Source organism: Hippoglossus stenolepis, chromosome 14, assembly GCF_022539355.2.
Source record: "Hippoglossus stenolepis isolate QCI-W04-F060 chromosome 14, HSTE1.2, whole genome shotgun sequence".
Classification (NCBI taxonomy): domain Eukaryota; kingdom Metazoa; phylum Chordata; class Actinopteri; order Pleuronectiformes; family Pleuronectidae; genus Hippoglossus; species Hippoglossus stenolepis.
The window spans coordinates 1,841,033-1,909,835 of record NC_061496.1 but is presented as its reverse complement, the minus strand read 5'-3'; the positions used below and the strand labels follow the sequence as shown (position 1 = coordinate 1,909,835).

Genomic DNA, 68,803 nt, shown 5'->3' with positions numbered 1-68,803 from the left:
TTGGGGTAGTGGTGGTTGTTGTTGGGGTCGTGGTAGTTGTTGTTGGGGTAGTGGTTGTTGTAGTTAGAGGGGGTAGTGATGGTTATTTGTTGAGGTCATGGTGGTTGTAGATGGAGTAGTCTGTAGTTGCAGTTGGGGTAGTGGTAGTTGTGGATTGGGCTAGTGGTTGTTGTCGTTAGGTAGTGGTAGTTGTAGTTAGATAGTGGTAGTGGTGGTTGTTGTTGGGGTAAGTGGTGGTTGTTGGGGTCGTGAGCAGCTGTGGTTGGGGTAGTGGTTGTTGTAGTTGAGGTAGTTGTGAATTTGTAGTTGGGGTAGTTGTGGTTGTAGTTGGGGTAGTGGTGGTTGTTGTTGGGGTAGTGGTTGTTGTTGTTGGGGTCGTGGTAGTTGTAGGTAGGGTAGTGGTTGTTGTAGTTAGGGTAGTGGTTGTTGAGGTCATGGTAGTTGTAGTTGGGGTAGTGGTTGTTGTGGGTGGGGTAGTGGTTGTTGTAGTTGGGGTAGTGGTGGTTGTTGTTGGGGTAGTGGTGGTTGTTGTTGGGGTAGTGGTGGTTGTTGTTGGGGTAGTGGTTGTTGTAGTTGGGGTAGTGGTTGTTGTAGTTGGGGGTAGTGGTGGTTGTTGTTTTAGAACAGTGGTTATTTGTAGTTGGGGTAGTGGTTATTTGTAGTTGGGGTATTGGTTGTTGTAGTTGGGGTAGTGGTTGTTGTAGTTGGGGTAGTGGTTGTTGTAGTTAGGGTAGTGGTGGTTATTGTTGGTGTGGTTATTTGTGGTTAGGGTAGTGGTTATTGTAGTTGGGGTGGTAATTGGTTGTAGTTAGGGTAGTGGTTGTTGTAGTTAGAATTGTGGTTGTTGTAATTGGGTGATGGTGATTGTAGTTGAATGATGGTTGCATTTGTAGTTGGGGTAGTCGTTGTTGTAGTTGGGGGTAGTGGTGGTTGTTGTTGGGGTAGTGGTGGTTGTGTTAGAGGTAGTGGTTTGTTAACATTGGGTAGTGGTTTGTTGTAGTTAGAGGTAGTGATTTGTTGTAGTTAGAATTTGGTAGTAGTTGTAGTTGGGGTAGTGGTTGTTGTAGTTAGAGGTAGTGGTTGTTAGAGTCATGGTAGTTTGTAGTTAGGTGGTGGTTGTGTTTTAGTTGGGAGTAGCAGTGGTGATTTATTTGTTGGGAGGTAGTGGTTTATTGTAAGTTAGAGTATTGATCGGTTGTTGTTGAGGTAGTGGTTGTTGGAGTTGTGAAGTAGTTATGGGTGGGCGTGGTGGTTATTTGTTAGGTAGTGGTTGTTGTAGTTAGGGTAGTGGTTGTTGTAGTTGGGGTAGTGGTGGTTGTAGTTGGGGTGTGGTTGTTGTAGTTGGGGTAGTGGTTGTTGTAGTTGGGGTATTGGTTGTTGTAGTTGGGGTAGTGGTTGTTGTAGTTGGGGTAGTGGTTGTTGTAGTTGGGGTGAAGTGGTTGTTGTAGTTGGGGTAGTGGTTGGTATGATTGGGGTAGTGGTTGTTGTAGTTGGGGTAGTGGTTATTTGTAGTTGGGGTAGTGGTGGTTGTTGTTGGGAAATCAGTAATTGTGGTTGTTGTTGGGGTGTGGTTGTTGTAGTTAGGGTAGTGGTTATTTATGTAGTTGGAGTAGTGGTGGTTATAGTTAGGGTAGTGGTTATTTTGTAGTTGGGAGTGTAGTGGTTGTTGCCGTTGGGAGTGATGGTTGTTGTAGTTGGGGTAGTGGTTGTTGTAGTTGGGAGTAGTGGTGGTTGTTGTTTGGGGTAGTGGTTGTTGTAGTTGGGGTAGTAGTTTGTTGGCTGGGGTGAAAATTGGTTGTTGTAGTTGGGGTGGTGGTTGTTGTAGTTGGGGTAGTGGTTGTTGTGGTTGGGGTAGTAGTGGATTTGTTGTTGCAGGGTAGTGGTGGTTGTTGTTACAGGGAGTAGTGGTTGTTTATGGACCAGGTAGTGGTTGGTGTTGTTGGGGTAGTGGTGGTTGTAGTTGGGGGTAGTGGTTGTTGTAGTTGGGGTAGTGGTTGTTGTGAGTTGGGTAGTAATTGGTTGTAGTTGAAATTTGATGGTTGTTGTAGTTGGGTAGTGGTTGTTGTAGTTAGAGGGTGTAGTGGTGGGTTATAGTTGGGTGATGGTTTGTTGTAGTTGGGGTAGTGGTTGTTGTAGTTGGGGTGAAGTGGTTGTTGTCGTTGAGGCGTGGTAGTTGTAGTTGGAGGTAGTGGTAGTGGTGGTTGTTGTTGGGGGTAGTGGTGGTTGTTTGGGGTCAGTGGTGGCAGTAGTTGGGGTAGTGGTTATTTGTAGTTGGGGTAGTTGTGGTTGTAGTTGGGGTAGTGGTGGTTGTTGTTGGGGTAGTGGTTGTTGTAGTTAGGGTAGTGGTTGTTGTTGGGGTAGTGGTTGTTGTTGTTGGGGTAGTGGTTGTTTGTGGATTGGGGTAGTGGTTGTTGTAGTTGGGGTCAGTGGTGGTTGTTGTTGGGGTAGTGGTTGTTGTGGTTAAATTAGTGGTTGTTGTTGTTGGGGTAAGTGGTGGTTGTTGTTGGGGTGAGTGGTTGTTGTAGTTGGGGTAGTGGTTGTTGTTGTTAGGGTAGTGGTGGTTGTTGTTGGGAGTGATGGTTGTTGTAATTTGGGGTAGTGGATTTGTTGTAGTTGGGGGTAATTAGTTGTTGTAGTTAGAGGTAGTGGTTGTTGTAGTTAGGGTAGTGGTGGTTGTAGTTGGGGTAAAATGGTTATTTGTAGTTAGGGTGGCGGATGCTATTGTAGTTAGAGGTAATTAGTGGCTGTAGTTGGGGTAGTGGTTGTTGTAGTTAGGGTAGTGGTTGGTGTGATTAGTCAATAGTTGTTTGTAGTTGGGGTAGTAGGTGGTTGTTGTTGGGGTAGTGGGGGTTGTAGTTGGGGTAGTGATTGGTTGTGGTTAGGGTAGTCAGTTGTTTATGGATTGGGGTAGTGCTGGATTGTTGTTGGGGTGGTGGTTGTGTAGTTGAGGGTGTGGTGTTATTGTTAGGTAGTGGTGGTTGTAGTTAGGTGTAGTGGTTATTTGTGGTGGGGAGTAGTAGTTGTTGTGATTAAGTGTGTTGGTTGTGGTTTGAGTGCATTAGTTGGTATGGATTGGGGTAGTGAGTGGTTGTTATTGGTGGTGGTGGTTGTTCATTGGGGTAGTGGTTGTTGTAGTTGGGGTAGTGGTTGTTGTTGGGAGTAGGTAGTGGTTGTTGTTGGGGTAGTGGTTGTTGTAGTTTGGGTAATGGTTGTTGTAGTTGGGGTGAAGTGAAGTGGTTGTTGTTGGGGTAGTGGTTGTTGTAGTTGGGGTAGTGGTGGGTTGTTGTTGGGGTCGTATTAGTTGTAGTTAGAATAATGATTGTTGTAGTTAAGGGTAAAAGTGGTGGTTGTTGTTGGGGGTCGTGGTAGTTGTTGTTGGGGTAAAGTGGTTGTTGTAGTTGGGGTAGTGGTTGTTGTAGTTAAGTGGTGATGGTTGCTATTGGGGTCATGGTAGTTGTAGATGGAGTGATAAGTAGTTACAGTTAGGGTAGTGGTAGTTGTAGTTGGGCTGGTGGTTCAATATTCGTTGAGGTAGTGGTAGTTGTAGTTAATTAGTGGTAGTGGTGGTTTGTTGTTGGGGTAGTGGTGGTTGTTGTTGGGAATTAGTGTGCTCACTTAGTTTGGGGGTAGTGGTTGTTGTAGTTAGAGTAGTTGTAGTTGTAGTTGGGGTAGTTGTAGTTATAGTTAAGGTAGTGGTGGTTGTTGTTGGGGTAAGACAGTTGTTGTTGTTGGTCATTAGTAGTTACTTGGTAGAATTAGTGATTGTTATGGTTAAGTGCAGTGATGATTATTGAGTCATATTAGTTCTCATGGTTGAGGTAATGATTTGTTATGATTAGGTACATAGTTATTTGGTGTGAAGATAAGTGATGGGTTATTGTTAGAGGTATTAGTGGATGTTTATTGGGCAGTAGTGGTTGTTGTTGAATGCGTGGTTGTTGCTGGTGGGTGAAGTGGGTTGCTGTACAGTTGAGGTGATGAGTGGTTGTTGTTAGGTAGTGGTTATTTGTAGTTAGGGTAGTGGTTGTTGTAGTTGGGGTATTGGTTGTTGTAGTTAGGGTAGTGGTTGTTGTAGTTGGGGTAGTGGGTTGAGCTTGTGGTTGGGAGTAGTGGTGGTTGTTGTTGGGGTAGTGGGTTGTTGTAGTTGGGAGTAGTGGTTGTTGTTGGGGTAGTGGTGGTTGTTGTTGGGGTAGTGGTTGTTGTAGTTGGGGTAGTGGTTGTTGTAATTGATTAGTGGTGGTTGTTGTTAGGGTAGTAGTTGTTGTAGTTACAGAGGTGTAGTGGTTGTTGTAGTTGGGAGTAGTGGTTGTTGTAGTTGAGGTAGTGGTGGTTGTAGTTAGGGTAGTGGTTGTTGTAGTTAGGAGCAGCAGTGGATTGTTAGTTGGGGTAATTGGTTGTAGTTGGGCTGGTGGTTGTTGTAGTTGGGGTAGTCGTTGTTGTAGTTAGAGGTAGTGGTGGTTGTAGTTGGGGTAGTGGTTGTTGTAGTTGGGGTAGTGGTTGTTGTAGTTGGGGGTAGTGGTGGTTGTTGTTGGGTAGTGGTTGTTAGAGGTTATGGTAGTTGTAGTTGGGGTAGTGGTGGTTGTTGTTATTGGGAGGTAGTGGTTGTTGTAGTTGGGTATTGGTTGTTGTAGTTGGGGTGGTGGTGTTGCTAGATTGGGGTAGTGGTTGTTGTAGTTGGGAGTAGTAATTGGTTGTTGTTGGGGTAGTGGTTGGCTTTGTAGTTAGGAGTAGTGGTTGTTGTTGGGGTGATGGTTTGTGTAGTTGGGGTAGTAGTTGTTGTAGTTGGGGTAGTGGTTGTTGCAGTTGGGAGTAGTGGTGGTTGTTGGGGTAGTGGTGGTTGTTGTTGGGGGTAGTGGTTGTTGCCAGTTGGGGTAAGTGGTTGTTGTAGTTGGGGTAGTGGTGGATTGTAGTTGGGGGTAGTGGTTGTTATGGTTGGGGTAGTGGTTGTTGTAGTTGGGGTAGTGGTTGTTGTAGTTGGGAGTGATGGTTGTTGTAGTTGGGGTAGTGGTGGTTGTTGTTGGGGTAGTGGTTGTTGTTGGGGTAGTGGTTGTTGTAGTTGGGGTAGTGATTTGCATTTGTAGTTAGGGGGTAGTGGTTGTTGTAGTTGGGGTAAGTGGTGGTTGTTGTTGAGATGGTAATTGGTTGTTGTTGGAGTATGTGTAGTGGTTGTTGTAGTTAGGAGTAGTGGTTGTTGTTGGGGTAGTGGTGGTTGTTGTTAGGGTAGTGGTTGTTGTAGTTGGGGTAGTGGTTGTTGTAGTTAGGGTAGTGTTGGTTGTTGTTGGGAGTAAGTGGACTGTTTTAGTTGGGGGTAGTGGTTGTTTATGATTGAGATAGTGGTGGTTGTTGATGGGGTCATTGGTAGTTATAGTTGGGAATTAGTGGTTGTTGTTGTAGTTGGGGTAGTGGTTGTTGTAGTTAGAGGGTAAGTGGTGGTTATTTAGTGGGGTAGTGGTTGTTAGAGGGTTATAGTGATTTAACTAGTTAGGGTAGTGGTAGTTTGTTGTTGGGGTAGTGGTTGTTAGTTGGGGTAGTGGTTGTTGTAGTTGGGGTAGTGGTGGTTGTAGTTGGGGTAGTGGTTTATTTGTGAATTGGGGTAGTGGTTGTTGTAGTTGGGGTATTAGTTGTTGTAGTTGGGGTAGTGGTTGTTGTAGTTGGGGTAGTGGTTGGTAGTTGGGGTAGTGGTGGTTGTTGTTAGGTAAGTGGTTATTTATGTGTTGGGGTAGTGGTTGTTGTTGGGGTAGTGGTTGTTGTAGTTGGGGTGAGTGGTTATTTGTAGTTAGAGGTAGTGGTTGTTGTAGTTGGGGTAGTGAGTGGTTGTTGTTGGGGTAGTGGTGGTTGTTGTGGGGTAGTGGTTGTTGTAGTTGAGTAGTGGTTGTTGTAGTTGGGGTAGTGAGTGGTTTGTAGTTGGGGTAGTGGTTGTGTAGTTGGGGTATAATTGGTTGTTTGTAGTTAGGGTAATGATGGTTGTTGTAGTTGGGGTAGTGGTTGTTAGTTGGGGTAGTGGTGGTTGTTGTTAGGGTAGTGGTTATTGTAGTTGGGGTTAGTGGTTGTTGTTGGGGTAGTGGTTGTTTACTAGTTAGGTAGTGGTTGTTGTAGTTGGGTAGTGGTTATTTGTAGTTGGGGTAGTGGTGGTTGTTGTTGGGGGTAGTGGTGGTTGTTGTTGGGGTAGTGGTTGTTGTAGTTGGGGTAGTGGTTGTTGTTGGGGTAGTGGTGGTTGTTGTTGGGGTAGTGGTGGTTGTAGTTGGGCTAGTGGTTGTTGTAGTTAGGGTAGTCGTTATTGTAGTTAGGGTAGTGGTGGTTGTAGTTGGGGTGAGTGGTTGTTGTAGTTGGGGTAGTGGTGGTTGTTGTTGGGGTAGTGGTTGTTGTAGTTGGGTTGTTGTTGTTGGGGTAGTGGTTGTTGTACGTTGGGAGGTCGTGGTTGTTGTAGTTGAGGTTTTGGTTGTTGTAGTTGAAGTGTGGTGTTGTTGTTGGAGTAGTGGTTGTTGTAGTTAGAGTAGTGGTAGTTGTAGTTGAGGTAGTGATTGTTGGGGTAGTGGTTGTTGTAGTTGGGGTAGTGATTGTTGTCGTTGGAGTCGTGGTTTTTGTCGTTGGGGTTGTTGTTGTTGGGGTAGTGGTTGTAGTTGTTGGGGTGTGTGGTTGTTGTTGTTGGAGGTAGTGGTTGTTGTAGTTGGGGTAGTGTGTTAGTTGTAGTTGGGGTAGTGGTTGTTGTAGTTAGGTGTTATTGGTTGTTGTGGTTGAATTAAGTGGATGTTATTAATTGGGTAGTGGTTGGTTATTGTTGGGGTCGTGGTTGTTGTAGTTGGTGTAGTGGTTGTTGTTGTTGGGGTCGTGGTTGTTGTAGTTGGGGTAGTGGTTGTTGGGGTAGTGGTTATTTGTAGTTTGGGTAGTGGTTGTAGTTGTTGGGGTAGTGGTTGTTGTAGTTAGGGTCGTGGTTGTTGTAGTTGGGGGTAGTTGGAGTGTAGTTAAATTGTAGTGGTAGTTGTAGTTGGGGTAGTGGTAGTTGTAGTTGGGGTAGGGATTGTTGTTGTTGGGGTCGTGTGGTTGTTGCTGGTTAAGGGTAGTTGTTGGTGTAGTTGGGAGTAGTAGTTGGTGTAGTTGGGGTAAGTGGTTGTTGTAGTTGGGGTAGTGGTTGTTGGGGTAGTGGTTGTTGTAGTTGGGGTAGTGGTTGTAGTTGTTGGGAATTCGTGGTTATTTGTAGTTGGTGTAGTGACTGTTGTCGTTGGGTCATAGTTGTTGTTGTTGGAGTAGTGGTTGTTGTAGGTAGGGGTGTGTGGTGGTTGTTGTAGTTGGGGTAGTGGTAGTTGTGGTTGGGGGTATTGGTTGTTGTAGTTGGGGTATTGGTAGTTGTTAGGTGCAGTGGTTGTAGTTGTTGAGGTAGTGTTTGTTGTCGTTGGGGTTGTTGTTGTTGTTGTTGGGAGTAGTGGTTATTGTCGTTGAGACAGTGGTTGTTGTAGTTGGGGACGTGGTTGTTGGGGTCGTGGTTGTTGTAGTTGGGGTGGTGGTTGTAGTTTGGTGGGTAGTGGTTGTTGGGGTCGTGGTTGGTGTAGTTGGGGTAGTGGTTGTTGTAGTTGGGGTGGTGGTTATTGCAGGGTAGTGGTTGTTGTAGTTGGGGTGGTGGTTGAAGTTGTTGGGGTCGTGGTTGTTGTAGTTGGTGTGTAGTGGTTTTTGTTGGGGTAGTAGTATTGGTGTAGGTGGGGACGTGGTTGTTGTAGTTCGGGTGTGTGGTTGTAGTTGTTGGGGGCTAAACTGGTTGTTGTAGTTAGGGACGTGGTTATTTGTAGTTGAGGTAGTGGTTGTTACAGATAGTGTGGTTGATGTAGTTAGGGTAGTGGTTGTTGTAGTTGGGGTAGTGGTTGTTAGGGTAGTGGTTGTTGTAGTTAGGGTAGTGGTTGAAATTGTTGGGGTCGTGGTTGTTGTAGTTGGTGTAGTGGTTTTGTTGTTGGGGTAGTGGTGATTGTAGGTGGGCGTGGTTGTAGTTAGGTGGTGGTTGGTTATTTGGGGTCGTGGTTATTGTAGTTGGGGGGCGTGTGGTTGTTTGTGATTGGGGTAGTGGTTGTTCGGGGGTAGTGGTTGTTGTAGTTAGGGTGATGGTTGAAGTTGTTGGTCGTGGTTGTTGTAGTTGGTGTAGTGGTTTTTGTTGTTGGGGTCATGGTTGTTGTAGTTGGGGTAGTGGTTGTTGTAGTTAGGGTAGTTGTTGGTGTGGACAGTTGAGGTAGTGGTAGTTGTAGTTAACGGTGTAGTGTGGTTTTGTTGTTGGGAGTGCATTGGTTGTTGTAGTTAGGTAGTGGTTGTTGTAGTTGGGGTAGTGGTTGTTGTAGTTAGGTAGTTGTTGGTGTGGTTGGGATTAGTGGTAGTTTGTAGTTGGGGTAGTGGTAGTTGTAGTTGGGGTGGGATTGTTTTCGTTGGGTTGACAGTTGTTGGGGTGGTGGTTGTTGTAGTTGGGGTAGTGAGTTTGTGATTGTTGGGATTAAGTGGTTGTTGTAGTTGGTGTAGTGATTGTTGTCGGTTGGAGTAGTGGTTTGTTGTAGTAGGGGTAGTGGTTGTTGTAGTTGGGGTATTAGTAGTTGTAGTTGGGGTAGTGGTTGTTGTAGTTGAGGTAGTGGTAGTTGTTGTTGGGGTAGTGGTTGCTGGTTGTTGGGGTAGTGGTTGTTGCCAGTTGGGGGTCGTGGTTGTTGTCGTTGGGGTTGTGGTGGTTGTTGTTGGGGTAGTGGTTGTTGTGCTCGTTACAGTTTTGTGGTGGTTGTTGTTGGATGATGGTTGTTGTCATTAGTCGTGTTGTTGTCGTTGAGGTTGTAGTGGTTGTTGTTGGGAGTAGTGGTTGTTGTCGTTGGTTTTTGTGGTAGATTGTTGTTGGGGGTAGTGATTTGTTGTAGTTGGGGTCGTGGTTGTTGGGGGTAGTGATTATTTGTAGTTGGGTAGTAAGCTGCTTTGTAGTTAAGAATTGGTAGTAGTTATGATTGGGGTAAGTATAATTGCTAGTTTGGGGGTAGTGGTTGTTGTAGTTGGAGTAGCAGTGGTTGTTGTCGTTGGGGGTAGTGGTTGTTGGAGTTGGGGTTATGTGGTTATTTGTTGTTGGGGTAGTGGTTGTTGGAGTTGGGGTAGTGGTTGTTGTAGTTGGGTGGTGGTTGTTGTCGTTGAGATGATGGTTGTTTGTTGTTGGGGTTGTGGTTGTTGTTGTTGGGGTAGTGGTTGTTGGGTACAGTGGTAGTTGTAGTTGGGGTAGTGGTTGTTGTAGTTGGAGTAGTGGTTGTTGTTGTTGGGGTAGTTGTTGTTGTCGTTGTGGTAGTTGTAGTTGGGGTAGTGGTTATTTGTTGTTAGAATCTTAGTAGTTGTTGTTGTTGGTGGGGTTGTGGTTGTTGTTGGGGTATGTGGTTGTTGGGGTAGTGGTAGTTGTAGTTGGGGTTGTGGTTGTTGTAGTTGGAGTTGTGGTTGTTGTTGTTGGGGTAGTGGTTGTTGTAGTTGGGATAGTGGTTGTTGTCGTTGGGGTAGTGGTTGTTGTAGTTGGGGTAGGTGTTGTCGTTGTGGTAGTTGTAGTTGGGGTATGGTTGTTGTTGTTTGGGTTGTGGTTGTTGTCGTTGGGGTTGTGGTGGTTGTTGTTGGGATAGTGGTTGTTGGGGTAGTGGTTGTAATAGTTGGGGTAGTGGTGGTAGTAGTTGGGGTAGTGGTTGTTGTAGTTGGGGTATTGGTAGTTGTAGTTGGGCTAGTGGTTGTTGTCGTTGGGGTTGTGGTGGTTGTTGTTGGGGTAGTGGTTATTTGTAGTTGGGGTAAAGTGGTTGTTGTAGTTGGGGTATTGGTAGTTGTAGTTGGGCTAGTGGTTGTTGTCGTTGGGGTAGTGGTTGTTGTAGTTGGGGTAGTGGTTGTTGTAGTTGCAGTGAAGTGTTACTGCAAACTGAGTACAACGAGCTGAGTCCACTGGTAATGGTATAACATCTTGCATGAATAGCGTGTCCCCAGGATGGTAGCAGCTGCACATAGATTTAAAGATGCAGCCAAAGGCTACTGGAGAAGGTGCCGGCCCCATTTGTCACTAAAGATGAAACACAATCGTAGGTTTGTTATTTGAACCAATTTCGAAAATTCACTTCCTTTAGAGAAACTTTCAATTCATGAGAAATGTATTTTGATGACAGTAGTTAACATTAGTTGTTGCCATGGTTACAGTGGTGCAGTATTTTAACATACTTTTATTACTGACATGTACAAGTGCTAGGACCTAGTGACATCACTGATTTCACTGTTTATGTTCTCAGTGTGCAACAGAGAGCCATGTGTGATCAAATCCAACCACACCTTTCAACTATACTGGTTGTTTTCAGGTGATGAGGCCTGAGCTTTCTAACCAGCAGAGGCAGCAGAAACACTGTGTTTCAGTCTGATGTTAAGTTACTTGTCTCAATGAAACAAACAAGTCCACAATTTAAACATACCTTCACGTCAGTAAAAATGTTGAACTAAATCCTAACTCAATTCATGAGTTTGCTCAATGTTATTGTTGTGCAGTATTTATCTCATGTTTTCAAAGCATTTACCATTTCTTAGTTCAATGATTATCAAAACAAAGAAATTGTTCATTTAAGTCATTTTGGAATCAAAGAAACTCTCAAAATGAACAGAAATTGTTCTAACTTGTCAAATGTTGGAGTTTTCTAGCACCTCTATGCTTAGTAAATGAAATATTTTTAGTTGTGGACAAACAAAGACTTTTATAATCAAGTTGAAGTTCAGAAATCGTGATGGAAAATAACAAACAGATTAACTGAGAAATAATCAATAGTTTGTAGTCAACTAATTAAGATGGAACTAATTTTAACTGCTTTATCTCCTGTGTGCTCTTTAAATCTAAAACATTATGATGATCTTAAGATGATGAAAGTAAACATTTCATAAAAAGACATAAGGCAGTAAAAAACAAGTTTTAATCTCTAATGTTATGGATCATAAATACAAGTAACACAGATGATACAGATTTAATTAAAGTGCTTTAAATGTTTAGTACATGGTAAATATATCTTAACTCTTCACTCTTTAGTATGAATATGTTAAAAATACTTAAAGGTAGTAGAATAGGTTTGAAGTAATCTTTGTATAAATGCAGTATATAAGAAGAAGACTTACCACTGGCTTGAAAGCAGCGATCCTCTGTTCCCTTACATTGTGTGGAAGGCTGCAATCGAGAGGTGATGGGGTCACAAACGTGACACATTAGACTGTTATCTGCTGGAACCACAGGGACTGAAACAGACAAAAAAATGATACTGTTTATTAGAGGAAGAAGACGCTGGAAGTGTTATGGATTAAAGTAGAACATGTCAGAAGCAGAAGATGCAGATTAATAAAGATGATCATCTACATCTGTACAAGGCAGAGTGACAGGTTGCAGTTGTCTGTGCTGCAACTGTAGCACTTGCAAGTGAACTCAAACACCCAAGTTTACTGAATGTCTGAGAGCCTGTGGATGGACACAGGAGAGTGCAGGCCTTGTAGACGCTGTCCAGTAATTGGAATTAAAGCAGCTGCAGAGTCAAGTGCAGTTTTTTTGTTAATGTGATGGAAAGCACACGTCACTTTGCAGTACATGTATTTCACTGGAAAGTAACTTGTAGAGAAGTTTACACCTTGAATGGAAGCTGCAATTACATCGTGCCTATATTAGGACATGTAGCTGCTGCATAGTTGAACAGTTAGCATTTGTGCAAATTTCACACACAAGTGCTTCACCTGCAATAATGGAGAAAAATAGTCAGTGATATGATGATCTGATCTAAAATTGTGGTTCATAAGAGCTCAAAAACCTTCTTACTGTTCAAGGAGTTTCAGACATGTGGGTTTGTGATTTAAATATAAATAGACACTACATACATGACTCTAAATTATTTCATCTGTTTCCTACCTGTTTAGTCTCTGTTTCTTGTACTGCTGTGTACTGTAACTTATACATTTCTCCTCTGAGATCAATGGCCTCACTTATATTTTCAAGGATATTAATCATATAATATCATAAATAATAATATATTCTTAAAAATAGTAATTCATTACCTGTGCTGGAAACACCCAGATGAGTCAGAGAAAAGCAGCTTCATCATGATGAACAGGTAAGTTCTGGCAGATTCCTTATCGACCTCATCAACAGAGGCACTTTATATCTCTACAGGTAGTGAATGCATGCAGCTGATACATGTCTGAATATCTCAGGGACTGGGCGTGTTTCCATTTTTACAGTGTGATCATTCAAACTGTCAGTCTCTCTTTTGTCACAGAGGAAAACACGTCAACACACCTAAACACACCCATTTTAACTTCGTCAGTGTTTCGCTGTTGAGGATTGTGCACCATAAACAAAAAGCATGAAACATAGACCTACATTTCCCTGAGGATCAAAAACTCATCGATACGTCTTGTCTATCTATATGTGTTTGTGTATTTTAATGTCACAAAGTAACTTTCTGTCTCAATTGAAAGAATCTTTTAAAACACCATGGAAAATGAGGAAAATATGTCTAGAACATAAAAAAGCCTCACAAGTTGTAGCTTATATTTACAGATGTATTAGAATGTTACACAATTACCAAAATCAAAACATATTGTCTACAAAACTGTAATGAGAACAATTAGATCTTCGTACATTCCTATGGTTTTCCTCAGAGTGCATTTGAATTAAATATAACTCCCTCATAGAATATATACATTTGACACCTGACCTCTAGAGTTTAATAAACTTTCTCTAAGCATTTTTCATTAAAATATTGTTGTTTAATTTCATCAGATCCTGAAATAAAATAAAAGCAAAAATCAATGACCATGTTGTGCATTAGCCGTGGTTCTGAGAGGGAGAAGTCCCAGCTGCGGGTTCGACCGCATAAAAGAATGTTCTTACAATTGTCATATGTGCTTCTAACATTACATAAAAGATTTCAGGGTAGTTTCAATATCGACACTGAAAAGCAGTAGTTTTCCAGTCCCTCCTCCCTCTCTCTCTGTTATTCTAATGCTTAAATTGTTCTCATGTTCATTGATGGTCATTTTTGAAACTTAATGGAAAAAGAGCGATCTGGCGGTTGCAGCACCGCAGCAGACGTGGCAACAGTTCATTGAGATACTTCACATGCAGCAGCAGTGTCATTGTCGCAGGAGTTTTACCAAACCTGTCTGGTCAGATTTCATATCTATCTACATCTGTTAAAAAATATATCACAGTGCCTAATGAAAAACACAACCAATGTGATTTTGTAAAACAATTTAATTAAATTTGATAATTTGTTAAAGAACAAAGTGAAAGCTGTGTGTATTTGTTGTGCACATAACAAATATAGTCTTGAAGTTGGATGTTATACTAATGAATTCATTGAACAGCAGCCCCCCTCTCTTGGCACTTGTTATTTTAATCCTGATTTCAAATCAGTGTATAATCTTATTTTCCATGCCAGGTTTTAATGTCATTCTGCATTTTCAAGTGCAGTATAATCATCAAATGAATAAAGAATTGTATTAAAGTCAGTAGGGTTAGTATTCACAGGACTGTATTCTCTTGTACATTGCCACACCTACTGCTGAATTGACACCACTGCCTCTTTCTATTTTTAAATCAATCTCAGCAAGCAAGCAAAGCCTTATTTATACAACACATTTCTTTCGAGGTGGAAGGACAATGTGCTGCACAAAACATGAGCTACCTTGGAAGTTGTGACCATTGCTATTGTTCCGGCTCTGCAGGAGGATGCTTCTCTAGCTAGCAGCTAACAGTAACAGTTAAACTGTCAGCAGACATTTTCTCTCAGTTTTAAAGCCTGCTCCTGAGGAACAGCTTTTCATTCAGTAATGTTTTTATACTTCAAATGTTGAGCTAACTTGAGGTTGTTATCAGTTAGCGAAGGTGCCAAAGCACTAAAGCTATCAACAGCTGGGCAGTCAGTTGTTATCCACACATTAACGTTTCATTTTAATGAGACTTTAGACTTTATAGTTTACATGAAAAGTTCATGTGACGATAAGTCAGAAGTTTAAAACTATATTTTAGTGCTCTGTTATGTTTAATGTCCATGAAATGTGATTTTTCCTTTGTTAGAATCGGTGTAACTTTGGTTGTACTGACAATAGACCTGGAGACATCGTGACGTGAAATAGTCAAACAGACATTTCAATTCACAAAAGGTCTTTGTCTCCAGAGACTTAATGTGACTCCAGGTCAAGATGGCTGCTGTGAATTAGTTCATTTTTTTTTATTTGCTGTTGACCTCAAAATAATTTTTGCGTGTTATGTCATTGAAGAAATTGATTAAAGATATATAGTATTGTTCTCTATTGTGTGTTGTGCTGTATTGTTGATGTTCTTTAGCAACATTACCACACCTCCTGTTGTTGAATTGATGGCACAGCCTCTCTATTTATATCTCTGGCCTTTAGAAATCAAAAGTATGTTCTTCAGGTAGGTAATAAAGCTTCTCCCACAGATGCTTCACATATGTGAAATGTTTGCATGGGTGGGAACTGTTTCTGTGTGAGGCGCGTAAACAATGGGAAATAATAAATTTCCCTTTTGGAGACTGAAGTGGAAGTCTTCCTCATCTGCATGCCGAAGTGTCCTTGGGCAAGATACTGAACCCCTCATAGAAAAAGTGCTGCCCATAGATGCACCGTCATTTTACACATTGTCCCTATATTCACTCGTGGAAATAGTATTACAGCAGGATAAACAATAACCTGCAAAACCTCAGCTTCTGCCGACTTAACATTAGAAACTACAAAACAGAAACTTAAAGTAAAATAAAGGTTTGTGGTGTTTTGTTAAAACTGCTTCATTTTTCATATACTGTCTAAAATGTTCTTTTATCTCCTTTCCTGCACAGGTTGACAGCAGACTAGTTGCTGCTGTGAGGACACTGACAAAATAAGAAAACACTGGATTACAGACAGCATGCATGGAAAGGGAGAGGGGGGACCCTGGTCCAGAACCTCTGTGTCAAGTGAGTGTTAATATTTCTTCTTGTAAAGTCAAACAAATGACAACACAGAGACAAAGAATGACCAAAAAGGCTGAAAGATACGCAAAATACTTTAAAGTGATGCAAATAGGACACAACCACAAAGAGACAAAACAAGTATGAAGATACAAATAAGGCACTTCAGGGACAGAAATATGATTAAAGGTTTGTGAGAAGCTGCCACACCTGTTTCTTTATTATCCTTATGCAAGATTCACAAATATGTTCAACATGATTTTCTTGCTAAACCAGTCTGTGCATTTAGAGCGATTCTAACATAGCCAATAAAAGTGCGTCATTACATTCATCCCTAAATACTTGCATGTGCCCTTTCAACACAGGAGATCACACCTTGACAGCACATTCACAAGTTATGTCAGAACAATATGATAGAACTAAAATAGTTAGAGGATAACTTCAGTGACAGCACAGAGTCGACACTCATAACACAACCACAAGTGCTGCTGACTGAGAGCGCCGGTGGACTAGTGGTAGAAAAGACTGACATCAGACTGGAAGGTCACTGACAAAAACATACCTGGATATGGACCAGACCGGGATCTGTTCAAATCCAAGAGACTCTCACTACGCTACTGAATCAGTGCCCCTGAGCAAGGAACCTTACTCCCCCAACATCTGCTCCCCGGCTGCCCACTGCTCTGTGTGTTCACTGTGTGTGTTGTGTCCTGCTGTGTTCACACGGATGGGTCAAAAGCAGAGGACAAATTTCCCCCATTTGCATGTAGTGTGTCTATGCATGTGTGTGGGACCAAAAAAGGAATCTTGAATGTGGAATCTTGGAGGAATCTTGAATGTGAATTTAGGGACACTGGTATGAGTGATCTGTGTTAAGCAAAAACATTTGACAGAACTTTTGTGCTGATTTGGGCACTGCTTTCAAGAACGCCCCAATTAGTGCAAACCATGGACTGTTGTTGTTGCAAGATGTTCAGCAAAAGGTTTTGGAGGGTGTAACTGGTTTGATTGGGCCTCATCTACCATTATCTTCTTCAGAATATTTTTTAATTTGTTCTTCAGACGTTTCCTAATAAAACTCAGTGTTCTTATACTGATGAATGCCAATATCTTCGGGAAGTTCCTAATTTGCATATAGGCAAACGTCCTGCCAATGCCCATAATATGGCATGCGACTGCAGTGCCGTGTGCACACAGAGAAATAGAAACTGAAAAGGATATTTAAGAGGTCAAGAAAATACAATACTCGTGCTTTTAGCAATCCTTGAAGAACTCTATCTTCTTAAAGCGTTCATTAAATAAATATGGTTCTTAATGAAACCCTTAGTCTTACAAAGAACCCTTGCAAATTATTTGGTCAAAAAGGTTCTTCAGAAGCAAATAGTTCTGGATACAACCAAAGCCTCTCAGGAAGAATCATTTTAAATTATTTTCCAAATTTAACTGAAAGCCAGTGAAGTGAAGCTAATTCAGGAGAAATGTGAACGTTCCTGTCTGGACACTTGCTGCAGAGTCTTTGAAGACTTACTGGTGGGACCGATCACAGGGAATTACAATAGTCAAGCCTGGTAACAAAGGCACGGACTAAACCTTCTGCATCTCTGCTCCCTCTTTTTTCTTTGTCAACATCTGCCCCACTGTGGTATTTTTAAGTAACTGCATCAGGTGGATGTGAAGCGTGTCATTCAGCTTCCAGCATCGACTGAGCTGTGTTGACTGATACAAGCTTTATCAAATAGATTTAAAAAAGTGTAACTGAATAATTATCTGACCACTCACTGTAATGCACCAAACAATATTATCATCAATTTAGTAACTGGGTCACACACAGAAACTGTTTTACTGTTTTTAAAGTTACTGTTGTAAACTGAAAGAATATTACAAATTAAGTCAAATTGAATTTGTTATGAGATTTGTAAAAAGTAGACAAAAATCTAAAATCTATTGCTGGTGATAAAGTCGTCATCACCATCCACACCTCAATGAATCGTTTCCTGTTTTAGCCTCATGACCGACCCCGAAGAACAAACTCATTGCTATATTTCCACAAGTTGATGTAAAGATGTTTACACACTAGTGGATGTTGTGGATCCAGCAGTGGAGGAGAAGGAGTAGATGAGGTCTGCCAAAGCTGAAAGCTGTACATGTAAAAGTTGTCTGACATGACATTTAATAAATAATAACTTTTGTTTCTATAGCACTAATCTAAACAAGGTCAAAAATTACTTTGGAATAAAACACAACAAGACAACAAAAATAAGAATTGTTGAATTTAAAAATCAGACATTAAAATGCTTTCTAGGAAAGCATTTTAATGTCTGATTTAAACATAAGCAATTATTTTAATAACAGGTGAATTGCTGGCTAATCTGCTCAGGTAAGGATTCTTAGACTCATTAGGTCCTGGTGACAGAAGTCTACTCATCCTTGGTTACAAGCCTTGATTTAGGAACTACTAGAAAGTGTTGGGAGGAAGAACAGTTCGGAGCAAAGGGAGTTAGTAGTTCTGTAATATAACTGGGGACTCAGACCATGCTGAGCTTTAAGTTTACTACAAGGAGTTTTAAACGGGTTATGAAATGGTCTCATCTTAAAATTGTTGCTTCTTTATGACCTACAACAGCAAATCAGACAGTCAGGGAGAAAATTGGCTTCTTCTATAAACTATTGTCAATGTCTGTGATCGGGTCAGATTTCCCGCAAGGATTTACGGCAATCAGGTCGGAAAAGCATATATTTATATTTCCACCGCCGTGGGGTTCAGTTTCAACACTTCTTTGATCCTGCGTACCTCAGAGAGCACCGGCATTACCATCCCACCAGCAAAACAACGCAGGCGGCTGAGGGGAGAGGAAACAGAAACTCGTACAGACCAGCGCTTCCGACACTGTTCCTCGCCAACTCCAGGTCTCTTACAAACAAGATGGATTCTATCAGAAGGAGAATTACACCTCATTGTGTGACTATCATCACAGAGACCTGGCTGAACAACCACAACCCGAACGCTGCGATCGAAGTAGCCACCTGTTCTGTTTACAGAGCGGACCGAATGACGGACGCAGCTGGTGCACAGCCGCGGACATTGTTTCCAAACACTACAGAAAGTTTTGAGGCACTATGTTCATTTAAAAGACGGGATAGTACATTGTCGAAATATGTGTTTATTTTACACACGAAGAGGAAGGTGTCATGGTCCACTCCCTGGCCTCCGTGTGTGTGTGTGTGAATGAATGAGCACTTATATGTGTGGTATGCCTAGTATGTGTGAGTGTGATTGGTACAGGTCTGGGCGTGGGTGGGGTTTCCCTCTGCGGGTCATCACCTCTAATCACCTGCTGCCGTGTGTGTGTGTGTGTGTGTGTGTGTGTGTGTGTGTGTGTGTGTGTGTGTGTGTGTGTGTGCGTGCGTGCGTGCGTCATGGTCTGTACGCCACTCACCTCCAGATTATACAGTCTGACAGTATTGGCGTGAAATCCTGCTTCGTATTCATGCTGTGGTCAGCCTGCTTCCACTTTGTGTCCCTGCTCATCCCAGGTGACTAATCAGCCAGCTGGTTAGTCACCTGTCCGTCCTGCCTGTGTCCTGTCTGCCAGTTTCTTGCGGAGCCACTGGGCTTCCTCTGCTGTCGTGCCACAATTCAGCCATTCCATCCCACGAGACTTCCTGTACCAATACCATTTATCATCTTTGAATAATTAGTAAACTTTTGCTATGCTGCCAGTCGTTGTCTGAGCCGTGTTGGGGTGTAACTCCGGCTCCACCCGTAGAAGAAGAAGCATGTGACACATCCTGCTGCTGATGTATGCAAATACTGTATTTATGTCCAACTGTAGAATAGAAATGGTTTCTCTACTAAAGCATCTGGGAAAACTTAACATTTGTTATTTGATGAAGCTGGTCCCGATATGATTTTATCAGAAAGAAGATTGACAGCAGAAATAACGTTTATTTTTCAATAGTTTAATGAATGATTACAACATATAACGCAGTAAATATTTTCTTCTTTTGTGTAATAACACACATTTATCATCATTCCCATCTTTTGTGGCCTCAATCAAATGTGAAAGCAATTTGTGTCATATACAAAACAGTAACCACAAGTATTTTCCTACATTTTCACCATGAGTAAAGTCTGAAGAAAAGCAATAAATTAATGAATTAATCAAGAGAATTAAAAGAAACAATGGTATTTTATTTGATTATAAACTCGCACCTGTACTGAGTCACATTGGCATCAATATATAAGTGTAAAATAATATTAAATAGTGGAAAAATAAAAGAAAAAACTTCTACAAATGACTCAAGGTCCACTTGAAGCATGAAATAAAGCTTTAAATAAATGTTAAATAATTAATATGATGACAATTATTCCTGAAGTGTGACTTTCATTTATGCCATAATTTAGTATTATAATATTTTTAAATAAGGTATCATAGTTTTACAGTTTGCAAAAAAAGTTAAATAAGATCAAATGTATAACAGTATTCAGTCCACTTCATATTTAAACACAGATTTGTGAAGAAATCCCCAGAGAGAATGTTCCAGTGAAACTATTTATGTTTCACTTAAATTAAGGCTAATAAATATAATAAAAGTTAAGTTAAAGTTTTGTACGTGTGTCTGTATCATTGGTGCTGACTTAGCTCACTTTAACTTCACCCTATCCCCTTTTGACTAAATAGGTATTTTATAATCTGTGTGACTACCAATCAAAGATGGCAGCAAGTAAACCAAAGACCAGACTTCTAAAGGTTCTCTCAGAGTCCTTCCAGTGGATTCAAAGGTTCATCCATATTTGTTCTGAACTCTAAAATAGGATGAAAACGAGGAGTCCAATCAGCAGATGCAGCATTCCCATTCTGACACAACAGGCATCACTGGCAGTGGTTGTTGTAGTTGGGGTAGTGGTTGTTGGGGTAATGGTTGTTGTTGTTGGGGTCGTGATTGTTGTCATTGGGGTCGTGATTGTTGTCGTTGGGGTAGTGGTTGTTGTCGTAGGGGTAGTGGTTGTTGGGGTAGTGGTTGTTGTTGTTGGGGTCGTGATTGTTGTCATTGGGGTCGTGATTGTTGTCGTTGGGGTAGTGGTTGTTGTCGTAGGGGTAGTGGTTGTTGGGGTAGTGGTTGTTGTTGTTGGGGTCGTGATTGTTTGTGTTGAATGGGGTAGTGATTGTTGTCGTTGGAGTAGTGATTGTTGTCGTTGGAGTAGTGGTTGTTGTAGTTGGGGTAGTGGTTGTTGGGATAGTGGTTGTTGTGTTTGTTGTCATTGAGTCGTGATTGTTGTCGTTGGGGTAGTGGTTGTTGTAGTTGGGGTAGTGGTTGTTGTCGTCAGGGTAGTGGTTGTTGGGGTAGTGGTTGTTGTTGTTGGGGTCGTGATTGTTGTCATTGGGGTCGTGATTGTTGTCTTGGGGTAGTGGTTGTTGTCGTTGGAGTAGTGGTTGTTGTAGTTGGGGTAGTGGTTGTTGTTGTTGGGGTCGTGATTGTTGTCGTTGGGGTCGTGATTGTTGTCGTTGGGGTAGTGGTTGTTGTCGTTGGAGTAGTGGTTGTTGTAGTTGGGGTAGTGGTTGTTGTCAATGGGGTAGTGGTTGTTGTCGTTGGAGACGTGGTTGTTGTCGTTGGGGTAGTGGTTGTTGGGGTAGTGGTTGTTGTTGTTGGGGTCGTGATTGTTGTCGTTGGGGTCGTGATTGTTGTCGTTGGGGTAGTGGTTGTTGAAGTTGGGGTAGTGGTTGTTGGGGTAGTGGTTGTTGTTGTTGGGGTCGTGGTTGTTGTCATTGGGGTCGTGATTGTTGTCGTTGGGGTAGTGATTGTTGTCGTTGGGGTAGTGATTGTTGTCGTTGGAGTAGTGGTTGTTGTAGTTGGGGTAGTGGTTGTTGTCAATGGGGTAGTGGTTGTTGTCGTTGGAGACGTGGTTGTTGTCGTTGGGGTAGTGGTTGTTGGGGTAGTGGTTGTTGTTGTTGGGGTCGTGATTGTTGTCATTGGGGTCGTGATTGTTGTCGTTGGGGTAGTGATTGTTGTCGTTGGGGTAGTGGTTGTTGTAGTTGGGGTAGTGGTTGTTGTCAATGGGGTAGTGGTTGTTGTCGTTGGAGGCGTGGTTGTTGTCGTTGGGGTAGTGGTTGTTGTTGTTGGGGTCATGGTTGTTGTTGTTGGGGTAGTGGTTGTTGTCGTTGGGGTCGTGGTTGTTGTAGTGGGGTCGTGGTTGTTGTCGTTGGAGTAGTGGTTGTTGTTGGAGTTGTGGTTGTTGGGGTAGTGGTTGTTGGCATTGTGGTCGTGATTGTTGTCGTTGGGGTCGTGGTGGTTATAGTTGGGGTAGTGGTTGTTGTAGTAGGGGTAGTGGTTGTTGGGGTAGTGGTTGTTGTCGTTGGAGTAGTGGTTGTTGTTGTTGGGGTAGTGGTTGTTGTTGTTGGGGTAGTGGTTGTTGTTATTGGGGTAGTGGTTGTTGTTGTTGAGGTAGTGGTTGTTGGGGTAGTGGTTTTGTTGTAGTGGCTGTTGTTGTTGGGGTAGTGGTTGTTGTAGTTGGTGTAGTGGTTGTTGTCATTGGGGTAGTGGTTGTTGTTGTTGGTGCAGTGGTTGGGGTAGTTGAGCTTGTGGATGTTGTTGTTGGGGTAGTGGTTGTTGTAGTTGGGGTAGTGGTTGTTGTCGTTGGGGTAGTGGTTGTTGTCGTTGTGGTTGTTGTAGTTGTGGCAGTGGCAGCAGCAGTTGTGGCAGTGGCAGCAGAAGTTGGGGCAGTGGTTGTTGTAGTTGGTGCAGTGGTTGTTGTAGTTGTTGTACTGGTAGTTGTAGTTGGGGTAGTGGTTGTAGTTGTTGGGGTCGTGGTTGTTGTAGTTGGGGTCGTGGTTGTTGTAGTTGGGCTCGTGGTTGTTGTAGTTGGGGTAGTGGTAGTTGTAGTTGGGGTAGTGGTTGTTGTTGTCCGGGTAGTGGATGTTGTAGTTGGGGTTGTTGTTGTTGGGTTAGTGGTTGTTGTAGTTGGGTTTGTTGTTGTTGGGGTAGTGGTTGTGGTTGTTGGAATTGTGGTTGTTGTAGTTGGGATAGTGGTTGTTGTCGTTGGGGTTGTGGTTGTGGTTGTTGGGGTAGTGGTTGTTGTCGTTGGGGTAGTGGTTGTTGTCGCTGGGGTTGTTGTTGTTGGGGTAGTGGTTGTAGTTGTTGGGGTAGTGGTTGTTGTCGTTGGGGTCGTGGTTGTTGTAGTTTTGTTTGTTGTTGTTGGGGTAGTGGTTGTGGTTGTTGGGGTAGTGGTTGTTGTTGTTGGGGTAGTGGTTGTTGTCGCTGGGGTTGTTGTTGTTGGGGTAGTGGTTGTAGTTGTTGGGGTAGTGGTTGTTGTAGTTGGGGTTGTGGTTGTTGTAGTTGGGGTAGTGTTGGTTGTCGTTGGGGTCGTGGTTGTTGTTGTTGGAGTAGTGGTTGTTGTAGTTGGGGTAGTGGTTGTTGTAGTTGGGGTAGTGGTTGTTGTTGTTGGGGTTGTGGTTGTTGTAGTTAGGGTAGTGGTTGTTGGGGTAGTGGTTGTTGTAGTTGGGGTTGTGGTAGTTGTAGTTGGGGTAGTGGTTGTTGTTGTTGGGGTTGTGGTCGTTGTAGTTAGGATAGTGGTTGTTGGTGTAGTGGTTGTTGTAGTTGGTGTTGTGGTTGTTGTAGTTGGGGTTGTTGTTGTTGGGGTAGTGGTTGTAGTTGTTGGGGTAGTGGTTGTAGTTGTTGGGGTAGTGGTTGTTGTTGTTGGGGTAGTGGTTGTTGTCGTTGGGGTAGTGGTTGTTGTCGCTGGGGTTGTTGTTGTTGGGGTAGTGGTTGTAGTTGTTGGGGTAGTGGTTGTTGTCGTTGGGGTAGTGGTTGTTGTCGCTGGGGTTGTTGTTGTTGGGGTAGTGGTTGTTGTCGTTGGGGTCGTGGTTGTTGTAGTTGGGGTCGTGGTTGTTGTAGTTGGGGTAGTGGTTGTTGGGGTAGTGGTTGTTGTAGTTGGGGTAGTGGTTGTAGTTGTTGGGGTCGTGGTTGTTGTAGTTGGGGTAGTGATTGTTGTCGTTGGGGTCGTGGTTGTTGTTGGAGTAGTGGTTGTTGTAGTTGGGGTTGTGGTTGTTGTAGTTGGGGTAGTGGTAGTTGTAGTTGGGGTTGTGGTCGTTGTAGTTAGGATAGTGGTTGTTGGTGTAGTGGTTGTTGTAGTTGGTGTTGTGGTTGTTGTAGTTGGGGTTGTTGTTGTTGGGGTAGTGGTTGTAGTTGTTGGGGTAGTGGTTGTAGTTGTTGGGGTAGTGGTTGTAGTTGTTGGGGTAGTGGTTGTTGTCGATGGGGTAGTGGTTGTTGTCGCTGGGGTTTTGTTGTTGGGGTAGTGGTTGTAGTTGTTGGGGTAGTGGTTGTTGTCGTTGGGGTAGTGGTTGTTGTCGCTGGGGTTGTGGTTGTTGGGGTAGTGGTTGTAGTTGTTGGGGTAGTGGTTGTTGTCGTTGGGGTAGTGGTTGTTGTCGCTGGGGTTGTTGTTGTTGGGGTAGTGGTTGTTGTCGTTGGGGTCGTGGTTGTTGTAGTTGGGGTCGTGGTTGTTGTAGTTGGGGTAGTGGTTGTTGTAGTTGGGGTAGTGGTTGTAGTTGTTGGGGTCGTGGTTGTTGTAGTTGGGGTAGTGATTGTTGTCGTTGGGGTCGTGGTTGTTGTTGGAGTAGTGGTTGTTGTAGTTGGGGTTGTGGTTGTTGTAGTTGGGGTAGTGTATTGTAGTTGGGGTTGTGGTAGTTGTAGTTGGGGTAGTGGTTGTAGTTGTTGGGGTAGTGGTTGTTGTTGTTGGGGTAGTGGTTGTTGTCGCTGGGGTTGTTGTTGTTGGGGTAGTGGTTGTAGTTGTTGGGGTAGTGGTTGTTGTAGTTGGGGTCGTGGTTGTTGTAGTTGGGGTAGTGGTGGTTGTCGTTGGGGTCGTGGTTGTTGTTGTTGGAGTAGTGGTTGTTGTAGTTGGGGTAGTGGTAGTTGTAGTTGGGGTAGTGGTTGTTGTTGTTGGGGTTGTGGTTGTTGTAGTTGGGGTAGTGGTTGTTGGGGTAGTGGTTGTTGTAGTTGGGGTTGTGGTAGTTGTAGTTGGGGTAGTGGTTGTTGTTGTTGGGGTTGTGGTCGTTGTAGTTAGGATAGTGGTTGTTGGTGTAGTGGTTGTTGTAGTTGGTGTTGTGGTTGTTGTAGTTGGGGTTGTTGTTGTTGGGGTAGTGGTTGTAGTTGTTGGGGTAGTGGTTGTAGTTGTTGGGGTAGTGGTTGTAGTTGTTGGGGTAGTGGTTGTTGTCGATGGGGTAGTGGTTGTTCTGGGGTTTTGTTGTTGGGGTAGTGGTTGTAGTTGTTGGGGTAGTGGTTGTTGTCGTTGGGGTAGTGGTTGTTGTCGCTGGGGTTGTTGTTGTTGGGGTAGTGGTTGTAGTTGTTGGGGTAGTGGTTGTTGTCGTTGGGGTCGTGGTTGTTGTAGTTGGGGTCGTGGTTGTTGTAGTTGGGGTAGTGGTTGTTGGGGTAGTGGTTGTTGTAGTTGGGGTAGTGGTTGTAGTTGTTGGGGTCGTGGTTGTTGTAGTTGGTGTAGTGATTGTTGTTGTTGGGGTCGTGGTTGTTGTTGGAGTAGTGGTTGTTGTAGTTGGGGTTGTGGTTGTTGTAGTTGGGGTAGTGGTAGTTGTAGTTGGGGTTGTGGTAGTTGTAGTTGGGGTAGTGGTTGTTGTTGTTGGGGTCGTGGTCATTGTAGTTAGGATAGTGGTTGTTGGGGTAGTGGTTGTTGTAGTTGGGGTTGTGGTTGTTGTAGTTGGGGTTGTTGTTGTTGGAGTAGTGGTTGTTGTTGTTGGGGTAGTGGTTGTTGTCGTTGGGGTAGTGGTTGTTGGGGTAGTGGTTGTTGTAGTTGGGGAAGTGGTTGTTGTAGTTAGGGTAGTGGTTGTTGGGGTAGTGGTTGTTGTAGTTGGGGTAGTGGTTGTAGTTGTTGGGGTCGTGGTTGTTGTAGTTGGGGTAGTGGTTGTTGTAGTTGGGGTTGTGGTTGTTGGGGTAGTGGTTGCAGTTGTTGGGGTAGTGGTTGTTGTCGTTGGGGTAGTGGTTGTTGTTGTTGGGGTTGTTGTTGTTGGGGTAGTGGTTGTAGTTGTTGGGGTAGTGGTTGTTGTCGTTGGGGTCGTGGTTGTTGTAGTTGGGGTCGTGGTTGTTGTAGTTGGGGTAGTGGTTGTTGGGGTAGTGGTTGTTGTAGTTGGGGTAGTGGTTGTTGTTGTTGGGGTCGTGGTCGTTGTAGTTAGGGTAGTGGTTGTTGGGGTAGTGGTTGTTGTAGTTGGGGTTGTTGTTGTTGGGGTAGTGGTTGTAGTTGTTGTGGTAGTGGTTGTTGTCGTTGGGGTAGTGGTTGTTGTCGCTGGGGTTGTTGTTGTTGGGGTCGTGGTTGTTGTAGTTAGGGTAGTGGTTGTTGGGGTAGTGGCTGTTGTAGTTGGGGTAGTGGTTGTAGTTTTTGGGGTCGTGGTTGTTGTAGTTGGGGTAGTGATTGTTGTCGTTGGGGTCGTGGTTGTTGTTGTTGTTGTTGGAGTAGTGGTTGTTGTAGTTGGGGTTGTTGTTGTTGGGGTAGTGGTTGTGGTTGTTGGTGTAGTGGTTGTTGTCGTTGGGGTCATGGTAGTTGGAGTTGGGGTAGTGGTAGTTGTAGTTGGGGTAGTGATTGTTGTCGTTGGGGTCGTGGTTGTTGTTGTTGGAGTAGTGGTTGTTGTAGTTGGGGTAGTGGTAGTTGTAGTTAGGTAATGATTGTTGTCGTTGGGGTCGTGGTTGTTGTTGTTGGAGTAGTGGTTGTTGTAGTTGGGGTAGTGGTAGTTGTAGTTGGGGTTGTTGGTGTAGAGGTTGTAGTTGTTGGGGTAATTGTTGTTGTCGTTGGGGTAGTGATTGTTGTCGTTGGGGTTGTTGTTGTTGGGGTAGTGGTTGTTGTCGCTGGGGTTGTTGTTGTTGGGGTAGTGGTTGTAGTTGTTGGGGTAGTGGTTGTTGTCGCTGGGGTCGTGGTTGTTGTAGTTGGGGTCGTGGTTGTTGTAGTTAGGGTAGTGGTTGTTGGGGTAGTGGCTGTTGTAGTTGGGGTAGTGGTTGTAGTTTTGGGGTTCGTGGTTGTTGTAGTTGGGGTAGTGATTGTTGTCGTTGGGGTCGTGGTTGTTGTTGTTGTTGTTGGAGTAGTGGTTGTAGTTTTGGGGTCGTGGTTGTTGTAGTTGGGGTTGTTGTTGTTGGGGTAGTGGTTGTGGTTGTTGGTGGTGGTTGTTGTCGTTGGGGTCATGGTAGTTGTAGTTGGGGTAGTGGTAGTTGTAGTTGGGGTAGTGATTGTTGTCGTTGGGGTCGTGGTTGTTGTTGTTGGAGTAGTGGTTGTTGTAGTTGGGGTAGTGGTAGTTGTAGTTGGGGTAATGATTGTTGTCGTTGGGGTCGTGGTTGTTGTTGTTGCAGTAGTGGTTGTTGTAGTTGGGGTAGTGGTAGTTGTAGTTGGGGTTGTTGGTGTAGAGGTTGTAGTTGTTGGGGTAGTTGTTGTTGTCGTTGGGGTAGTGATTGTTGTCGTTGGGGTCGTGGTTGTTGTTGTTGGAGTAGTGGTTGTTGTAGTTGGGGTAGTGGTTGTTGTAGTTGGGGTAGTGGTGGTTGTAGTTGGGGTAGTGGTTGTTGTAGTTGGGGTAGTGGTTGTTGTAGTTGGGGTAGTGGTGGTTGTAGTTGGGGTAGTGGTGGTTGTTGTTAGGGTAGTGGGGGTTGTAGTTGGGGTAGTGGTGGTTGTAGTTGGAGTAGTGGTTGTTGTAGTTGGGGTAGTGGTGGTTGTAGTTGGGGTAGTGGTTGTTGTAGTTGGGGTAGTGGTGGTTGTTGTTGGGGTAGTGGTGGTTGTTGTTGGGGTAGTGGTTGTTGTTGTTGGGGTAGTGGATGTTGTAGTGGGGTTGTTGTTGTTGGGGTAGTGGTTGTGTGTTGTTGTTGTTGGGGTAGCGGTTGTGGTTGTTGGGGTATTGGTTGTTGTCGTTGGGGTCGTGGTAGTTGTAGTTGGGGTAGTGGTTGTTGTTGTTGGGGTAGTGGTTGTTGTAGTTGGGGTAGTGGTTGTTGTCGTTGGGGTTGTTGTTGTTGTTGGGGTAGTGGTTGTAGTTGTTGGAGTAGTTGTTGTTGTCGTTGGAGTAGTTGTTGTTGTCGTTGGGATTTGGTTGTTGTTGTTGGGAGTCGTAGTTGTTGTCGTTGGGGTCGTGGTTGTTGTCGTTGGGGTCGTGGTTGTTGTAGTTGGGGTAGTGGTTGTTGTCGTTGGGGTCGTGGTTGTTGTTGTTGGGTCGTGGTTGTTGTCGTTGGGGTCGTGGTTGTTGTCGTTGGGTCGTGTTAGTTGTAGTTGGGGTAGTGGAAGTTGTAGTTGGGGTTGTGGTTGTTGTCGTTGGGGTTGTAGTTGTTGTAGTTGGGGTCGTGGTTGTTGTAGTTGGGGTCGTGGTTGTTGTTGTTGGGGTAGTGGTTGTTGTTGTTGGGGTTGTGGTTGTTGTAGTTGGGGTAGTGGTTGTTGTTGTTGTTGGGGTTGTGGTTGTTGTTGTTGGGGTAGTGGTTGTTGTTGTTGGGGTCGTGGTTGTTGTAGTTGGGGTCGTGGTTGTTGTTGTTGGGGTAGTGGTTGTTGTTGTTGGGGTCGTGGTTGTTGGGGTCGTGGTTGTTGTTGTTGGGGTAGTGGTTGTTGTTGTTGGGGTCGTGGTTGTTTGGGTAGTGGTTGTTGTTGGGTAGTGGTTGTTGTAGTTGGGGTCGTGGTTGTTGTAGATGGGTTGTGGTTGTTGTAGTTGGGGTCGTGGTTGTTGTAGTTGGGGTAGTGGTTGTTGTAGTTGGGGTAGTGGTTGTTGTCGTTGGGGTCGTGGTTGTTGTTGTGGGTCGTGGTTGTTGTGTTGGGGTGTGGTTGTTGTAGATGGTGGTTTTGTAGTTGGGTAGTGGTTGTAGTTGTTGGGGTAGTGGTTGTTGTCGTTGGGGTCGTGGTTGTTGTAGATGGGGTCGTGGTTGTTGTAGTTGGGGTAGTGGTTGTTGTAGTTGGGTGGTGGTTGTGGGTTGTTGTAGTTGGGGTAGTGGTGGTTGTAGTTGGGGTAGTGGTTGTTGTAGTTGGGGTAGTGGTGGTTGTTGTTGGGGTAGTGGTGGTTGTAGTTGGTTATGGTTGTGGGTTGGGGTAGTGGTTGTTGTAGTTGGGGTAGTGGTGGTTGTTGTTGGGGTAGTGGTGGTTGTTGTTGGGGTAGTGGTTGTTGTTGTTGGGGTAGTGGTTGTTGTAGTGGGGTTGTTGTTGTTGGGGTAGTGGTTGTTGTCGTTGGGGTCGTGGTAGTTGTAGTTGTGGTAGTGGTTGTTGTTGTTGGGGTAGTGGTTGTTGTAGTTGGGGTAGTGGTTGTTGTCGTTGGGGTTGTTGTTGTTGGGGTAGTGGTTGTAGTTGTTGGAGTAGTTGTTGTTGTCGTTGGAGTAGTGGTTGTTGTCGTTGGGGTCGTGGTTGTTGTCGTTGGGGTCGTGGTTGTTGTTGTTGGAGTAGTGGTTGTTGTAGTTGGGGTCGTGGTAGTTGTAGTTGGGGTAATGATTGTTGTCGTTGGGGTCGTGGTTGTTGTTGTTGGAGTAGTGGTTGTTGTAGTTGGGGTAGTGGTAGTTGTAGTTGGGGTTGTGGGTGTAGAGGTTGTAGTTGTTGGGGTAGTTGTTGTTGTCGTTGGGGTAGTGGTTGTTGTCGTTGGGGTCGTGGTTGTTGTTGTTGGGGTAGTGGTTGTTGTAGTTGGGGTAGTGGTTGTTGTAGTTGGGGTAGTGGTGGTTGTAGTTGGGGTAGTGGTTGTTGTAGTTGGGGTAGTGGTTGTTGTAGTTGGGGTAGTGGTGGTTGTAGTTGGGGTAGTGGTGGTTGTTGTTGGGGTAGTGGGGGTTGTAGTTGGGGTAGTGGTGGTTGTAGTTGGGGTAGTGGTTGTTGTAGTTGGGGTAGTGGTGGTTGTTGTTGGGGTAGTGGTTGTTGTAGTTGGGGTAGTGGTTGTTGTTGTTGGGGTAGTGGTGGTTGTAGTTGGGGTAGTGGTTGTTGTAGTTGGGGTAGTGGTTGTTGTAGTTGGGGTAGTGGTGGTTGTAGTTGGGGTAGTGGTTGTTGTAGTTGGGGTAGTGGTGGTTGTTGTTGGGGTAGTGGTGGTTGTTGTTGGGGTAGTGGTTGTTGTTGTTGGGGTAGTGGATGTTGTAGTGGGGTTGTTGTTGTTGGGGTAGTGGTTGTTGTAGTTGGGGTTGTGGTTGTTGGGGTAGCGGTTGTGGTTGTTGGGGTATTGGTTGTTGTCGTTGGGGTCGTGGTAGTTGTAGTTGGGGTAGTGGTTGTTGTTGTTGGGGTAGTGGTTGTTGTCGTTGGGGTTGTTGTTGTTGGGGTAGTGGTTGTTGTTGTTGGGGTAGTGGTTGTTGTCGTTGGGGTCGTGGTTGTTGTTGTTGGGGTCGTGGTTGTTGTCGTTGGGGTCGTGGTTGTTGTAGTTGGGGTAGTGGTTGTTGTTGTTGGGGTAGTGGTTGTTGTAGTTGGGGTAGTGGTTGTTGTCGTTGGGGTAGTGGTTGTTGTTGTTGGGGTCGTGGTTGTTGTCGTTGGGGTCGTGGTTGTTGTCGTTGGGGTCGTGTTAGTTGTAGTTGGGGTAGTGGTAGTTGTAGTTGGGATTGTGGTTGTTGTCGTTGGGGTTGTAGTTGTTGTAGTTGGGGTCGTGGTTGTTGTAGTTGGGGTCGTGGTTGTTGTTGTTGGGGTAGTGGTTGTTGTTGTTGGGGTTGTGGTTGTTGTTGTTGGGTAGTGGTTGTTGTTGTTGTGGTTGTGGTTGTTGTTGTTGGGGTAGTGGTTGTTGTTGTTGGGGTTGTGGTTGTTGTTGTTGGGGTCGTGGTTGTTGTCGTTGGGGTCGTGGTTGTTGTTGTTGGGGTAGTGGTTGTTGTTGTTGGGGTTGTGGTTGTTGGGGTAGTGGTTGTTGTTGGTGTAGTGGTTGTTGTAGTTGGGGTCGTGGTTGTTGTAGATGGGGTCGTGGTTGTTGTAGTTGGGGTCGTGGTTGTTGTCGTTGGGGTCGTGGTTGTTGTAGATGGGGTAGTGGTTGTTGTAGTTGGGGTAGTGGTTGTAGTTGTTGGGGTAGTGGTTGTTGTCGTTGGGGTCGTGGTTGTTGTAGATGGGGTCGTGGTTGTTAGTTGGGGTTGTGGTTGTTGTAGTTGGGGTAGTGGTTGTTGTAGTTGGGGTAGTGGTTGTTGTCGTTGGGGTCGTGGTTGTTGTTGTTGGGGTCGTGGTTGTTGTCGTTGGGGTCGTGGTTGTTGTTGGAGTAGTGGTTGTTGTAGTTGGGGTTGAGGTTGTTGTAGTTGGGGTAGTGGTAGTTGTAGTTGGGGTTGTGGTAGTTGTAGTTGGGGTAGTGGTTGTTGTTGTTGGGGTCGTGGTGTTGTAGTTAGGATAGTGGTTGTTGGGGTAGTGGTTGTTGTAGTTGGGGTTGTGGTTGTTGTAGTTGGGGTTGTTGTTGTTGGAGTAGTGGTTGTAGTTGTTGGGGTAGTGGTTGTTGTCGTTGGGGTAGTGGTTGTTGGGTAGTGGTTGTTGTAGTTGGGGTAGTGGTTGTTGTAGTTAGGGTAGTGGTTGTTGGGGTAGTGGTTGTTGTTGTTGGGGTAGTGGTGGTTGTTGTTGTGGTAGTGGTTGTTGTTGTTGTGGTAGTGGTGGTTGTTGTTGGGGTAGTGGTGGTTGTAGTTGGGGTAGTGGTTGTTGTAGTTGGGGTAGTGGTTGTTGTAGTTGGGGTAGTGGTGGTTGTAGTTGGGGTAGTGGTTGTTGTAGTTGGGGTAGTGGTGGTTGTTGTTGGGGTAGTGGTGGTTGTTGTTGGGGTAGTGGTGGTTGTTGTTGGGGTAGTGGATGTTGTAGTGGGGGTTGTTGTTGTTGGGGTAGTGGTTGTTGTAGTTGGGGTTGTTGTTGTTGTTGGGGTAGCGGTTGTGGTTGTTGGGGTATTGGTTGTTGTCGTTGGGGTCGTGGTAGTTGTAGTTGGGGTAGTGGTTGTTGTAGTTGGGGTAGTGGTTGTTGTAGTTGGGGTAGTGGTTGTAGTTGTTGGGGTTCGTGGTTGTTGTAGTTGGGGTAGTGATTGTTGTCGTTGGGGTCGTGGTTGTTGTTGGAGTAGTGGTTGTTGTAGTTGGGGTTGAGGTTGTTGTAGTTGGGGTAGTGGTAGTTGTAGTTGGGGTTGTGGTAGTTGTAGTTGGGGTAGTGGTTGTTGTTGTTGGGGTTGTGGTCGTTGTAGTTAGGATAGTGGTTGTTGGGGTAGTGGTTGTTGTTGTTGGGGTTGTGGTTGTTGTAGTTGGGGTTGTTGTTGTTGGAGTAGTGGTTGTAGTTGTTGGGGTAGTGGTTGTTGTCGTTGGGGTAGTGGTTGTTGGGGTAGTGGTTGTTGTAGTTGGGGTAGTGGTTGTTGTAGTTAGGGTAGTGGTTGTTGGGGTAGTGGTTGTTGTAGTTGGGGTAGTGGTGGTTGTTGTTGGAGTGGTGGTGGTTGTTGTTGGGGTAGTGGTGGTTGTAGTTGGGGTAGTGGTTGTTGTAGTTGGGGTAGTGGTTGTTGTAGTTGGGGTAGTGGTGGTTGTAGATGGGGTAGTGGTTGTTGTAGTTGGGGTAGTGGTGGTTGTTGTTGGGGTAGTGGTGGTTGTTGTTGGGGTAGTGGTTGTTGTTGTTGGGGTAGTGGTTGTTGTAGTGGGGTTGTTGTTGTTGGGGTAGTGGTTGTTGTAGTTGGGGTTGTTGTTGTTGTTGGGGTAGCGGTTGTGGTTGTTGGGGTATTGGTTGTTGTCGTTGGGGTCGTGGTTGTTGTTGTTGGAGTAGTGGTTGTTGTAGTTGGGGTAGTGGTTGTTGTAGTTGGGGTAGTGGTGGTTGTAGTTGGGGTAGTGGTTGTTGTAGTTGGGGTAGTGGTTGTTGTAGTTGGGGTAGTGGTGGTTGTAGTTGGGGTAGTGGTGGTTGTAGTTGGGGTAGTGGTGGTTGTAGTTGGGGTAGTGGTGGTTGTAGTTGGGGTAGTGGTTGTTGTAGTTGGGGTAGTGGTTGTTGTAGTTGGTGTAGTGGTTGTTGTAGTTGGGGTAGTGGTTGTTGTTGTTGGGGTAGTGGTGGTTGTTGTTGGGGTTGTGGTTGTTGTTGTTGGGGTCGTGGTTGTTGTAGTTGGGGTAGTGGTTGTTGTTGTTGGGGTAGTGGTTGTTGTTGTTGGGGTTGTGGTTGTTGTAGTTGGGGTAGTGGTTGTTGTTGTTGGGGTTGTGGTTGTTGTAGTTGGGGTAGTGGTTGTTGTTGTTGGGGTTGTGGTTGTTGTTGTTGGGGTCGTGGTTGTTGTCGTTGGGGTTGTGGTTGTTGTTGTGTAGTGGTTGTTGTTGTTGGGGTTGTGGTTGTTGGGGTAGTGGTTGTTGTTGGGGTAGTGGTTGTTGTAGTTGGGGTCGTGGTTGTTGTAGATGGGGTCGTGGTTGTTGTAGTTGGGGTCGTGGTTGTTGTCGTTGGGGTCGTGGTTGTTGTAGATGGGGTCGTGGTTGTTGTAGTTAGGGTCGTGGTTGTTGTAGTTGGGGTAGTGGTTGTTGTAGTTGGGGTAGTGGTTGTTGTCGTTGGGGTCATGGTTGTTGTTGTTGGGGTCGTGGTTGTTGTCGTTGGGGTCGTGGTTGTTGTAGTTGGGGTAGTGGTTGTTGTAGTTGGGGTAGTGGTTGTTGTTGTTGGGGTCGTGGTTGTTGTAGTTGGGGTAGTGATTGTTGTCGTTGGGGTCGTGGTTGTTGTTGGGGTAGTGGTTGTTGTAGTTGGGGTAGTGGTTGTAGTTGTTGGGGTAGTGGTTGTTGTCGTTGGGGTCGTGGTTGTTGTAGTTGGGGTCGTGGTTGTTGTAGTTGGGGTCGTGGTTGTTGTAGTTGGGGTAGTGGTTGTTGTAGTTGGGGTAGTGGTTGTTGTCGTTGGGGTCGTGGTTGTTGTTGTTGGGGTCGTGGTTGTTGTCGTTGGGGTCGTGGTTGTTGTAGTTGGGGTAGTGGTTGTTGTAGTTGGGGTAGTGGTTGTAGTTGTTGGGGTCGTGGTTGTTGTAGTTGGGGTAGTGATTGTTGTCGTTGGGGTCGTGGTTGTTGTTGGAGTAGTGGTTGTTGTAGTTGGGGTTGTGGTTGTTGTAGTTGGGGTAGTGGTAGTTGTAGTTGGGGTTGTGGTAGTTGTAGTTGGGGTAGTGGTTGTTGTTGTTGGGGTCGTGGTCGTTGTAGTTGGGATAGTGGTTGTTGGGGTAGTGGTTGTTGTAGTTGGGGTTGTGGTTGTTGTAGTTGGGGTTGTTGTTGTTGGAGTAGTGGTTGTAGTTGTTGGGGTAGTGGTTGTTGTCGTTGGGGTAGTGGTTGTTGGGGTAGTGGTTGTTGTAGTTGGGGTAGTGGTTGTTGTAGTTGGGGTAGTGGTTGTTGGGGTAGTGGTTGTTGTAGTTGGGGTAGTGGTTGTTGTTGTTGGGGTAGTGGTTGTTGTAGTTGGGGTAGTGGTTGTTGTTGTTGGGGTAGTGGTGGTTGTTGTTGGGGTAGTGGTTGTTGTAGTTGGGGTAGTGGTTGTTGTAGTTGGGGTAGTGGTGGTTGTAGTTGGGGTAGTGGTTGTTGTAGTTGGGGTAGTGGTGGTTGTTGTTGGGGTAGTGGTGGTTGTTGTTGGGGTAGTGGTTGTTGTTGTTGGGGTAGTGGATGTTGTAGTGGTGGTTGTAGTTGGGGTAGTGGTGGTTGTTGTTAGGGTAGTGGGGGTTGTAGTTGGGGTAGTGGTGGTTGTAGTTGGGGTAGTGGTTGTTGTAGTTGGGGTAGTGGTGGTTGTTGTTGGGGTAGTGGTGGTTGTAGTTGGGGTAGTGGTTGTTGTAGTTGGGGTAGTGGTTGTTGTAGTTGGGGTAGTGGTGGTTGTAGTTGGGGTAGTGGTTGTTGTAGTTGGGGTAGTGGTGGTTGTTGTTGGGGTAGTGGTGGTTGTTGTTGGGGTAGTGGTTGTTGTTGTTGGGGTAGTGGATGTTGTAGTGGGGGTTGTTGTTGTTGGGGTAGTGGTTGTTGTAGTTGGGGTTGTTGTTGTTGTTGGGGTAGTGGTTGTGGTTGTTGGGGTATTGGTTGTTTTGTTGGGTCGTGGTAGTTGTAGTTGGGGTAGTGGTTGTTGTAGTTGGGGTAGTGGTTGTTGTAGTTGGGGTAGTGGTTGTAGTTGTTGGGGTCGTGGTTGTTGTAGTTGGGGTAGTGATTGTTGTCGTTGGGGTCGTGGTTGTTGTTGGAGTAGTGGTTGTTGTAGTTGGGGTTGAGGTTGTTGTAGTTGGGGTAGTGGTAGTTGTAGTTGGGGTTGTGGTAGTTGTAGTTGGGGTAGTGGTTGTTGTTGTTGGGGTCGTGGTTGTTGTAGTTAGGATAGTGGTTGTTGGGGTAGTGGTTGTTGTAGTTGGGGTTGTGGTTGTTGTAGTTGGGGTTGTTGTTGTTGGAGTAGTGGTTGTAGTTGTTGGGGTAGTGGTTGTTGTCGTTGGGGTAGTGGTTGTTGGGGTAGTGGTTGTTGTAGTTGGGGTAGTGGTTGTTGTAGTTAGGGTAGTGGTTGTTGGGGTAGTGGTTGTTGTAGTTGGGGTAGTGGTGGTTGTTGTTGGGGTAGTGGTTGTTGTAGTTGGGGTAGTGGTGGTTGTTGTTGGGGTAGTGGTGGTTGTAGTTGGGGTAGTGGTTGTTGTAGTTGGGGTAGTGGTTGTTGTAGTTGGGGTAGTGGTGGTTGTAGATGGGGTAGTGGTTGTTGTAGTTGGGGTAGTGGTGGTTGTTGTTGGGGTAGTGGTGGTTGTTGTTGGGGTAGTGGTTGTTGTTGTTGGGGTAGTGGATGTTGTAGCGGGGTTGTTGTTGTTGGGGTAGTGGTTGTTGTAGTTGGGGTTGTTGTTGTTGTTGGGGTAGCGGTTGTGGTTGTTGGGGTATTGGTTGTTGTCGTTGGGGTCGTGGTTGTTGTTGTTGGGGTAGTGGTTGTTGTAGTTGGGGTAGTGGTTGTTGTAGTTGGGGTAGTGGTGGTTGTAGTTGGGGTAGTGGTTGTTGTAGTTGGGGTAGTGGTTGTTGTAGTTGGGGTAGTGGTGGTTGTAGTTGGGGTAGTGGTGGTTGTTGTTGGGGTAGTGGGGTTGTAGTTGGGGTAGTGGTGGTTGTAGTTGGGGTAGTGGTGGTTGTTGTTGGGGTAGTGGTTGTTGTAGTTGGGGTAGTGGTGGTTGTTGTTGGTGTAGTGGTTGTTGTAGTTGGGGTAGTGGTTGTTGTTGTTGGGGTAGTGGTTGTTGTAGTTGGGGTAGTGGTGGTTGTTGTTGGGGTAGTGGTGGTTGTAGTTGGTTGGTTGTTGTTGGGGTAGTGGTTGTTGTAGTTGGGGTAGTGGTTGTTGTAGTTGGGGTAGTGGTTGTTGTAGTTGGGGTAGTGGTGGTTGTTGTTGGGGTAGTGGTTGTTGTAGTTGGGGTAGTGGTGGTTGTTGTTGGGGTAGTGGTGGTTGTTGTTGGGGTAGTGGTTGTTGTTGTTGGGGTAGTGGATGTTGTAGTGGGGTTGTTGTTGTTGGGGTAGTGGTTGTTGTAGTTGGGGTTGTTGTTGTTGTTGGGGTGCTGTTGTGGTTGTTGGGGTATTGGTTGTTGTCGTTGGGGTCTTGGTAGTTGTAGTTGGGGTAGTGGTTGTTGTTGTTGGGGTAGTGGTTGTTGTAGTTGGGGTAGTGGTTGTTGTCGTTGGGGTTGTTGTTGTTGGGGTAGTGGTTGTAGTTGTTGGAGTAGTGGTTGTTGTCGTTGGGGTGTGGTTGTTGTTGTGGTCGTAGTTGTTGTCGTTGGGGTCTGGTTGTTGTAGTTGGGGTAGTGGTTGTTGTAGTTGGGGTAGTGGTTGTTGTTGTTGGGGTAGGTTGTGGTGTTTGTAGTTGGGGTAGTGGTTGTTGGGGTAGTGGTTGTTGTAGTGTAGTGGTTGTTGTCGTTGGGGTTGTTGTTGTGGTGGTTGTATTGGGGTAGTTGTTGTTGTGGGTGTGGTTGTTGTTGTTGGGGTCGTGGTTGTTGTTGTTGGGGTAGTGGTGTTGTAGTTGGGGTAGTGGTTGTTGTCGTTGGGGTCGTGGTTATTGTAGTTGGGGTAGTGGTTGTTGTCGTTGGGGTCGTGGTTGTTGTCGTTGGGGTAGTGTTGGTTGTAGTTGGGGTAGTGGTGGTTGTGGTTGGGGTTGTGGTTGTTGTTGTTGGGGTTGTGGTTGTTGTAGTTGGGGTCGTGGTTGTTGTAGTTGGGGTCGTGGTTGTTGTTGTTGGGGTTGTGGTTGTTGTAGTTGGGGTAGTGGTTGTTGTTGTTGGGGTTGTGGTTGTTGGGGTAGTGGTTGTTGTTGGGGTAGTGGTTGTTGTAGTTGGGGTCGTGGTTGTTGTAGTTGGGGTAGTGGTTGTTGTAGTTGGGGTAGTGGTTGTAGTTGTTGGGGTAGTGGTTGTTGGTTGGGGTAGTGGTTGTTGTAGATGGGGTCGTGGTTGTTGTAGTTGGGGTAGTGGTTGTTGTAGTTGGGGTAGTGGTTGTTGTAGTTGGGGTAGTGGTTGTTGTCGTTGGAGTGGTGGTTGTTGTAGTTGGGGTAGTGGTTGTTGTAGTTGGGGTAGTGGTTGTAGTTGTTGGGGTAGTGGTTGTTGTAGTTGGGGTAGTGGTTGTTGTGTTGGGGTCGTGGTTGTTGTTGGAGTAGTGGTTGTTGTAGTTGGGGTTGAGGTTGTTGTAGTTGGGGTAGTGGTAGTTGTAGTTGGGGTAGTGGTTGTTGTTGTTGGGGTGGTTGTTGTAGTTAGGATAGTGGTTGTTGGGGTAGTGGTTGTTGTAGTTGGGGTTGTGGTTGTTGTAGTTGGGGTTGTTGTTGTTGGAGTATGGGTTGTAGTTGTGGGTAGTGGTTGTTGTCGTTGGGGTAGTGGTTGTTGGGGTAGTGGTTGTTGTAGTTGGGGTAGTGGTTGTTGTAGTTAGGGTAGTGGTTGTTGGGGTAGTGGTTGTTGTAGTTGGGGTAGTGGTGGTTGTTGTTGGGGTAGTGGTTGTTGTAGTTGGGGTAGTGGTGGTTGTTGTTGGGGTAGTGGTGGTTGTAGTTGGGGTAGTGGTTGTTGTAGTTGGGGTAGTGGTTGTTGTAGTTGGGGTAGTGGTGGTTGTAGTTGGGGTAGTGGTTGTTGTAGTTGGGGTAGTGGTGGTTGTTGTTGGGTAGTGGTGGTTGTTGTTGGGGTAGTGGTTGTTGTTGTTGGGGTAGTGGATGTTGTAGTGGGGTTGTTGTTGTTGGGGTAGTGGTTGTTGTAGTTGGGGTTGTTGTTGTTGTTGGGGTAGGGTGTGGTTGTTGGGGTATTGGTTGTTGTCGTTGGGGTCGGGTAGTTGTAGTTGGGGTAGTGGTTGTTGTTGTGGGTAGTGGTTGTTGTATTGGGGTAGTGGTTGTTGTCGTTGGGGTTGTTGTTGTTGGGTAGTGGTTGTAGTTGTTGGAGTAGTTGTTGTTGTCGTTGGGGGTGGTTGTTGTTGTAGTTTTTATGTTTGTAGTTGGGTGTGTTGGGGAGTGGTTGTAGTTGGGGTAGTGGTTGTTGTTAGTGTTGTTGTTGTTGTGTGGTTGTTGTTGGTGTGTTAGTTGTAGTTGGGGTAGTGAAGTTGTAGTTGATTGTGGTTGTTGTCGTTGGGGTTGTAGTTGTTGTAGTTGGGGTCGTGGTTGTTGTAGTTGGGGTCGTGGTTGTTGTTGTTGGGGTTGTGGTTGTTGTAGTTGGGGTAGTGGTTGTTGTTGTTGGGGTTGTGGTTGTTGTTGTTGGGGTCGTGGTTGTGTCGTTGGGTGTGGTTGTTGTTGTTGGGGTAGTGGTTGTTGTTGTTAGGGTTGTGGTTGTTGGGGTGGTGGTTGTTGTTGGGGTAGTGGTTGTTGTAGTTGGGGTCGTGGTTGTTGTAGATGGGGTAGTAGTTGTTGTAGTTGGGGTAGTGGTTGTAGTTGTTGGGGTAGTGGTTGTTGTGTTGGGGTTGTGGTTGTTGTAGATGGGGTGTGGTTGTTGTAGTTGGTGGTTGTTGTAGTTGGGGTAGTGGTTGTTGTAGTTGGGGTAGTGGTTGTTGTCGTTGAGTTGTGGTTGTTGTAGTTGGGGTAGTGGTTGTTGTAGTTGGGGTAGTGGTTGTAGTTGTTGGGGTCGTGGTTGTTGTAGTTGGGGTAGTGATTGTTGTCGTTGGGGTCGTGGTTGTTGTTGGAGTAGTGGTTGTTGTAGTTGGGGTTGAGGTTGTTGTAGTTGGGGTAGTGGTAGTTGTAATTTGGGGGTAGTGGTTGTTGTTGTTGGGGTCGTGGTCGTTGTAGTTAGGATAGTGGTTGTTGGGGTAGTGGTTGTTGTAGTTGGGGTTGTGGTTGTTGTAGTTGGGGTTGTTGTTGTTGGAGTATGGGTTGTAGTTGTTGGGGTAGTGGTTGTTGTCGTTGGGGTAGTGGTTGTTGGGGTAGTGGTTGTTGTAGTTGGGGTAGTGGTTGTTGTAGTTGGGGTAGTGGTTGTTGGGGTAGTGGTTGTTGTAGTTGGGGTAGTGGTGGTTGTTGTTGGGGTAGTGGTTGTTGTAGTTGGGGTAGTGGTGGTTGTTGTTGGGGTAGTGGTGGTTGTAGTTGGGGTAGTGGTTGTTGTAGTTGGGGTAGTGGTTGTTGTAGTTGGGGTAGTGGTGGTTGTAGTTGGGGTAGTGGTTGTTGTAGTTGGGGTAGTGGTGGTTGTTGTTGGGGTAGTGGTGGTTGTAGTTGGGGTAGTGGTTGTTGTTGTTGGGGTAGTGGATGTTGTAGTGGGGGTTGTTGTTGTTGGGGTAGTGGTTGTTGTAGTTGGGGTTGTTGTTGTTGTTGGGGTAGCGGTTGTGGTTGTTGGGGTATTGGTTGTTGTCGTTGGGGTAGTGGTAGTTGTAGTTGGGGTAGTGGTTGTTGTTGTTGGGGTAGTGGTTGTTGTAGTTGGGGTAGTGGTTGTTGTCGTTGGGGTTGTTGTTGTTGGGGTAGTGGTTGTAGTTGTTGGAGTAGTTGTTGTTGTCGTTGGAGTAGTGGTTGTTGTCGTTGGGGTCGTGGTTGTTGTTGTTGGGGTCGTAGTTGTTGTCGTTGGGGTCGTGGTTGTTGTCGTTGGGGTCGTGGTTGTTGTAGTTGGGGTAGTGGTTGTTGGGGTAGTGGTTGTTGTAGTTGGGGTAGTGGTTGTTGTCGTTGGGGTCGTTGTTGTTGTTGTTGGGGTCGTGGTTGTTGTTGTTGGGGTCGTGTTAGTTGTAGTTGGGGTAGTGGAAGTTGTAGTTGGGATTGTGGTTGTTGTCGTTGGGGTTGTAGTTGTTGTAGTTGGGGTCGTGGTTGTTGTAGTTGGGGTCGTGGTTGTTGTTGTTGGGGTAGTGGTTGTTGTTGTTGGGGTTGTGGTTGTTGTTGTTGGGGTAGTGGTTGTTGTTGTTGGGGTTGTGGTTGTTGTTGTTGGGGTAGTGGTTGTTGTTGTTGGGGTCGTGGTTGTTGTAGTTAGGGTCGTGGTTGTTGTTGTTGGGGTAGTGGTTGTTGTCGTTGGGTCGTGGTTGTTGTTGTTGGGGTAGTGGTTGTTGTTGTTGGGGTCGTGGTTGTTGGGGTAGTGGTTGTTGTTGGGGTCGTGGTTGTTGTAGTTGGGGTCGTGGTTGTTGTTGTTGGGGTAGTGGTTGTTGTCGTTGGGGTCGTGGTTGTTGGGGTAGTGGTTGTTGTAGTTGGGGTTGTGGTTGTTGTTGTTGGGGTAGTGGTTGTTGTTGTTGGATGGTGGTTGTTGTAGTTGGGGGTTGTTGGGGTAGTGGTTGTTGTAGTTGGGTCGTGGTTGTTGTTGTTGGGGTAGTGGTTGTTGTGTTGGGGTTGTGGTTGTTGTTGTTGGGGTAGTGGTTGTTGGGGTCATGGTTGTTGTTGTTGGGGTCGTGGTTGTTGTCGTTGGGGTCGTGGTTGTTGTTGTTGGGGTCGTGGTTGTTGTTGTTGGGGTAGTGGTTGTTGTCGTTGGGGTCGTGGTTGTTGGGGTAGTGGTTGTTGTAGTTGGGGTAGTGGTTGTTGTCGTTGGGGTAGTGGTTGTTGTAGTTGGGGTTGTGGTTGTTGTAGTTGGGGTAGTGGTTGTTGTAGTTGGGGTTGTGGTTGTTGTAGTTGGGGTTGTGGTTGTTGTAGTTGGGGTAGTGGTTGTTGTAGTTGGGGTAGTGGTTGTTGTAGTTGGGGTAGTGTTTGTTGTAGTTGGGGTAGTGGTTGTTGTAGTTGGGGTAGTGGTTGTTGTAGTTGGGGTAGTGGTAGTTGTAGTTGGGGTTGTGGTTGTTGTCGTTGGGGTAGTGGTTGTTGTAGTTGGGGTCGTGGTTGTTGTTGTTGTAGTGAGAGTGTTACACAAACTAGTCCCACAACAGGCTGGTCCACTGGTAATGGTACCAACATTTTGCATGAAAGGCAGTGTCCCCAGGATGGTAGCAGCTGCACACAGATTTAAAGATGCACAGCCAAAGGCTGGAGAGGTGCCGGCCCCATTTGTCACTAAAGATGAAACACAATCGTTGGTTTGTTAGTTGAATAATTTCAGAGAGAATTCTTCACTTTAAGAGTAACTTGAATTCATGAGGAAATGTATTTTGATAACAGTTGTTTAACATTAGTTGTTGCCATGGTTACAGTCGTGCAGTATTTTAACATCGCACCTTATTACTGACATGTACACGTGTACTTCAGGACCTAGTGACATCACTGATTTCACTGTTTTATGTTCTCAGTGTGCAACAGAGAATATGTGTGATCAAATCCAACCACACCCTTCAACTATACTGGTTGTTTTCAGAGGTGATACAGGCCTGAAGCTTTCAACCAGCAGAGGGCAGCAGAACACTGTGTTTCAGTCTGATGTTAAGTTACTTGTCTCAGTGAAACAAGCAAGTCCACAATTTAAACATACGTTCACGTCAGTAAAAATGTTGAACTAAATCTAACTCAATTCATGAGTTTGCTCAATGTTTATTGTTGTGCAGTATTTATCTCATGTTTTCAAAGCTGTTACCATTTCTTAGTTCAATGATTATCAAAACAAAGAATTGTTCATTTAAGTCATTTTGGAATCAAAGAAACTCTCAAAATGAACAGAAATTGTTTTAACTTGTCAAATGTTGGAGTTTTCTGCTTTTCTCTGTCTTAGTAAATGAAACATTTTTTAGTTGTGGACAAAGCAAGAGACTTTTATAATCAAGTTGAGTTCCAGGAAATCGTGATGGAAAATAACAAACAGATTAACTGAGAAATAATCAATAGTTTGGTCAACTGGTCAAGATGGAACTAATTTTAACTGCTTTATCTCCTGTGTGCTCTTTAAATCTAAAACATTATGATGATCTTAAGATGATGAGAAAGTAAACTTTTCATAAAAAGACATAATGCAGTAAAAAGTAAGTTTTTAATCTCTAATGTTATGGATCATAAATACAGAGTAACTGTATTTAATTAACAGATTTAATTAAAGTGCTTTAAATGTTTAGTACATGAGTAAATATATCTTAACTCTTCACTCTTTAGTATGAATATGTTAAAAATACTTAAAGGTAGTAGAATAGGTTTGAAGTAATCTTTGTATAAATGCAGTATATAAGAAGAAGACTTACCACTGGCTTGAAAGCAGCGATCCTCTGTTCCCTTACATTGTATTGAACGGCTGCAATCAGAGGTGATGGGGTCACAAACGTGACACTGTAGACTGTTATCTGCTGGAACCACAGGGACTGAAACAGACAAAAAATGATACTGTTTATTAGAGGAAGAGAGAAGATGGAAGTGTTATGGATTAAAAGTAGAACATGTCAGAAGCAGGATGCAGATTAATAAGATAGTCATCTACATCTACTTACAAGGCAGAGTGTCGGAGTTGCAGTTGTCTGTGCTGCAGCATGTAGCACTTGCAAGTGAACTCGAAACACCCAAGTTTACTGAAAATGTCTGAGAGCCTGTGGATGGACACAGGGAGGGGGGTGCACAGGCCTTGTAGATTTGCTGTCCAGTAGTCCCAGATGAAACGGCTGCAGAGTCAAAGTGCAGTTTGTTAATGGTGATGGAAAGCACACGTCACTTTGCAGTACATGTATTTCACTGGAAAGTAACTTGTAGAGAAGTTTACCTTGAATGGAAGCTGTGATACACATCGTCTCTGTTACACATGTAACTGCTGCTGTGGTTGAACAGTTAGCATTTGTGCAAGTTTCACACTCAAGTGCTTCAACTGCAATGTGGAGAAAAATAGTCAGTGATATGATGATCTGATCTAAATTGTGTTTCATAAAGGCTCAAACCTTCTTACTGTTCAAAAGAGTTTCAGACATATGGGTTGTGATTTAAATATAAATAGACACTACATACATGACTCTAAATTATTTCATCTGCTTCCTACCTGTTTAGTCTGTTTCTTGTACTGCTGTACTGTAACTTATGCATTTCTCCTCTGAGGATCAATAAAGCCTCCTTATATTTCCAAGGATATTAATAATATAATATAATAAATAATAATATATTCTTAAAAATAGTAATTAGTTACCTGTGCTGGAGAGCGCCCAGATGAGAGTCAGAGAAAGAAGCAGCTTCATCATGATGAACAGGTAAGTTCAGCAGATTCCTTATACGACCTCTCATCAACAGAGAGGCACTTTATATACTCTACAGGTGATGAACGCCTGCATGACTGATACATGTCTGAATATCTCAGGGATTGGGCGTGTTTCCATTTTTACAGTGTGATCATTCAAACTGTCAGTCTCTCTTTTGTCACAGAGGAAAACACGTCAACACACCTAAACACACCCATTTTAACTTCGTCACTGTTAACCTCTTTAGGATTGTGCACCAAAAACAAAAAGCATAAAACATAGACCTACGTTTCCCTCAGGATCATTTAAGTATCTATATGTACAGTATATATATATATCTATATATATATATATATATATTTCTTTCATTATACATCATATAGTTTTACCAACTTTGCAATGAAAGAAACATTTACACCTTGAATCTTGCCAAGTTGTTTATTTACTACTGTGTTGCATTAATAAGCACAACATAGGGTTTGTAGAATATTGACCTGCAAAGTAACTTGTAACAAGGTTAAATGCAATTGGGTAAAGAAATACTGAATTAAAAGAGAAGTATTTAGAAATAGAAGCAAAACATAACATTAAAAGGAAATAAAATATCACACTGTGCAATAACCAGTAGTTCATTCTAGATTCAAGATCTTTATTGTCATCATTGTACAATGAAATTATAAGAGTCTTCTCTTTCCAAGATCTATCTATATATAGGTGTAAAAATGTGTAGAAATATAGTGTGAAAACAACAATAGTAGCAGCATCAGCAACTAACTACATACAGAAGATAAGAAATAAACATATTTACAGTGAGAAACAAGAATCTTTTTCGGTTTCAGTCCCTGAGGGAGGAGTGTGTGTGAGTGTGTTAATCACAGCACTTGATATGTGTGTGTGTGTTCATCATAGTCCTTGATGTGTGTGTGTTTGTTCTCTGAAAGTGGGTTTGACAGACTATGATGTGTTCGGGCACGGAGGAGTGTGATGAAGGTCATGGCTCTGGGATAGATTCTGCTCCTCAGTCTGTTGGTGGAGGATCTTTGTCATGGCCTGCAGCCCCCCCTCCTCTGTGTGTGTGTGTGTGGGGTTAATGTAGAACTGATCAATCAACAATTGATCATTTGTCATCATTGATGACAAACCACATGGAAACAGATTGGGGTAGAAGTAGCAGCAGCGCGAAACGTGATGCTGGCGACAGTTCAGCGAAGTATTACACACTGCAGTGTCATTGTCCCAGGATTCATACCAAAGCTGCGTACCTCCTGGTCTATCTGACAGGCAAACAAACTAAATCACGTCAGTAGAGACAGGGTTAGTCCTCAGACAGCTGTATTGTTGATGCTGTGATGCACTGCCACACCTACTATTGAACTGACGCCACAGCCTCTCTCTACGTTTACCTTAATAATAGGCCTTTGAAAATCAAAAGACATTCTTCACAAGGTGGGTTCTCTCTCTCTCTCTCTCTCTCTCTCTCTCTCTCTCTCTCTCTCTCTCTCTCTCTCTCTCTCTCTCACAGCTTCAATATGTGACTATTATTTGTTGTCGTAACACCACATAGCAATCGGGGGAAACAATGGTTTGTCTCATACGTTATATATTTTTCATCAACTTTCCTTAAGTCTCTGGGACTAGTATTAATGCCCAATATATAATATGGTATAGTATAATATATTATGGTATAATATGATATATTATAATATAATATAGATCTATGATGTTAGACATCTTTAGCACTTGCTTTAGTTTTGATACCATGAATTTAGTTATACAAATGACAACAGAAGAATCATGCATGATATCATGGTTAATTCTCATTGAGCCTAAAATCACATTGGTCCTCCACAGTAAATATTTAACTAGGCAACAAAATTGAGTTTGAACTCTGAACTTTTTTCCACATTTAATTATTTAAATGACGATGAAATCCTATTATCTTGTGTGAGACAGAAGGCTCAGCTTCACCTTCACTCATTCAGTTTTACCACAACGTTCACTTTGACCTCGCAAGAAGTAGTCGAGGATAGTCCTCACACTCAGCTGTGACGTCACCCAGAAATAAAACGACTTGGAAAAGTGGTCTTTATAGTTTTACAAAGATTAAACCCCACGGCTTAAAAAGTTTTAACACAAAGAGTAATAATGGACCATGGTTGTATCCTAAGGTGTCCGGTCCACAGCTAATTCTAACACTATAGTCTCCATCAAAGGTTCATATGAAGATAAGTCAGAAGTTTAGAACTATATTTTAGTGCTCTGTTATGTTTAATGTCCATTAAAATGTTTTCTCTCTCCTTTAGAATCGGTGTAACTTTGGTTGTACTGTTTTCCAGGATAATAGACCTGGAGACATCGTGACGTGAAATAGTCAAACAGACATTTCAATTCACAAAAGCTCTTGTTCTACAGAGACTTAATGTGACTCCAGGTCAAGATGGCTGAAGATGTTGACCTCAAAATCGTGTCAGTGAAGAAATTGCTTAGAAAAATAAACCTCTTGTTCTCTATAGTGTGTTGTGCTGTATTGTTGATGTTCTTTACCAACATTACCACACCTCCTGTTGTTGAATTGATGGCACAGCCTCTCTATTTATATCTCTGGCCTTTAGAAATCAAAAGTATGTTCTTCTTCAGGTAGGTAATAAAGCTTCTCCCACAGATGCTTCACATATGTGAAATGTTTGCATGGGTGGGAACTGTTTCTGTGTGAGGCGCGTAAACAATGGGAAATAATAAATTTCCCTTTTGGAGACTGAAGTGGAAGTCTTCCTCATCTGCATGCCGAAGTGTCCTTGGGCAAGATACTGAACCCCTCATAGAAAAAGTGCTGCCCATAGATGCACCGTCATTTTACACATTGTCCCTATATTCACTCGTGGAAATAGTATTACAGCAGGATAAACAATAACCTGCAAAACCTCAGCTTCTGCCGACTTAACATTAGAAACTACAAAACAGAAACTTCAAATAAAATAAAGGTTTGTGGTGTTTTGTTAAAACTGCTTCATGTTTCATATACTGTCTAAAATGTTCTTTTATCTCCTTTCCTGCACAGGTTGACAGCAGACTAGTTGCTGCTGTGAGGACACTGACAAAATAAGAAAACACTGGATTACAGACAGCATGCATGGAAAGGGAGAGGGGGGACCCTGGTCCAGAACCTCTGTGTCAAGTGAGTGTTAATATTTCTTCCTGTAAAGTCAAACAAATGACAACACAGAGACAAAAAAATAATCAAAAAGGCTGAAAGATACGCAAAATACTTTAAAGTGATGCAAATAGGACACAACCACAAAGAGACAAAACAAGTATGAAGATACAAATAAGGCACTTCAGGGACAGAAATATGATTAAAGGTTTGTGAGAAGCTGCCACATTTGTTTTATTATTATCCTTATGCAAGATTCACAAATAGATCCAACATGATTTTCTTGCTAAACCAGTCTGTGCATTTAGAGCGATTCTAACATAGCCAATAAAAGTGTGTCATTACATTCATCCCTAAATACTTGCATGTGCCCTTTCAACACAGGTAGGATAGAACTAAATAGTTAGAGGATAACTTCAGTGACAGCACAGAGTCGACACTCATAACACAACCACAAGTGCTGCTGACTGGGAGTGATGTGAATTTAGGGACACTGGTATGAGTGAATGAAGCATTCCCTGGTCATGAAATCATCACACTTCAAGGCTGCATTGTCACAGATGTTAATCACAGTTGTGCTCATTTGAAATTTAAGGTGACTCACGTTGCAATCAAGGGAAATATGGGTAACGAAGTTTGAACTTTTAGTGGCGACTCGATGCAGTGAGCAGGTGGATCCAAAGGCAGGAGCGAGGCAGATCCAATCACAAAACAGAATTCATTGAAAAATAAATAAAATAAGGTTGCAGACACAGCAGGAAACAAACTACAACAAAGCAGGACCAGGAATATACAGCAGACACAGGCAGCCGAGAGGCGCAGACGACTCGACAAAAACTGAAGTGAGGAGTTGACTTGAATACAAAGAGAACCAATGACAAACTTGCAACAGGTGGCACAGGACAAGCAGGTGAAACTAATCAAGGCAGGAGAAAACAGAGGTGACACATGAGGGAGGCTGTGTCTGAAGTCACTCTCGAATCACTTTATAGTGACTTCACCATTTAGTAGCAGTGTCCGAATGTTTGATGAAATTTTATATTCCCTATGCACTCATGGTTTCCCATAATGCACCATGAAAAATAGTGAGTAGTCAATAAAAACGAGCAATATGTACCATCATGCATTGTGCTCGCAGCAGAGAGACGAGGGGAGAGAGGGCGGAATGAACAGCTCATCCCTGGCGGAGCAATCCCACGCCAGTGATCAGCCGCACTACAACAAGTAGGGCATGTGTCACCGATACGCACACAATGGCCATGAATGACAAGGCGATGGCAGAGCGCATTAGCTGTGTATAGGGTACACCAGCTCCGCCACGGCAACAAGACAACTTCGTCCACGCCAAACAAAAGACTCCGCCACAGGAAACGAGCGGAAACGGAAGGAGGGAGAGCTATGCACGGCAACTTCCTTAAATATGGGGGCGCACAACGTCTCCTAGCAACCAGCATGCCATGACAGCAGGCACAGCACCACGCAGCGGCAGGGAGGGAGCGCGCCTCCGGCTACATCAGCATCGGGCCGCAACCTCCCCAGTAACCAGGATAGAGCTAATCTATTATCATCATCATCACATCCATACCCCCAGAACATGTGCACCAAGCTTAGTGGGATTCTGTCCTCCAGGTGGCGCCTCAAATGTATTGTTGATGCTCTCCGGTACACTGCCACACCTACTGTTGAATTGACGCCACAGCTTCTCTCTATTTTTACTTCAATAATAGACCTATGGAAATCAGAAGTATGCTATGTGGTGGTTATGTGCGTGTGTGCACACAAACACAGACACAGTTGACATGTGTGACATTGTTTTTGCCTTGGTCACACTATGACTGTGTCGGAACACAGTCATGTTTGTTTGTCTGTGTGTTACTCAGCAGAAAAACATTAAATGTGTCACATGTTCCATAGTTTTACTGCTACAGCTTTTAGTTCAAATGTTCTAGCCAGGTGAAGCATATTGACTCAGAAACCGAGCGGGACCTGAACCCGAATATTATTCATCTGAACCTGGCTCGGCCGATGGGTGCCGTCACGCTCAGGTCGAGTATCCACAGATGCTCAGCTGAGGGTAAAATCTGACATCAAACTATTTTTTTTCACAGCAAAAACTGTTGGAAACAAGTTTATTTCTAGTTAAAGATGATCATTCAATGGTTTTTACCTTAAAGTATTTATCCTAAGTGTAAAGTATACATCTGAAATGTATTGTGGGTTTTCTGATGAGCTCACTATATAGTGCTCTATATAGAAGACCCTTTATAGTAAAGTAGGGTTAGTGAATGAGTGGATGATTTCAGACAGAACAGAATTACAAAATAAACCAGGAAACACCAAACTCAAACAAATAACCATGACACCGTGACTTTGACTGATCATATCTCTCCTGATTTAGGTCAAACAGAAATGGCTCTCATATTATTTTAAAGCTCTTTATTTACCTTAACTGTTTGCTATCCCCAGTAATATTCCCAGTTAAAGGTGAATTGTGATCTGAATTTAGTGAGATTCTTTCTTCCTGCTGGCGTCTCAAGTCAAATGTCAAATCATAGGCTACACCAGTGGTCACCAACCTTTTCGAGCCCAAGATCACTTTTTAATTCCAAACGTAAGCCGAGAGCTACCACCCTGATATCTTCCAAAAAACCCACTGAGGAGGGTCATATTTATTATTTTTTGCAATTTCTGTTAAAGGCTGAATGTACAAGAAATAAATATACACAAAGAAAGGCAGTTGTGCAACTTTTTCTATTCAATGACAATATTCAAATTAATATCAATTCATATTTACAATGCAAAATATGTAGCTTCTCAGTTCCACATCATGTTCTGCAGAGGAGCTGCTACAGCAGCACAATGTTTTTACATGTAGGCTTTGATTTGAATATGGCCACAAATATGATTATTGCCTTGTATGAAATAAGGCCCTTGTACTCAGATAAATACCAGTACTACACAGTATGAAGCTGAGCATCTTTCCGCTCCTGCAAATATTTCACAATAAAAAAACCTTTTTAAACAAGGGAATGGATATCATTAACAAACTCTGGAGTGCTTTTATTTTGAAAAGGCTTACAGAAAGTGTTGCAACCATTTGTTTGTGACATAAATTCATCAGATAAACATTTAAACTCAGTTGAAAGATCATATTCTCTGTTTATTCTGCTGTGAACCAAAATGTTTATCTGTTTATGACACAAACGTATTTACATCACTTCCCGAACCCGTTTCAAAGTAAAAGCACTCCAGCGTTTCACCTTCTGAATCCACTCATTTGTTCCAACGGGGCTTTGATTGTCATCCACAGACCGGACGATGCTCGTCCTCAGACCGGAGAGTCCTGACATCTAGTTTAGTACATAAACCAACTTGTATTGAAGGAAATGCAGGAGATAAACCAGCAGCTCAGACGCCAGTAGCGGACACACAGCGCGTGTGAACAACAGACAACCGACACACAGACAACCGACACACAGCTGATCTGCGGCGCGACGACAGACAGTGAGTCCAGAGAGTTCGGGGATCGACAGTGAAGACTGGCAGATCGACCTGTAGATCGCGATCGACGGGTTGGCGACCACTGCTCCACATTGTGCCGCTTTGCCGTCGCAAGTTGCCCCGCAAATGAGACACACACATTTTTCTTTCACTGTCGTAAAAAAGAACTCTTCCTCCCAATCATTATGAAAATAGTATGTTTTCTTTCGCTTTTCTGCCATGTTTTTCTTTAGTTTGGGGGTAAAAACCACATCTAGCTCGCCATCATTGCTGCTCCCGCTAGCTTGTCTCAGCATAGAGTGAGATGGCGGTTTGACTTTTTTTTAAATTTAAATTTCTGTTTTTCTTTTTTTTCTTCATTTGTAATTTTTTTTTTCTTTTTCTTTTTTTAATTTAGAGCATGCCTTGCGGGCGACTCGCGGGGTCCCTGCAGGCGACCAGGTGCCCACAGGCACCGCGTTGGCTACCTCTGGGCTACACCAAAAGACAGAATATACAAGACCAATAAAGAATAAGCCAGGATATATTTTATTATACGTATTAGTCCATTCACAATGTGTTTCAGATTCTTCTTTATTCTTCCTCTAAGAAAATGTTGACATATCGTGTGGATGTGCACATACTTTTAGTCATGTTATAGGCAAATCATCATAATAATACTTAGAGACATCTTTATTTGTACAGCACTTTTCTTAACAAAGTCACAAAGTGCTTCACAAAAGGGTGAAACATTGATATGATGACTCTCTCTCTCTCTTCCCCCCCTTTTTGTCTTTGTCAACTCCTGCCCCACTGAGTCTTTTTAAGTTACTGCATCAGCTGCATGTGTTTCATTCCCCTGCCAAACATACATTTCAGTGATCTGTGAAAGGCTCTTAAAGGAGCCTGTGTAAAATATTCACATTATTCAGCATTGAGTAACTGTCAGTTACACATGCATTTCAAGCCAAAGCAACACATGTTAATTAATACAACTGTGTATTACAGATACATGCTTTATCTATTAGATTTTAAAAAGGAGAATCTCATTATTTAGCTGAACACTCACTGGGATGCACCAAACAATGTCATCATCAACTTAGCAACTGGGTCACACACAGAAAACACACCTTTATTTTTTTCAGTGACTGTTGAAAATGAAAGAATATGACACATCAAAACAAATAAACTTGAATTTGTTAGGAGGTATTTAAAAAGGAGATGAAAACTAAACTGGTGATAAAGTTCACACCTCTAAAAAATCTGCTCTTCCTGTTTTAGCCTCTGCATCTATATGACTGACCCAGAATAATAACAATATATAAATAAACCAACTGCTATATTTTCACAATTAATGAAAAGACTGTTTCCACTATGATGTTGTGGTCACAGAGAGACAGACTTAGAGAATTTATAGTTTTATCAGTGCAATGTATACAAAGTATAGTTTTTTATTGTTAGTTATCCTCAACAGAGATATTACATCCTGCTTCTGTGTCATAAACATTCAAATTAACATTCTCAATAACATGTATGCAAATACTGTATTTATGTCCAAACGTAGAATAGAAATGGTTTCTCTTCTAAAGCAGCTGGGAAAACTTAACCGTTGTTATTTGATGAAGCTGGTCCCGATATGATTTTATCAGAAAGAAGATTGACAGCAGAAATAACGTGTTTTTACTAGTTTTAATGAATGATTACAACATATAACGCAGTAAATATTTTCTTCTTTTGTAAATAACAAACATTTATCATCATTTCCATCTTTTGTGGCCTTCATCAAATGTGAAAACCCAATTTGTGTCATATACAAAACAGTAACCACAACAAGTATTTTCCTACATTTTCATCATGAGTAAAGTCTGAAGAAAAGCAATAAATAAATAAATAAATTATTAAGAGAATTAAAAGAAACAATGGTATTTTATTTGATTATAATCTCGCACCTGTACTGAGTCACATTGGCATCAACATATGAGTTTAAAATAATATTAAATACTGGAAAAAATTAAGAAAATCTTCCACTTGAAGCTTGAAATACAGCTATTAAAAAATGTTAAATAGTTAATGTGATGACAATTTTTCCTGAATTTAGTATTATAATATTTTTAAATAAGGTATTATACTTGTACAGTTTTCAAAAAACATTAAATAAGATCAAATGTATAACAGTATTCAGTCCACTTCATATTTAAACACAGATTTGTGAAGAAATCCCCAGAGAGAATGTTCCTGTGAAACTATTTATGTTCCACTTAAATTAAGGCTAATAAATATAATAAAAGTTAAGTTAAAATTTTGTACGTGTGTCTGTATCATTGGTGCTGACTTAGCTCACTTTAACTTCACCCTATCCCCTTTTGACTAAATAGGTATTTTATAATCTGTGTGACTACCAATCAAAGATGGCAGCAAGTAAACCAAAGACCAGACTTCTAAAGGTTCTCTCAGAGTCCTTCCAGTGGATTCAAAGGTTCATCCATTTTTGTTCTGAACTCTAAAATAGGATGAAAATGAGGAGTCCAATCAGCAGATGCAGCATTCCCATTCTGACACAACAGGCATCACTGGCAGTGGTTGTTGTAGTTGGGGCAGTGGTTGTTGTTGTTGGGGTAGTGGTTGTTGTTGTTGGGGTTGTGGTTGTTGTAGTTGAGGTAGAGTTGTTGTCGTTGGGGTAGTGGTTGTTGTAGTTGGAATTAGTGGTTGTTGGGGTAGTGGTTATTTGTAGTTGGGGTAGTGGTTGATGTTGATGCAGAGTAGTGGTTGTTGTAGTTGGGGTAGTGGTTGTTGTTGTTGGGGTAGTGGTTGTTGTCGTGGTAGTTGTTGTTGGGGTAGTGGTATTTGTTGGGGTAGTGATTGTTGTAGTTTGGGTAGTGGTTGTTGTCGTTGGGGTCATGGTTGTTGTAGCTGGGGTAGTGGTTGTTGTCGATGGGGTAATGGTTGTGGTAGTTGGGGTAGTGGTAGTTGTAGTTGGGGTAGTGGTAGTTGTTGGGGTAATGGTTCTGGTAGTTGGGGTAGTGGTTGTTGTCGTTGGGGTAGTAGTTGTTGGGGTAGTTGTTGTTGTTGTTGGGGTAGTTGGTGTAGTTGTTGGGGTAGTGGTTGTTGTTGTTGGGGTAGTGATTGTGGTAGTTGGCGTAGTGGTTGTTGTCGTTGGGGTAGTGGATTTGTTGTCGTTGGGGTAGTTGTTGTTGTTGTTGTTGGGGTCATGGTTGTTGTTGTTGGGGTAGTGATTATGGTAGTTGGGGTAGTGGTTGTTGTTGTTGGGGTCATGGTTGTTGTTGTTGGGGTAGTGGTTGTTGTTGGGGTAGTTCTTGTTGTCGTTGGGTTCGTGGTTGTTTGGGTTGTGGTTGTTGTTGTTGGGGTGAGTGGTGGTTGTAGTTGGGACAGTGGTTGTTGGGGTAGTGGTTGGTTTGTTGTTGTTGGTCATGGTTGTTTGGGGTAGTGGTTGTTGTTAGGGTAGTTGTTGTTGGGGTCGTGGTTGCTGGGGTAGTGGTTGTTGCTGGGGTAGTGGTTGTGGTTGTTCGGGTAGTGGTTGTTGTTGGTGTAGTGGTTGTTGTAGTTGGGGTAGTGGTAGTTGCAGTTGGGTAGTGGTTGTTGTTGGGGTAGTGGTTGTTGTTGGGGTTGTTGTTTGTTGTTGTTTGTTGGGGTAGTGGTTGTTGTTGTAGTTTAGAATTCGTGGTTGTTGGGACTGATGGTTGTTGTAGTTGGGGTAGTGGTTGTTGTCGTTGGGGTGAGTAGTGATTGTAGTTGGGGTAGTGGTAGTTGTAGTTGGGGTGGTGGTTGTTGGGGTCGTAGTAGTTGTAGATGGGGTAGTGGTAGTTGTAGTTGGGAATTAGTGGTTGTTGTGGTTAAGGGTGGTGGTTGTTGAGATTACATTGGTAGTTGTAGATGGGAGTGGTGGTAGTTGTAGTTGGGAGTAGTAGTTGTTGTAGTTGGGAGGTAGTGGTTGTTGGGAATTAAGTGGTAGTTGTAGATGGGGTAGTGGTAGTTGTAGTTGGGGTAGTGGTTATTTAGTTGTTGTAGTGGTTGTTGGGATCGTGGTAGTTTAGTTGGGTTAGTGGTAGTTGTAGTTGGGGTAGTGGTGGTTGTTGTTGGGGCAGTTGTTGTTGGGGTCATGTTAGTTATTAGTTGGGGTAGTGGTTGTTGGGGTCATGGTAGTTGTAATTGGGGTAGTGGTTGTTGAGGTGCGTGGTAGTTGTAAGATTGGGTAGTGGTTGTTGTAGTTGGGGTAGTAGTAGTTGTAGTTGGGAGTAGTGGTTGTTGGGGTCGTGGTAGTTGTAGTTGGGGCAAGTGGTAGTTGTAGTTGGGGTAGTGGTTGTTGGGGGTCGTGGTAGTTGTAGATGGGGTAGTGGTACTTTGTAAGGTTGGGGTAGTGGTAGTTGTAGTTGGGGTAGTGGTTGTTGGGGTTGTGGTAGTTGTAGTTGGGGTCGTGGTAGTTGTAGTTAGGGTAGTGGATTGTTGTCGTTGGGAGGGTAGTAGTAGTTGTAGTTGGGAGTGAAGTGGTTGTTGGGGTCGTGGTAGTTGTAGTTGGGGTAGTATTAGTTGTAGTTGGGGGTAGTGAACATTTGTCGTTGGGGTAGTGGTAGTTGTAGTTAGGGTAGGTGTAGTGAGTGGTTGTTGTTGGGGTAGTGGTAGTTGTTGTTGGGGTAGTGGTCGATTTGTAGTTGGGGTAGTGGTTGTTGGGAATTAAGTGGTAGTTGTAGATGGGGGCCAGTGGTACTTTGTAGTTGGGGTAGTGGTAGTTGTAAAGTTGGGGTAGTGGTTGTTGGGGTCGTGGTAGTTGTAGTTGAGATTACGTGGTAGTTGTAGTTGGGGTAGTGGTTGTTGTCGTTGGGGTGAGTGGTAGTTGTAGTTGGGGTGGTGGTTGTTGGGAATTAAGTGGTAGTTGTAGTTGGGGTAGTGGTAGTTGTAGTTGGGGTAGTGGTTGTTGTCGTTAGGGTAGTGGTTGTTGTTGGGTTAGTGGTTTATTTGTTGTTGGGGTAGTGGTTGTTGTAGTTGGGGTAGTGGTTGTTGTCGTTGGGGTAGTGGTAGTTGTAGTTGGGGTAGTGGTTGTTGGGGTCGTGGTAGTTGTAGTTGGGGTAGTGGTTGTTGTAGTTGTTGTAGTGGTTGTTGGGATCGTGGTAGTTGTAGTTGGGGTAGTGGTTGTTGTAGTTGGGGAGTGGTGGTTGTTGTTAGAGGTAGTGGTTTGTTGTTAGGGCAGTTGTTGTTAGAGTCATAGTAGTTGTAGTTTAGGTAGTGGTTGTTGGGGTCATAGTAGATTGTAGTTGGGGTAGTGGGTGTTGTAGTTAGAGGTGTAGTAGTAGTTGTAGTTGGGGTAGTGGTGGTTATTGTTGGGAAGTGGTTGTTGGGAATTAAGTAGTGATTGTAAGATGGGTAGTGGTAGTTGTAGTTGGGGTAGTGGTAGTTGTGGTTGGGGTCGTGGTAGTTGTAGTTGGGGTAGTGGTTGTTGTCGTTGGGGTAGTGGTAGTTGTAGTTGGGGTAGTGGTTGTTGGGGTCAGTGGTAGTTGTAGTTGGGGTAGTGGTAGTTATGTGGTTAGGGTAGTGGTTGTTGTCGTTGGGGTAGTGGTAGTTGTAGTTGGGGTAGGGTAGTGGTGGTTGTTGTTGGGGTAGTGGTGGTTGTTGTTGGGGTAGTGGTCGTTGTAGTTGGGGTGGTGGTAGTGGTAGTGGTGGTTGTTTTGGGATAGTGGTAGTTGTTGTTGGGCGTAGTGGTTAGTTGTAGTTGGGGTAGTGGTTTTGTAGTTGGGGTAGTGGTTGTTGTCGTTGGGGTAGTGGTCGTTGTAGTTGGGGTAGTGGTAGTGGTGGTTGTTGTTGGGGTAGTGGTAGTTGTTGTTGGCGTAGTGGTTGTTGTAGTTGGGGTAGTGGTTGTTGTCGTTGGGGTAGTGGTTGTTGTTGTAGTTGGGGTCGTGGTTGTTGTCGTTGGGGTAGTGGTTGTTGTTGTAGTTGGGGTCGTGGTTGTTGGGATAGTGGTTGTTGTTGGGGTAGTGGTTGTTGTTGTTGGGGTAGTGGTAGTTGTAGTTAGGTGTGGCAGTGGTTGTTGGGGTCAAGTGGTAGTTGTAGTTGGGGTAGTGGTTGTTGTAGTTGGGGAGTGGTGGATTTGTTTGTTGGGGCAGTTGTTGTTGGGGTCATAGTGGTTATAGTTGGGGTAGATGGGTGTTGTAAAGTTGGGCTAGTGGTAGTTGTAGTTGGGGTGGTGGTGGTTGTTGTTGGGGTCGTGGTAGTTGTAGATGGGGTAGTGGGTGTTGTAGTTGGGGTAGTGGTAGTTGTAGTTGGGGTAGTGGTGGTTGTTGTTGGGGTAGTGGTTGTTGTCATTGGGGTAGTGGTAGTTGTAGTTGGGGTAGTGGTGGTTGTTGTTGGGGCAGTTGTTGTTGGAGTCATGGTAGTTGTAGTTGGGGTAGTGGTTGTTGGGGTCATGATAGTTGTAGTTGGGGTAGTGGTTGTTGGGTGCATTGGTAGTTGTAGATGGGGTAGTGGGTGTTGTAGTTGGGGTAGTGTTAGTTGTAGTTGGGGTAGTGGTGGTTGTTGTTGGGGTAGTGGTTGTTGTCGTTGGGGTAGTGGTAGTTGTAGTTGGGGTAGTTGTAGTTGTAGTTGGGTTAGTGGTTGTTGGGGTCGTGGTAGTTGTAGTTGGGGTCGTGGTTGTTGTAGTTGGGGGTGGTAGTTGTCGTTGGGGTGGTGGTGGTTTTGTCTGGTTGGGGTAGTTGTAGTTGTGGTTGGGTTAGTGGTTGTTGGGGTCGTGGTAGTTGTAGTTGGGGTCGTGATTGTTTTGGGATAGTGGTTGTTGTGAGTTGGGGTAGTGGTTGTTGTAGTTGGGGTAGTGGTTGTTGTCGTTGGGGTAGTGGTAGTTGTAGTTGGGGTAGTGGTAGTTGTAGTTGGGGTGGTGGTTGTTGGGGTCGTGGTAGTTGTAGTTGGGTAGTGGTTGTTGTAGTTGGAGTAGTGGTGGTTGTTGTTGGGGCAGTTGTTGTTGGGGTCATGGTAGTTGTAGTTGGGGTAGTGGGTGTTGTAGTTGGGGTAGTGGTAGTTGTAGTTGGGGTAGTGGTGGTTGTTGTTGGGGTCGTGGTAGTTGTAGATGGGGTAGTGGGTGTTGTAGTTGAGATTAGTGGTAGTTGTAGTTGGGAGTAGTGAGTGGTTGTTGTTGGGGTAGTGGTTGTTGTCATTGAGGTGGTGTTTAGTTGTAGTTGGGGGTAGTGGTGGTTGTTGTTAGGGCCAGTTGTTGTTGGGGTCATGGTAGTTGTAGTTGGGGTAGTGGTTGTTGGTTCATGATAGTTATAGTTGGGGTAGTGGTTGGAATTCGTGGTAGTTGTGAGTTGGGGTAGTGGTTGTTGTAGTTGGGGTAGTGGTGGTTGTTGTTGGGGTGATTGTTTATTGAGGTCATGGTAGTTGTAGTTGGGGTAGTGGGTGTTGTAGTTGGGAATTAGTGAGTAGTTATGGTTGATTAGTGAGTGGTTGTTGTTGAGATTACGTGGTAGTTGTAGATGGGGTGAGTGGGTGTTGCCATTAGGGTAGTGGTGGTTGTTGTTGGGGTAGTGGTTGTTGTCGTTGGGGTAGTGGTAGTTGTAGTTGGGGTAGTTGTAGTTGTAGTTGGGTTAGTGGTTGTTGTGGTCATGGTAGTTGTAGTTGGGGTCGTGGTTGTTGTAGTTGGGGAGTGGTAGTTGTCGTTGGGGTAGTGGTAGTTGTAGTTGGGGTAGTTGTAGTTGTAGTTGGGTTAGTGGTTGTTGGGGTCGTGGTAGTTGTAGTTGGGGTCGTGGTTGTTGGGATAGTGGTTGTTGTAGTTGGGGTAGTGGTTGTTGTAGTTGGGGTAGTGGTTGTTGTCGTTGGGGTAGTGGTAGTTGTAGTTGGGAGTGAGTGGTAGTTGTAGTTGGGGTAGTGGTTGTTGGGGTCGTGGTAGTTGTAGTTGGGGTAGTGGTTGTTGTAGTTGTTGTAGTGGTTGTTGGGATCGTGGTAGTTGTAGTTGGGGTAGTGGTTGTTGTCGTTGGGGGTAGTGGTTGTTGTTGTAGTTGGGAGTCGTGGTTGTTTGGGATAGTGGTTGTTGTTAGGGTAGTGGTTGTTGTTGTTGGGGTATTGTTAGTTGTAGTTGGGGTAGTGGTTGTGGGGTCGGTAGTTGTAGTTGAAGTGCCGTGGTTGTTGTCGTTGGGGTGGCATTGGTTGTTGTTGTAGTTGGGGTCGTGGTTGTTGGGATAGTGGTTGTTGTTGGGGTGGTGGTTGTTGTTTGTTGGGGTGGTGGTAGTTGTAGTTGGGAGTGAGTGGTTGTTGGGGGTCGTGGTAGTTGTAGTTGGGGTAGTGGTTGTTGTAGTTGGGGAGTGGTGGTTGTTGTTGATTAGTGGTAGTTGTAGTTGGGGTAGTGGTGGTTGTTGTTGGGGTCGTGTTAGTTGTAGATGGGGTGGTGGGTGTTGTAGTTGGGGTAGTGTTAGTTGTAGTTAGAGGGTAGTGGTGGTTGTTGTTGGGGTGGTGGTTGTTGTCGTTGGGGTAGTGGTAGTTGTAGTTGGGGTAGTTGTGGTTGTAGTTGGATTAGTGGTTGTTGGGGTCGTGGTAGTTTGTAGTTGGGGTCGTGGTTGTTGGGATAGTGGTTGTTATGGACAGGGTAGTGGTTATTTGTTGGGGTAGTGGTTGTTGTTGTTGGGTTAGTGGTAGTTGGGATCGTGGTAGTTGTAGTTGGGGTAGTGGTTGTTGTGGTTGGGGGAGTGGTAGTTGTCGTTGGGGTAGTGGTAGTTGTAGTTGGGGTAGTTGTAGTTGTAGTTGGGTTAGTGGTTGTTGGGGTCGTGGTAGTTGTAGTTGGGGTCGTGGTTGTTGGGATAGTGGTTGTTGTAGTTGGGGTAGTGGTTGTTGTTGGGGTAGTGGTTGTTGTTGTTGTTGGGTTAGTGGTAGTTGGGATTCGTGGTAGTTGTAGTTGGGGTAGTGGTTGTTGTCGTTGGGGTAGTGGTAGTTGTAGTTGGGGTAGTGGTAGTTGTAGTTGGGGTAGTGGTTGTTGGGGTCGTGGTAGTTGTAGTTGGGGTAGTTGTAGTTGTAGTTGGGTTAGTGGTTGTTGTTGTAGTTGGGATCGTGGTTGTTTGGATAGTGGTTGTTGTAGTTGGGGTAGTGGTTGTAGTGAGTTAGAGGGTAGTGGTTGTTGTCGTTGGGGTAGTGGTAGTTGTGAGTTGGGGTAGTGGTGGTTGTTGTTGGGGCAGTTGTTGTTGGGGTCATGGTAGTTGTAGTTGGGAGTAGTGGTTGTTGAGGTCATGGTAGTTGTAGTTGGGGTAGTGGTAGTTGGGGTAGTGGTGGTTGTTGTTGGGGTAGTGGTTGTTGTCGTTGGGGTGGTGGTAGTTGTAGTTGGGGTAGTTGTAGTTATTAGTTGGGTTAGTGGTTGTTTATTGGTCGTGGTAGTTGTAGTTGGGGTAGTGGTTGTTATTGTTGGGGCAGTGGCTGTTTATGGTTAGAATTCGTGATTATTTGTCGTTGGGGTCGTGGTTATTGTCGTTGGGGTCATGGTTGTTATTATTTGTAGTGAGTGTTACACAAACTAGTCCCACAACAGAGCTGATCCACTAGTAATGATACCAACATTTTGCATGAAAGGCAGTGGCCCCAGGATAGCTTAACAGCTGCCTGCTACAGATTTAAAAGATGCACAGCCAAAGGCTGGAGAGTGCCCGGCCCCATTTGTCACTAAGATGAAACACAATCGTAGGTTTATTAGTTGATAATTTGAAGAAATTCTTCACTTTAAGAGTAACTTGAATTCATGAGGAATGTATTTTGATGACAGTAGTTAAACATTAGTTGTTGCCATGGTTACAGTCGTGCAGTATTTTAACATAGCACCTTATTACTGACATGTACCACGTGTACTTCAGGACCTAGTGACATCACTGATTTCACTGTTTATGTTCTCAGTGTGCAACAGAGAATGTGTGATCAAATCAACCACACCCTTCAACTATACTAGTTGTTTTCAGAGGTGATACAGGCCTGAAGCTTTTTCAACCAGCAGAGGGCAGCAGAACACTACAATGAGGCTGATCTGATGTTAAGTTGCTTGTCTCAGTGAAACAAGCAAGTCCACAATTTAAACATACGTTCCACGTCAGTAAAATGTTGAACTAAATCTAACTCAATTCATGAGTTTGCTCAATGTTTATTGTTGTGCAGTATTTATCTCATGTTTCAAGCTGTTACCATTTCTTAGTTCAATGATTATCAAAACAAAGAATTGTTCATTTAAGTCATTTTGGAATCAAAGAAACTTTCAAAATGAACGAAATTCATTTTAACTTGTCAAATGTTGGAGTTTTCTGCTTTTCTCTGTCTTAATAAATGAAACATTTTTAGTTGTGGACAAAGCAAGAGACTTTTATAATCAAGTTGAGTTCAGGAAATCGTGATGGAAAATAACAGATTAACTGAGAAATAATCAATAGTTTAGTCCCAACTGAGTCAAGATGGAATAATTTTAACTACTTTATCTCCTGTCGTGCTCTTCAAATCTAAAACATTATGATGATCTTAGAGATGATGAGAAAGTAAACATTTCATAAAAGACATAAGGCAGTAAAAAGTAAGTTTTTAATCTCTAATCTTATGGATCATAAATACAGAGTAACACAGATGTTACAGATTTAATTAAGTCTTTAAATGTTTAGTACATGAGTAAATATATCTTAACTCTTATACTTTAGTATGAATATATTAAAAATACTTAAGAGTATTAGAATAGGTTTGAAGTAATCTTGTATAAATACATTATATAAGAAGAAGACTTACCACTGGCTTGAAAGCAGCGATCCTCTGTTCCCTTACATTGTATTGAACGCGGCTGCAATCAGAGTGATGGGGTCTGGGCGTGACACTGTAGACTGTTATCTGCTGGAACCACAGGGACTGAAATGAACAAAATGATACTGTTTATTAGAGGAAGAGAAGAAGATGGAAGTGTTATGGATTAAAAAGTAGAACATGTCAGAAGCAGGATGCAGATTAATAAGATAGTCATCTACATCTATACAAGGCAGAGTGACGGAGTTGCAGTTGTCTGTGCTGCAGCATGGCACTTGCAGAGTGAACTCGAAACACCCAAGTTCTGAAAATACGAGAGCCTGTGGTTATGGACACAGGGAGAAGTGCTGAGCCTTGTAGATTTGCTGTCAGTAGTCCCAGATGGAAACGGCTGCAGAGTCAAAGTGCAGTTTGTTAATGGTGATGGAAAGCACACGTCACTTTGCAGTACATGTATTTCCTGGAAAGTAACTTGTAGAAGTTTGTGAATGGAAGCTGTGATACACATCGTCTCTGTTACACATGTAACTGCTGCTGTGGTTGAACAGTTAGCATTTGTGCAAGTTTCACACACAAGTGCTTCACCTGCAATGTGGAGAAAAATAGTCAGTGATATGATGATCTGATCTAAATTGTGTTTCATAAAGGCTCAAAAATCTTCTTACTGTTCAAAAGGAGTTTCAGACATATGGGTTGTGATTTAAATATAAATAGACACTACATACATGACTCTAAATTATTTCATCTGTTTCCTACCTGTTTAGTCTGTTTCTTGTACTGCTGTACTGTAACTTATGCATTCACTCCTCTGAGGATAAACAGAGCCTCCTTATATTTCAAGGATATTATTAATAATATAAGATAATAAATAATAATATATTATTAAAATAGTAATTAGTTACCTGTGCTGGAGGCGCCCAGATGAAGTCAGAAAGAAGCAGCTTCATCATGATGAACAGGTAAGTTCTTGAATTCCTTATAAACCTCTCATCAACAGAAGGCACTTCTTTCTACAGGTGATGAACGCCTGCATGACTGATACATGTCTGAATATCTCAGGGATTGGGCGTGTTTCCATTTTTACAGTCTGATCCACATTCAAACTGTCAGTCTCTCTTTTGTCACAGAGGAAAACACATCAACACACATCAACATCAACACACCCAGAACATTTAACCGTCAGTGCTAACCTGTTGGGATTGTGCAGTAAGTATCTCGAGCACATCAACATAGACTGGTAGACTTTCATCTGTCACCCACTGATTTCCTTCCCAGTCTCTATGTTCATTTGTATGGAAATAGTTTAACAGCAGGACAAACAATATATACCAAAGCTCAGCTTCTTCTAACTTGATCAAAACTACACAGCCAAATAAAAGAACTTGGCAGATAATGTATTGTTTACTTAAATGATGTATCATGTTTGATTCATGTCCATCTTGTCTGTCCTCAAGTCAGCATCTGCCGGACTTTGTCTACTGATATTTTCCTCTCCTTTTTGGAAAAGTACTCTCTGAATTTTTCTATCATATGTTTGCTTTTAGACCTGCACTGAAGTCACACATTTTCCTGAAAATGTCCAGGGGAGCTCCTGAGGACACAAATGTCTGGGTCAGTTTCTCTGGACATTTCTGCCAGACTTTCTTGCCAGTTAAATGTCTGGAAAATGTCAGAGTGGTCCATGTGAGGAGTACATCAGGAAAATGTCACAGCGAGCGAGTGGACGTGTTGATGAGGTTTCTAACACATGATGGACGTGAAACTGGAATTATACAAATATCTCGGATGAAGAAGAGGAGCCATGCACGTAGAAGACGAAGACGTCAACTTGGAAAGACGAGGAGATTTGAGAGTTTTTGGCGATAATGGTCAATGGTAGTGATTTGTGGTATTTTATGTTCAAAATATAACGTCTTATTAGAGTTTGAGTCCGGTGCGGCGCTGTCTTTAGATTTCTGTTCTATCATTTAAATGTTCTTTTCAGTTTCTTTGTTTTCTGTGTGTGCACTGCAGTCTCATGCCCTTTTGTCGGCATTGACGTGGGCAGTTACCTATGCTAATTGGGAAAGACAGACACTGAGCTTTCAGAAGACATGGCATTATTCAATATAAGAAAACAGATGCAAACAATTCATAAGTTTAAGTGCGTCATTGAATCTGACGGATCAGACAGTTTTCTTAGAAAAACTTTAAAGAACAAATTTACAAAAATCTTGAAGATGTTGGTGAATGAGGCCCAATGAGATTTTAGAGTTGTGGCAATAATGGGCAATGACAAGATTCTCAAACAAGTTGCAGGATAGCAAGTGACTGGTGGAATTTATACATCATCCGGCCTCTGCTGATTCTCAAATCATCCACCTAAAACACAGTATATATCACATATGAACATTCATGAGCGCTTTAGGATAGAAAATGTTTTAGAAAATTAAAAAGATACTCAGGTACCACCGGTCGATATCAATAGGTTAGCTGTTCTAACATCAGGAAGCTCAGTCATCTCATCATCAACTGATATCTGGCAAAAAAACAGCAGGCTCATTCACAGATCAAGTGAGCGGCCAAAGTGCGGCGGTGGTTACCCTCATCACACACTGGTCAGATGCGATTGCTGGAACAGAACCGATATTGTCAGTGTAGAGTGATGGAGGCAGAAGGAGTGGAGTGTGCAATCACGCCACTTGGGAATTCCACCTCCGGAAATAATAAACCTCTTTAGTGCAGCCAGCACCAGGTTCGTTGATATCACAGAACGAGAAATGACTTACAGTAGAAAGAACTGAGCTGTGGCTCTGCAGCTCAGTGGGCTTCAGTTTTCCGGTTGGTGGGAGGAATGAGGCAATGCAGTGGTGCGTGAGTTCGTCCCAGCTACTAGATGTAAAGGCGTCGATATGGGCCGCTCACCCATCCCTCCTGAGCAAAATGGCCAGACATGCTTTCCATATTTTAAAGGATACCATGAAAAATTGACCTTGGGAGTGAGGGGCCTGCAGAGGGCTACCGTCTGGGTGAGCTAGTTAAGCTGCCCTGTTGGCGCTTCATAAGGTCCATCAACTCACTCAAACTTGGCAGTGGAAGTAACATGAGGGCAAGTTGAACATAAAGACAGCAACCCTGCACTCCATATTGGAGACCATAAGCTGATGGCAAGGAGGAGCTACACCCTAGCACCCTGGAAGACCTTCATCTTCCCCCTAATAGCCTCACCAGGAAGCTCCAACAAGGTGACAGTGGGCGATCCCAAACTAGTAACGGTTCCCGGCAAGGAAGAGAAGGCTGTCGAAGGAGCAGCATCCATGAACAGTCGGAGGAGAACATCTGCATTAGGCATCCCATCAAGTGCACACTGTAACCTTTGCCATTAAAGCCATGAGCTTGCAACATCTACATCAGTTATTTCCGAGAAAGAAAGCCTGCTGTAAGGTAACATATGACTGAGCACAGCCATATAAGCTCCTGCAAGACAGCAAGAACCTGTGGTTGGTTCTACTTCGCTCTGCACTAGAAGCTTAAACTCCTCCTTGCCTCTCCCTCCAAATGATCAAACATAAAAAGGGCCTGGTCAACAGCAAAAAGATGGCGAGCACGCACACATGCCTGTATCTCCTCTATCCATTCAGCTATTCCTGCCCATCTGCCATTAAACATACGGACATTTACGGTCTCTGGGAATTACAACCAGTCGCTCTGTGACAGCAGCGACTCGCTTGCAGTAAGGCCTGACTAGCTGCAGCCAGAGGAAAAAACAGCCCCACCGGGAGTCAACGAGATGCAGGGCCAGCGCCTACCGAAGTTGTTCGTTATCTGCCTTAAGCTGTAATACAAGCTCCCTGAGCTGCTGAATCTCATCCCCTTTTGCAAAAAAACGAAAACACGTCTCTGCCCATTGGCATGTGAAATCCTGCCAACAACGCCAGAATGTAGCATGAGGGAAGCGGGGAAAATGAGGTATTGCAACAACGCCACCTGGGGAATTCCACCTCCAGGAAATAACCACACTGTATTTTGTGCAACACTTTTTATGAAAGAGAGAAGGAGACGTCAGGCTGGGCTAAGTGGTCAAAAAGTGCATCTGTATGTAAAAGTACTTTCAGTAACAACATTAAGATTTTTTAAATTTCAACATTTTACATATTTTCACGATGTCATGTTTGCTTTATCCTTTAATAATAGGATTTTCTCTCTGATTTGGACTGGTCACCAAATTGTGTTCAAGTTTCAAGTAGAGTAAGTCGTTCCACAAGTCAGAACGTGCATCCTTTCAGGTGAAGACAGCAAATACTCTGCAGCACTTCAGCATTTCTTTTCTGATCATAAATCAAACCGTGTCCATCATTTAAGAATCATTCTTACTTGGCCTGAGTTGCAGATCAGCATTCCGCACTCTTTCTGTGGAGACACAGTAAGTAGAGCGCTGATTGTTTGAGTGTCACTTTCCTCTTCCTGCCACCTTGTGCTGGTGAATGAGGCCCAATGAGATTTTAGAGTTAATGGCAATGGACGACGGCAGTTCTCAAACAAGTTGCAGGATGGCAAGTGACTGATGGAATTTATACATCATGTCCGGCCTCCTGCTGGTTCACCCGTCATCCACCCCTAAAACACAGTATATGGCACATGTGAACATTCATGAGCGGCACAGGATAGAAAATGTTTGAGAAGAGGGTAAAAAGATACTCAAGATGCCACGGTCTGATATCAATCGAGGTAGCTGTTCTAACATCAGAGGCCTGGTCATCCCTCATCATCAACTGATATCTGGCAAAAAAACAGCAGGCTCCATTCCACAGATCAAAGTGAACGGCCAGGTATGCATTGATTCACCCTCATCACACTAGTCCAGTCACGATTGCTAAGACAGAACAGTATTGTCAGTGTAGAGTGATGGAGTGGAGAAAATTAGGTATTGCAATCAAGGCCACCTGGGGAATTCCACCTCAGAAATAACTAAACCCTATTGTGTGCAACAGCACAGGTTCGTTGATATCACAGGGCAAGAGACGGCTTTACTCGTAGAAAAGAACTGAGCTGTGGCTCTGCAGCTCAGTGGGCTTCAGTTTTCCGGTTGGTGGGAGGAATGAGACGGTACGGTGGTGCGTGGGTTCGTCCCAGCTACTGAATTAGCAAGGCGTCGATATGGAGCCCGCTCACCATCACACTCCTGAGCAAAATGGCCAGGCTGCTGGCACCTTCTACATATTAAAGGACCACACGAAAATTGACCTTGGGAGTGAGGGCCTGCAGGAGAAGGCCACCGTCTGGGTGAGCTGGTTAAGCTGCTCCTGTTGGCCTTCATAAGGTCCATCAACTCCTCAAACTTGGCGGTGGAGTAACATGAGGGCAGGTTTGAACATGAGGCAGCAACCCTGCACTCCATGTGGAGACCATGGCTGATGGCAAGGAGGAGCTACGCCCTAGCACCCCCTGGAAGACCTTCCATCTTCCCCCTAATAGCCTCTGGGAAGCAACAAGGTGACAGTGGGCTGGAGTCTGACTAGTTGTGAGTTCCTGGCGAAAAGGCTGTCAGAACATGCTCCATGAACTGATCCCGGAGGAGAACATCTGCATTAGGCATCCATCAGGTGCACACACTGCTTAACCCTTTGCCATTAAAGCCATGAGGCTTGCAACATCTCCTTCGAGTTGGGCGCATGAGAAAAGAAAAGAAAGCCTGCTGTAAGGTAACATATGACTGAGCACAACCATATGGCTCCTGCAAAGGCAGCAAGAACCTGGACTAGTTCTACTTGCTCTACACTAGGGGAAGCAAACTCCTCCTTTGCCTCTCCTCAAATGATCAAACATAAAAGAAGGGCCTGGTCAACAGCAAAGATACGTGAGCACGCACACATGCCTGTATCTCTCTATCCATTCAGCTATTCCTATCCCATCCTGCCATTAAACATGGGACATTTACGGTCTCTGGGAATTACAACCAGTCGCTCTGTGACAGCAGCGGCTCGCTTGCAGTCGGGGCCTGACCTAGCTGCAGCAGAGGGAAAAAGCAGCCACTGGGGTCAACGGAGATGGGACGCGCCCGAAGTTATTCCGTTATCTGCCTTAAAAGCTGTAATACAAGCTCCCTGAGCTGCTGAATCATCCTTTTGCAAAAAAACTAAAGTACGTCTCTGCCCATTGGCATGAAATCCTGCCAACAACGCCAAAATGTAGCATGAGGAAGCGGGAAAATGAGGGTATTGCAACAACCACCTGGGAATTCCACCTCCAGGGAAATAACCACACCGTATTTTGTACCAACACTTTTATGAAAGAGAGAAAGGGAGGCGTCAGGCTGGGCTAAGTAGTCAAAAAGTGCATCTGTATGTAAAGTACTTTCAATGTAACATTAAGATTTTTTAATTTCAACATTTTACATATTTTCGATGTCATGTTGCTTTATCCTTTAATAATAAGTTTCTCTCTGATTTGGACTGGTCACTGCAGGTGTGTTTCAACTCTGCAGCTCAGTGGGCTGATTTTTCCGGTTAGTGGGAGGAATGAGGCCCGATGCGGTGGTGCTGATGGAGTTCGTCCCAGCTACTGAATTAGCAAGGCGTCGATATGGAGCCTGCTCACCATCACACTCCCGAGCAAAATGGCCAGGCTGCTGGCACCTTCTACATATTAAAGGACCAATCAGCAGATGCAGCATTCCCATTTTGACACAACAGGCATCATTGGCAGTGGTTGTTGTAGTTGTAGCTGCCTGCGTCGAGGTTGTTGTAGATGTGGTGGCAGGGCCGGCCCCGGCAATGTTGGAGCCCTAGAGATTTCATGGCGCCCCCACACACATACATGCACACAAACAAACACACACACACACACACACGCACACAAACGCACACACACACACACACACTCACACTCACACACACACACACACACACACACACACCCACACACACACACACACACACACACACACAATTACAAAGTGCAAATTCAACCTTCACTCCAGAGTTACATTCATTAGTTAATAAAACAAGTTAACAAAAAAATATTTTGAAATAAAATGAACTACTGGATACTGGATGCTGAGCTATAAAAAACAATACAAATATCTAATAAAAATATAAAAAAGTCGGGAAATCTGCTGTACTGACGGCTAGTAGCTATTCATGTTGACAAAAATAAACATTAATGATGTGCAATTCGTAGAGCAACCGCCCGGCTATTCCTAGAGAGCACTGTTTCTCCGCGCGGTTGAGGGAAAATGACCACCAGCTGAGTTTCACTTGGGGTATAAATATAATGCTAATAACTAATACCTACTTTAAGCTTTAAAAAAGTAATATATGTCTTACAGTTTGACTTACTGTGTGTGTGTGTGTGTGTGTGTGTGTGTGTGTGTGTGTGTGTGTGTGTGTGTGTGTGTGTGTGTGTATGTGTGTGTGTGTGTGTGTGTGTGTGTGTGCAGGAGAGGAGCTCTGCGGCTGATCTTCACGGACAAGATGTTAGACAGAGACTTCACGCTTCTCTCTGAATCTGGAATCCAACTTATCTGTCCGTGATCAAGATGGCGTTGAAGGTTCTGGAGGACTGACGGCCTGACAGAGAACTGACGTCCTCATACACCACTGTGCTGCTTCGAAGCTACTTCCTGTTTACAAATGCGAACCTTTATTCCAATAAACCTTTAGCAGTGTTTAAGTTGCCTTGAAATATGTTTGAAAAGTTGCTGTTACCGCAAATAAAACCATTAGTGCTCTCTAATGTCTCATCTTTGATCCAGTGTGTAGGTATTAGGAGGTTAAAGTGAAGCCTCAAGACTCTTGCTAACAGGGCATCAAATGCTGATAAAAAAGTAATATTTTTTAACAATAGCCTTACTTTACTACATCTAAAAGGAACAGGTAGTTTGACTGAAGGCTCTATAACATGGATCCCTGCCGAGCCTCTATCGACCTCCATCAACAAAACGGGGAATAATAATTATTCCTATTGCACCAAATCAGTTCTATGGGATTTTATTTACTTTTAGATGAATAACGTAACAATAGAAAATAGTCTACACATGAGAAAGCAAAAATATGTAATAGGTTAACTGTATGTGTACATATGATCCACAATTGAGACATCACTGTGAACAAGTGTCCATGATTTATTTTATAATTCTTTCTCATTGCCCATTAAAATATACGACTCTAAAAATGATCAACTTTGTAACATAGTCTATTCATTTATTGATTCTTGAATTAATTTATGTAAATAAATGCATTAATGCATCGTTTTCTCAATTTTTATTAAGTAATGAAATGATTTAACTACCATTTCCTTGTCACTTGTGCTCTTCCATGGAACTCAGTGCGTCACTTTACAGGATCATTTCATTTCCCCACCCTTAGCTGCGTTCAGGTTCTGCTTGGAGCGAATCCAAGGTTGTCTCAGACAAAATGACTTTCCAGTTCCTGGACTATTTTTTAGAGCTGTTTTTATTTATCTAATATTCAGTTTCCTTGTAAGAAACTTGTGAGATTTGTTCTCGTAAGAGGTGTCTGCTAATTAAAGCGATTATTCAAAACAGACCGAGCCACAGCAGCAGGATCCCAGCCAGTCTCACCCACAAGTGAAAGTGAAGAGCTCCTGCAGTGTCCCCATTCACGACAGTTACTGCAGAGTGAATGAACCTGCTGCCTGTGGCTCCTCAACCCCCAGCTTCCAATTGCTTCCCGGTGCTTTGCTGCCGGTGCGAACAACCGATTGATTAACATGGGCGCGGAAGGTGGCGCGCAACCTTCTGCCTCCGTTGTGTCCCGGGGGTTAGGGCGATGGTGTAATGTTTCTGCATTGGTTAAAGTATGTATCGTCATGATTAAATCAGCCTCTTGTGGTGCCCTCTCGGCATTTTGCGCCCTGGGCAACCGCCTATGTCGCCTATGCCAGGCGCCTGTGTGGTGGCAGTAGTAGTTGTGGTTGAGGCAGAAGTTAGGTTAAAAACACATCTCTGCCCGACTACACCTTGATTAAGAAGGCGATGAGTCTAACAAACATGTAGACCAAATCTGATGTTGAAAGAAAAGAAAGAAAGTTAGTTGCACTTATATATTACACTTACATGTAGCACTTTGTAGTTTGGCTTAAATTATTCTTGTTGTACTGGGTTTGTACCCTCATGGTTGAATGTACTTATTTTAATTCACTTTGGATAAAAGCATCAGCTAAATGATGTGTAGCCCCGGGTCAATTCCCCAGAGCTAAGAGGGTACAT

At 44.0% G+C, this 68,803-nt stretch overlaps 1 protein-coding gene and 1 pseudogene across 1 annotated transcript; both read right to left on the bottom strand.

The window, feature by feature from the left end:
- The window catches only part of LOC124854695, a 1,132-nt pseudogene extending 1,122 nt beyond the window's left edge, over window positions 1-10 (bottom strand).
- A 24,345-nt stretch (window positions 11-24,355) lies between these two features.
- LOC124854683 (mucin-2-like) lies at window positions 24,356-33,618 on the bottom strand (the record flags this gene model as incomplete). Its single annotated transcript, XM_047342927.1, has 2 exons — window positions 24,356-25,239; window positions 32,520-33,618. Coding segments are annotated over 2 exons (1,983 nt in total), but the record flags the coding sequence as incomplete, so codon positions are not given.
- Window positions 33,619-68,803: the final 35,185 nt, after the last annotated feature.